General features: G+C 38.1%; 1 protein-coding gene and 1 non-coding gene across 4 annotated transcripts; both read right to left on the bottom strand.

Moving 5' to 3' along the window:
• Positions 1-2652: 2652 nt before the first annotated feature.
• TRNAE-UUC lies at positions 2653-2725 on the bottom strand. The gene has a single exon. It is a non-coding gene; the product is annotated as a tRNA-Glu (tRNA).
• Positions 2726-42578: 39853 nt separating this feature from the next.
• TRA2B (transformer 2 beta homolog) lies at positions 42579-63191 on the bottom strand. Of its 3 annotated transcripts, XM_027538857.1 has the most exons (10): positions 62935-63133; positions 56547-56822; positions 51544-51677; positions 50328-50490; positions 48817-49005; positions 46815-46930; positions 46424-46507; positions 45159-45218; positions 44316-44389; positions 42579-43835 (listed from the first exon to the last, which is right to left on the bottom strand). In XM_027538857.1, the coding sequence occupies exons 4-10, from the start codon at positions 50358-50360 to the stop codon at positions 43825-43827; spliced, it is 567 nt and encodes a 188-aa protein (XP_027394658.1). In that variant the 5' UTR covers positions 50361-50490; positions 51544-51677; positions 56547-56822; positions 62935-63133; the 3' UTR covers positions 42579-43824. The 3 variants fall into 3 exon arrangements, with proteins under 3 accessions (XP_027394658.1, XP_027394651.1, XP_027394668.1); XM_027538850.1 differs by lacking the exon at positions 56547-56822 and having other exon boundaries at positions 62935-63191; XM_027538867.1 differs by lacking the exons at positions 51544-51677; positions 56547-56822.
• Between the last annotated feature and the right edge of the window lie 8898 nt (positions 63192-72089).

Below are 72089 nucleotides of genomic sequence, written 5' to 3'. Positions count from 1 at the left end.
TTTCCACAGTTTATTGTGATCCACACAGTCAAAGGCTTTGGCATAGTCAATAAAGCAGAAGTAGATGTTTTTCTGGAACTCTCTTCCTTTTCCCATGATCCAGCAGATGTTGGCAATTTGATCTCTGGTTCCTCTGCCTTTTCTCAAGCCAGCTTGAACTTCTGGAAGTTCACGGTTCACATATTGCTGAAGCCTGGCTTGGAGAATTTTGAGCATTACTTTACTAGCGTGTGAGATGAGTGTAATTGTGCAGTAGTTTGAGCATTCTTTGGCATTGCCTTTCTTTGGGATTGGAATGAAAACTGACCTTTTCCAGTCCTATGGCCACTGCTGAGTTTTCCAAATTTGTTGGCATATGGAGTGCAGTACTTTCACAGCATCATCTTTCAGGATTTGAAATAGCTCAACTGGAATTCCATCAGCTCCACTAGCTTTGTTCGTACTGATGCTTTCTAAGGCCCACTTGACTTCACATTCCAGGATATCTGGCTCTAGGTGAGTGATCACACCATCGTGATTATCTTGGTCGTGAAGATCTTTTTTGTACAGTTCTTCTGTGTATTCTTGCCAGCTCTTCTTAATATCTTCTGCTTCTGTTAGGTCCATATTATTTCTGTCCTTTATCGAGCCCAGCTTTGCATGAAATATACCCTTGGTATCTCTAATTTTCTTGAAGAGATCTCTAGTCTTTCCCATTCTGTTCTTTTCCTCTATTTCTTTGCATTGATGGCTGAGGAAGGCTTTCTTATCTCTCCTTGCTATTTTTTGGAACTCTGCATCCAGATGCTTATATCTTTCCTTTTCTCCTTTGGCCTTCTCTTCTCTTCTCTTCTCTTCTCTTCACAGCTATTTGTAAGGCCCCCTCCTCCAACAGCCATTTTGCTTTTTTGCATTTCTTTTCCATGGGGATGGTCTTGATCCCTGTCTCCTGTACAATGTCACGAACCTCCGTCCGTAGTTCATCAGGCACTCTATCTATCAGATCTAGTCCCTTAAATCTATTTCTCACTTCCACTGTATAATCATAAGGGATTTTATTTAGGTCATACCTGAATGGTCTAGTGGTTTTCCCTACTTTTTTCAATTTAAGTCTGAATTTGGCAATAAGGGATTCATGATCTGAGCCACAGTCAGCTCCCGGTCTTGTTTTTGCTGACTGTATAGAGCTTCTCCATCTTTGGCTGCAAAGAACATATAATGGAACACAAAATTGCATTTACAATATGAATCAATTCAGAAAACATGCTGCATTAAAACACAAAATACAAGAGAAAATATAAAGTATCACATTATTTATATAAAGTTTGTGAAATGTATGCATTTTTTGTGAATACATATACATGTGAAATAATAGTATATAGATATGCGTAGAAATGGTGAATGCCAACTTCAGGATACCATTTACCTCTGTAGGAAAAGAAGTGAATAAAAGGGGCTTCAAATGCATATGTCATATTTTATTTTGTTTAAAGAACTAAGATTAAAACCTAAAAATCTAAAAGATTAAGATGTAACCAGGCACACAAATGTTTATTATGGTTTTCTGTATACTTTCTCCCTGCTTGAAATGTTGCTAAAAAGAAAAAATAATAAATTTTGGAGATGGGAAAGTAGACCCAGTAAGGATCGTGGCTCTGAAGTCAAAGAGGCTAGTAGCTAGAAAAGGAAGAAGGGCCAAACTCCTAATGGAGCCACAAGTTTTGAAATGCTGGCAGGTTAAAGGCCAAGCCATGCCTTTTCATTTTTTATTATCCCCCTCCAGCTTGACAAATAATACTTGGCAAATAAGTAAGCATTCTATGACTTTTGCTGAATGGATGAATGGAGTTGACAGCCCAGAACTGCTTCCAAAGTAAGAGTTGGCATCCATAAGATATATAGTTGAACATTCCTTTTTAACAAGGTGGCTCAGAATTTCCTGAATAGATTACTCTGGGGACAATTGCTTCCCTCTCTAAAAAGCCATATCCTCTGACTAAATGGGGATTTCTGCCATGGTAGCTAGCACTGATTACAATTCAGCATCCTTTCTTGATTAAAACCCTAACATAATTAGATATCTAGATTTTTTTTTAAACAGTTTTATTGAAGTTTAATTTACAGCCTTAGAATTCAACTATTATAAAGGTATAATTCTATGACTTTTAATAAATTGAGTTGTACAACTATCATCACACTCCAGTTTTAGAATATTTCTATTATACCAAAAAATAACCTCATAGTGATCTGCAGTTAATCTCTCCTCCCACCCCTAGCCTCAGGCTACCACTGATTTTCCATCTGTTTCTATAAATTTGCCACTTCTGGACATTTCATTTAAATGGAATCCTATCATACCTAGTGTTTGTATCTAGCTTAGCATAATGTTTTTGAGGTTCATCTATGTTGAAGCATGTTTCAGAATTATGTTTCTTTTTTACCAAATATTATTTGATTGTATGGATATTTGCTTATCCATTTATCATGTGATGAACATTTAGGTGGTTACCAGCTTTTGGCTAGTATGAAAAATGCTCCTGTGATAATTTGTATACATGGTTTTTTCATGTGAGTACGAGTTTTCATTTCTCTCTTTTTTTAAACACTGACTCTGTTTTCTTTTCTTTTTTTCTTTTTTTTTTTGGCCATGCCATGCAGCTTGTGAGATCTTAGTTCCCCTACTAGGGTTTGAACCTAGGGCCATGGCAGTGAAAGTGCCAAGTCCTAACCACTGGACCACCAGAAAGTTCCCTGTTTCATTTCTTTGGGTAGATTCTTAGGAGTGGAATGCCTGAGTTGTATGGCAAATTTATCTTTTTAAGAAACTTTTCAACTGTTTTCCAAAGTAGCTGTTACCATTTTACTTTCCTTACAGCAATGTACAAAGGTTCTAGTTTTTCCACTTCCTTACTAACATTTGATATTCTCTGTCTTCATAATTATAACCATTCTAGTGGGTGTGAAGTAGTATCTCATTGTGGTTTTAATTTGCATTTCCCTGATGACTCATGGTGTTGAATGTATTTTCATGTGCCTGTTAGCATTTAACATGCCTTTTTTGGAGATTTTTTATTCAAGTCTTTTGCTCATTTTTAAAATTGAGTGTATTTTTATATTGAGAAGTAAGAACTCTTTATATATTCTAGGTACAAGTCATTTATCAAATATATGATTTGCAAATATTTTCTCCCATTCCATAGCTTGTTGTTTTTCATTTTCTTAGTGATATTTTTAACTATCAACAGAGTATGTTTCTCTATTATTTAGGTTTTCTTTTTTATTAACATTTTGTAATAATTGTTATTAATTTTTATTTAATCTCATTATAGTCAGAAAGGGCTTCCCTTGGTGGCTCAGCTGGTAAAGAATCACCCTGCAATGCAGGAGACCTGGGTTCAATCCCTGGGTTGGGAAGATCCCCTGGAGATGGGAACAGCTACCCACTCTAGTATTCTGGCCTGGAGAATTCCATGGACTATATAGTTCAGTTCAGTTCAGTTGCTCAGTCGTGTCCGACTCTTTGTGACCCCATGGACTGCAGCACACCGGGCTCCCTGTCCACCACCAACTCCCAGAGTTTACTCAAACCCATGTCCATTGAGTCAGTGATGCCATCCAACCACCTTATCCTCTGTTGTCTCCTTCTCCTCCTGCCTTCAATCTTTTCCAGCATCGGGATCTTTTCCAATGAGTCAGCTCTTCACATCAGGTGGCCAAAGTATTGGAGTTTCAGCTTCAGCATCAGTCCTTCCAATGAATATTCAGGACTGATTTCCTTTAGGATGGATTGGTTGGATCTCCTTGCAGTCCAAGGGACTCTCAAGAGTCTTCTCCAACACCACAGTTCAAAAGGATCAATTCTTCGGCGCTCACCTTTCTTTATAGTCCAACTCTCACATCTATACATGGTTATTGGAAAAATCATAGCCTTGACTAGATGGACCTTTGTTGGCAAAGTAATGTTTCTGCTTTTTAATATGCTGTCTAGGTTGGTCATAACTTTTCTTCCAAGAAGCAAGCATCTTTTAATTTCATGGCTGCAATCACCATCTGCAGTGATTTTGGAGCCTAAAAAAATAAAGTTTGCCACTGTTAACACTGTTTCCCCATCTATTTGCCATGAAGTGATGAGACCGGATGCCATGATCTTAGTTCTTTGAATGTTGAGCTTTAAGCCAGCTTTTTCACTTTCCTCTTTCACTTTCATCAAGAGGCTCTTTAGCTCTTCACTTTCTGCAATAAGGGTGGTGTCATCTGTATATCTGAGGTTATTGATATTTCTCCTGGAAATCTTGATTCCAGCTTGTGTTTCATCCAGCCCAGCATTTCTCATGATGTACTCTGCATATAAGTTAAATAAGCAGGGTGACAATATACAGCCTTGACATTCTCCTTTTCCTATTTGGAACAGTCTGTTGTTCCATGTCCAGTTCTAATTGTTGCTTCCTCACCTCCATACAGATTTCTCAAGAGGTAGGTCAGGTGGTCTGGTATTCCCATCTCTTTCAGAATTTTTCACAGTTTGTTGTGATCCACACAGTCAAAGGCTTTGGCATTGTCAATAAAACAGAAATAGATGTTTTTCTGGAACTCTCTTAATTTTTTGATCATCCAATGGACGTTTGCAATTTGATCTCTGGTTCTGCCTTTTCTAAAACCAGCTTGAACACCTGGAAGTTCATGGTTCACGTACTGTTGAAGCCTTAGATAATTTTGAGCATTACTTTACTAGCGTGTGAGTTAAGTGCTATTGTGGGTAGTTTGAACATTCTTTGGCATTGCCTTTCTTTGGGATTGGAATGAAAACTGACCTTTTCCAGTTCTGTCACCACTGCTGAGTTTTCCAAATTTGTTGGCATATTGAGTGCCGTACTTTCACAGCATCAACTTTTAGGATTTGAAATAGCTCAACTGGAATTCCATCAGCTCCACTAGCTTTGTTCGTAGTGATGCTTCCTAAGGCCCACGTGACTTCACATTCCAGGCTGTCTAGCTCTAGGTGAGTGATCACATCAATGTGGTTATCTGGGTCATGAAGATCTTTTGTATAGTTCTTCTGTGTATTTCTGCTACCTCTTCTTAATTTCTGCTTCTGTTAGGTCCATACCGTTTCTATCCTTTATTGAGCCCATCTCTGCATGAAATGTTCCCTTGGTATCTCTAATTTTCTTGAAGAGATCTCTAGTCTTTCTCGTTCTATTGTTTTCCTCTGTTTCTTTTCACTGATCACTGAGGAAGGCTTTCTTATCTCTCCTTGCTATTCTTTGGAACTCTGCATTCAAATGGATATAGCTTTCCTTTTCTCCTTTGCTGTGTATAGTTCGTGGACTATATAGTCTCCTTTGGACTCCTTTGGACTGTATAGTCCATGGGTTGCAAAGAGTTGGACACAACTGATTGCTTCTCACTCATGCACTCACTCATAGTCAGAAAACATCTTCTGTATGATTTCAGTCCTTTGGAAATCATGGTATTTGATGGTCTTCGTTAAGTTATGTATTCTTGCCAGTTTTCTATTTGTTCTACTGGTTACTTAGAGGAGAATGCTGAAGGCTTCAACTCTACCTGTGGATTTGCCCAAATCTTCTTTCAATTCCATCAATTATAACTTCTTTTATTTTGAAACTCTATTTTTAAGTACATACCACCTTTAGGATTGATTTGTCTTCTTAGTGTATTGACTCTTTTATTATTATATAAAAAAACCCTTATTCCTAGTCAAGTTTCCTTGCTTTGAAATCTATTTTGTTGGCTATTGATAAAGCTTCTCCAGCTTTCTTTTGACTATATTGGCATCATAAATCTTATTTCCATCTTTTACTTTTTACCTACCCACATCATTTTACTTAAAGTAAGTTTCTTACAGACAGTATATAGTTACATTTTGTTATTTTATTCAATCTGACAATTCTGTCTTTTAATGACTGCTTAGACTATTTACATATAGTATAATTATTGATATATTCAATTTTAGGTCTGCAGTTTTACTACTAATTTTCTTTTTGTGCCCACTTTTGTCCTGTTTTATCTCTCCTACCTTTTCTTTTTTTATTTTATTTTTTTAGGATTCCACTTTAATTAAATTCATTGGATGTTTGGTTACATTTCTTTATAGTCTTTTTAGTAGTTATTCTAGGGATTAACATAACATATCCCTAATTTTTCACAATATTCTTAGAATTAATATTTACTACTTCAAGTAGACTGGAGAAACCTTACCATCATATACATCTCTACCCTTCCCACTTTATGATGTAGTTGTATATAATGCATTTACATGCACTGAAAACCCCGCTCAACAATACTGTAATTTTTGCTTCCAACTATCATGTGTACTTTAACAAAGTTAAGGGGAGAAATGGAGAAGGCAATGGCGCCCCACTCCAGTACTCTTGCCTGGAAAATCCCATGGACGGAGGAGCCTAATAGGCTGCAGTCCATGGGGTCAAGAGTCGGACACAGCTGAGCGACTTCACTTTCACTTTTGACTTTCATGCATTGGAGAAGGAAATGGCAACCCACTCCAGCGTTCTTGCCTGGAGAATCCCAGGGACGGGGGGAGCCTGGTGGGCTGCCGTCTATGGGGTCGCACAGAGTCAGACACTACTGAAGCGACTTAGCAGCAGCAGCAGCAGCAAGGGGAGAAAATACTCTACCAAGTTTATCCAGATTTACCATGTCTATCATTATTTCTCCATTCCTGAAATTTCAAATTTTCATCTAGTATCATCTTCCTTACACCTAAAGAATGTCCTTTAGTATTTCTTTTCTTTCTTTTTAGCTCTACCTGTTTATTGCTACCAATCCATCTCCCTCCACCCCCACTCATGCCTGCAGGCTCAGCTGTGTAACCCCCATGGACTGCATCCCACCAGGCTCTTCTGTCCGTGGACTTTTCCAGGCAAGAATCCTGGAGCAGGTTGCCATTTTCTCCTCCTCCTTTAGCATTTCTTTTCAAGAAAGTCTGATGGCAGCAAATTTCAATTTTCTTTCACTAGTGAATTTCACCATTATTCCTAAAGGAAATTTCTACTGGATAAAGAATTTTAGATTGATAGTTCTTTCCTTTCAGCACAGTAAAATCTTTGTTTCAGCAACTTCTGGCCTCCATAGCTTTTGATAAGAAATCTGAAGTAATTCAAATCATTGTTTTCCTATATGTAATTCATTGTGGGTTTTTTTTTTTTTAAGAATTATTATTATTTTTTGACTACACTGAGTCTTTGTTGCTGTGTGTGGGATTTCTCTTTCAGGAGGGAGGGCCTGTATGCTCATGGCCGATTCTTGTTGGTTTATGGCACGGGCCATCAAAAAAATCTGTTATAGTAAAAGTCATTTAATTTCAAAATTTCCTCGTAATAACTGCTTTAGGTGAATACTACAAATTTTACATGATGTATCATCATTATCAACTTTGAAGTTTTCTATTCATTATAATTTTTATTTTGATCCATGTTAATTAAACATGTTGTTTAATTTCCAAATACTTGGAAATCTTCCAGATGCTTTTTGTTTGATTCTATTTTAGTTAAATTATAGTCAAGGAACATAGTCTATATCATTACTACTTTTTATTTATTTGTACCTTTCTTTATTTATTGTGCCTTATTCTATGGCTCATTTGTGATGAATGAGTGGTCCATGTGCACGTGGAAAGAATGTATTCTGCAGTTGTTCAATGCAGTGTTCTATAAATGTGAAAAGATTGAGTTTGTTGACAGTATTGTTCAAATATCTTATTTTTGCTGATTTTCTATTTGTTTTGTTCATTCTTGAGAGAGGAATGTTAATCTCCAAATATAATTAAGAAACTTAATTTTTTCTTTTGGTTCTACCGGTGTTTTTGTATGTGTATGTTGAAGCTGTTATTAATTGCACACACACTGTGATTATATGTCTTCTTGATGAAGTGACCTTTTTTTAAAATTAACTTAATTTTGGCTGCGCTGGGTCTTCACTGCTGTGCACTAGCTTTCTTTAGTTGTGGTGAGCAGGAGCTACCCTTCTTTGTGGTGTGCAGGCTTCTCACTGCAGCGTACGGGCTTCTCACTGTGGTCACTCCTCTTGTTGTGGAGCGCAGGCTCTAGGTGCACGGGATTCAGGAGCTGCAGCATGCGGGCTCAGTACTTGTAACTCACAGGCTCCAGAGCGTGGGCTCAGGAGATGTGGCACGTGGGCTTAGTTGGTCTGTGGCAAGTGGAATCTTCCTGGACCAGGGGTTGAACCTGTGTCCCCTGCATTGGCAGGCAGATTCTTATCAACTGTGCCACCAGGGAAGTCTACTGATACTATTACCATTATAAAATACAACTTTTATCTCTGGTAATCTCCCCCTGAAGTCTATTGTTTGATATTAACATAGATATTTCAGTTTTCATAAGAATAAAGAATCCGCCTGCCAATTAGGAGATGCAAGGGAAACAGGTTCCATCCCTAGGTTGGGAAGATCCCCTGGAGTAGGAAGTGGCAACTGGTTCCAGTATTCTTGCCTGGAAAAATTCATGAATTAGGGAGCTTGGAGGGCTACAGCTCCTGGGGTCACAAAGAGTCAGACATGACTGAGCAGCTAGCTCTAGATAACTATATAACTAAATTTTCATAAGATTAGTCTTTGCATGGGATATATGTTTCTGTCATACTTTTAATCTCTCTGGGTCATTTATTTAATGGGAATCTCTTAGATGGCATACGTTTGTTCTTGCTTTTTAAACTCTAGTTTGACAACCTCTGTTATTTAATTAGAATATTTTATCATTTACATTTAATGTAAGTTTAGCTATGGCTTGTTTTAAACCCATCATCTTGCTATGTTTTCTATTTCTTCTTTATGTTCTTTGTTTTTGTCCTCCTCCATCCTTGCCTTTTCTGGATTATTATTTATTAGTGTTTTCCAGTATTCAACTTTATCTCTATTATTTGATTATTAGCTATACAATTCTTTATCTTCTATTGTTAATGGTTCCTCTAGAATGTAGTGTTCATCTTTGACTCATTATACTCTACCTTCAAATAATACAAATTCACATATAATTTAAAAAATTGTAATAGTTTATTTTCACTCCCCTCTATCCTTTCTGCTCCTGTTCACATCCATTTTACGTCTACATGCATCATAAACCCTGCAGTACATTGTTATTTTGTTTCTTCAAACAACTATTTTTTAAAAAATTAAAAAATAAGGAAAATAGTCTTTTACATTTACTCATATATTTACCATTTCTAGTACTCTTTATTTTTAAGACCTTTAGTCCTTTAGTATAAGGACTACCACCTGACATCATTTCTTTCGGCCTCAGTTCAGTTCAGTCGCTCAGTCGTGTCCGACTCTTTGCGACCCCATGAATCACAGCACGCCAGGCCTCCCTGTCCATCACTAACTACTGGAGTTCACTCAAACTCATGTCCATCGAGTTGGTGATGCCATCCAACCATCTCATCCTCTGTTGTCCCCTTCTCCTCCTGCCCCCAGTCCCTCCCAGCATCAGAGTCTTTTCCAAGGAGTCAACGCTTTGCATGAGGTGGCCAGAGTATTGGAGTTTCAGCTTTAGCATCATTGCTTCCAGTCAACACCTAGAACTGATCTCCTTTAGAATGGACTAGTTGGATCTCCTTGCAGTCCAAGGGACTCTCAAGAGTCTTCTCCAACACCACAGTTCAAAAGCATCAATTCTTTGGCATTCAGCTTTCTTCACAGTCCAACTCTCACATCCATACATGACCACTGGAAAAACCAAAAGCCTTGACTAGATGGAGCTTTGTGGGCAAAGTAATGTCTCTGCTTTTGAATATGCTATCTAGGTTGGTCATAACTTTCCTACCAAGGAGCAAGCGTCTTTTAATTTCATGGCTGCAATCACCATCTGCAGTGATTTTGGAGCCCAGAAAAATAAAGTCTGACACTGTTTCCACTGTTTCCCCATCTATTTCCCATGAAGTGATGGGACCAGATGCCATGATCTTCGTGTTCTGAATGTTGAGCTTTAAGCCAACTTTTTCACTCTCCTCTTTCAGTTCCATCAAGAGGCTTTTTAGTTCCTCTTCATTTTCTGCCATGAGGGTGGTATCATCTGCATATCTGAGGTTATTGATATTTCTCCCAGCAATCTTGATTACAGCTTGTGCTTCTTCCAGCCCAGCGTTTCTCATGATGTACTCTGCATATAAGTTCAATAAGCAGGGTGACAATATATAGCCTTGACGTACTCCTTTCCTATTTGGAACCAGTCTGTTGTTCCATGTCTAGTTCTAACTGTTGCTTCCTGACCGGCATATAGGTTTCTCAAGAGGCAGGTCAGGTGGTCTGGTATTCCCATCTCTTTCAGAGTTTTCCACAGTTTGTTGTGATCCACACAGTCAAAGGCTTTGGCATAGTCAATAAAGCAGAAGTAGATGTTTTTCTGGAACTCTCTTCCTTTTCCCATGATCCAGCAGATGTTGGCAATTTGATCTCTGTTCCTCTGCCTTTTCTCAAACCAGCTTGAACATCAGGAAGTTCACGGTTCACATATTGCTGAAGCCTGGCTTGGAGAATTTTGAGCATTACTTTACTAGAGTGTGAGATGAGTGCAATTATGCAGTAGTTTGAGCATTCTTTGGCACTACCTTTCTTTAGGATTGGAATGAAAACTGACCTTTTCCAGTCCTGTGGCCACTGCTGAGTTTTCCAAATTTGTTGGCATATTGAGTGCAGCACTTTCACAGCATCATCTTTCAGGATTTGAAAGAGCTCAACTGGAATTCCATCACCTCCACTGGCTTTGTTCGTAGTGATGCTTTCTAAGGCCACTTGACTTCACATTCCAGGATGTCAGGCTCTAGGTGAGTGATCACACTATCGTGATTATCTGGGTCGTGAAGATCTTTTTTGTACAGTTCTTCTGTGTATTCCTTTCACCTCTTCTTAATATCTTCTGCTTCTGTTAGGTCCATACCATTTCTGTCCTTTATCGAGCCCATGTTTGCATGAAATGTTCCCTTGGTATCTCTAATTTTCTTGAAGAGATCTCTAGTCTTTCCCATTCTGTTGTTTTCCTCTATTTATTTGCACTGATCACTGAGGAAGGCTTTCTTATCTCTCCTTGCTATTCTTTGGAACTCTGCGTTCAGATGCATATATCTTTCCTTTTCTCCTTTGCTTTTCACTTCCCTTCTTTTCACAGCTATTTGTAAGGCCTCCCCAGACAGCCGTTTTGCTTTTTTGCATTCCTTTTCCATGGGGATGATCTTGATCCCTGTCTCCTCTGACCATAGTTCATCAGGCACTCTATCAGATACTTTCTTTTGCCATGTCTTCAAGTTCACTGCTCTTTCTTCTCTGTATCCCTGTCTGCTGTTAAATCTGTGCTAAGTGTAAGGTTGCTTCAGTGATGTCTGACTCTTCGTGACCTTATGGACTGTAGCCCACCAGGCTCCTATGTCCATGGGATTCTCCAGGCAAGAATACTGGAGTGGATTGCTATGCCCTCCTCCAGGGGGATCTTCCCCACCCAGGGATGGAACCTGCATCGTTTAGGTCTTCTGCATTAGCAGGTGGGGTCTTCACCACTAGTGCCACTTGGGGAAGCCCACTGTTAAACGTACCCAGTAAAATTTTTAATTCATATAATTTGTTTCTGGATCCCAGGGTTTTTATTTGATCCTGTATGCAGTTTCCATTTTTTTAATTGAGATTTCCTAATTTCGCTTTGTTTGTTGATCTGTTTCTTAATCTAGTTGACACGTTATAATAGTTTAATAAATATAATACAACAGTTCATAATACTGTTTTAAATTCCTTTAAAACAATGTTGATATAACATTCCTTTAAATGATGTTGATATAACATCATTTCCATCATTTGGGGGTATATTTCTATTGATTCATTTTTCTTTGGGTTATAGATCATACTTTCCTTCTCCTTTCACATATCTATCAATTTTTTATTATATGATGGACACTATGATGCATTTTTGGGTGCCTAGATTTTTTTTTTAACTTCTATGAAAGAGTTTCAGATTTTTCTCCATTCTGTCATGGAGTTAATTTGCTTGGGAATTAGCTTATTGCTTTGAGACTTACTTTATGCTTTGTAGCATGAGCCTAGAGAAACTTTTATTCTAGGGCTAGATTACTCCTTCTCCAAAGATGAAATCTTTCTGAAACCTCTATCAAGGCATCATTTTTTGTAAAGTGTTTTAACTCTGATCTCCCCTGGTGGCTCAGATGGTAAATAATCTGCCTACAATGCAGGAGACCCAAGTTCTATCCCTGAGTCAGGAAGAGACCCTGGAGAAGGGAATGGCTTATTCTTGCCTGGAGAGTTCAATCTTAGTTTACATTTGGACTTCACCTATGGCTCAGATGGTAAAGAATCTGCCTGTAATACAGGAGACCCAGGGTTGTCTCCGGATTGTCCCTGGGTTGGGACAATCCCCTCGAGAAGGGCATGGTAACCCACTCCAGTATTGTTGCCTGGAGAATCCCATGACCAGAGGAGTCTGTAACAAAGAATCAAACATGACTGAGTGGCTAACATTTCGCTTCAGAGGTGAATATCTTCTAGTCCTGGATGAGTTCAGTAATTACTTAGCTTACAGTTAACTGATATCTCTTGATTCCCTGATGACTGTTCTCTGCCTGTCCTCTTGGAGTCTTGTCCTGTGCGTGCATAGTTTAGTATTGGGCCAAAGACTCAAGAGAGTCCTGTGCAGATTTCTAGAGAAGCTTTTGGCTTCACTCCTTTATTTTTGGTACTTTACCCCATACATTCCAGATAACTAAGTATTTCTGAGCTCTGATTTCTGTCCTGTTAAGTCAGGGAGACAGCTGTGCTCTTTTTAGACTACCGTTCCTTACACCACAGTCCAGAAATTAACTCCAGATAGAAAGAGAGACCACATGGGGCTCACCTTAATATTTTTCCTTCTCTCTAGCAATATCACAGTCTTGTATTTCCTGTTATGCAATATCTGAAAACAGTTATTTCATGTATTTTTCAGTTTTTTAGTTGTTTACAGAAGGGGACTGGTTGAATATCAGTTCCTGTCATAAATCCTTGAAATATAATAAACATAATATGTAGAAACATTAATCTTTGGCTCTCAGTTGATTTTATATTTTAATTTTGAGAGGTAATAGAAATGTTTTGCAATGATTTGTATACCAAAAAATGGTAAATTTTATTGTGTGTACATTATACCTCAATAAAATTCATAGAAAAGACAAAACAAAGACTTTTGAGTTAAAGTTATATTAGTAAATATTCCAGGCACACAAAAATAAATAGAGAATTATATAGGAAATGCCCCTATGGCTATCATTCTGATTATAAAATAAGACAGTACAAATACTAGAAATTCCCTCTTTATCCTTTTCTCCCCTGCAAGGTTAATCACTATCTTGAACATTGTGTTTATTATCCTAATAATGCTTGTTTTTATCATTTTGCTTCATATACATATATGTAAATATGGGTTTCCCTGCTGGCTCAGTGGTAAAGAATCTGCCTGCCAATGCAGGAGACCTGAGTTTGATCCCTGGGTTGGGAAGATCCCCTGGAGACAGAAATGACTACCCACTCCAGTGTTCTTGCCTGGGAAATCCCATGGAGAGAGGAGGTTGGCAGACTACAGTCCGTGGGGTCACAAAAAGTGTCAGACACAACTTAGTGACTAAACAACAGCATATATGTGTGTGTGTGTGTGTGTGTGTGTGTGTGTGTGTGTGTGTATACACACATATATATATATAATTTTACTTTGCATCTTAACAAATATGTTATTGTTTTCACTACTTTTAAACTTGACTAAGTTTCATCCATCTAGCTGTTTTTAAATGACGTGATACTATATAGGCAAACCCACAGACATAATTATATTTATATAACATCTAGCCTTGGGCCTGTACAGAAATGCACAAAGTTTACCAGAATCTACATTTGAACTAACTACCCTTCCCTCAGGAGAGAAAGCCAAGAAGATCACTGTCATTTATTCCTCTGTCCAGGGGGGAAAAATTAGTGAACACTCGCTCTTGGCAAGTAGCATGAAAGGCAATTTGCAAGGCTGGCCTTTTTCCAACAGCTGTAGTAAAGCCTCATGTGTCGAGGGGAGATGAGAGTTTGGCCGCTCCCATTGCTCTGAGTCAGCAGGCCTACTGGTGCCTGGTGTCAGCATTTTCTGGGCAGAGAGTGGCTGCTGGACACTCTCCTGCTTTCTGCTGGACGGAAGTGAGTGTCTCAAGAAAACTGATTCTAGTGTTCAAATCCAGGCTGGACCATTACCTCTGTGAATATTATTAATTCCTTAATGATGGTCATAAATACCTGTGATTCCTTCCCACGTGACTCCTTTTTATGAGGTTCAGCCCACATCCTTGGAGGCACAGGCACAAATGGCATCTCTTTCCTTGTACCAGACCCCATTCCCCAATTCAAAATGATGGCTGCTGCTTTTGGCATTTATCTGTGCCTCTCTTATTGTTTTCTACATGTGCTATATTTATTTCAGTATCTGTTTTGTTTCCTCTATGAAAGTCACCAACCTGCATATGCCAATTTCTCTTTATATCCGTCCATTTGCCTCTGACTCTTACTCTCACTCTCGGTGCTGAGTGAAAATTTTAACACAACTGTTTATTGAATGAATGACTTCAACAGATACTAATTTTTTATTGCACCTTTAAAACTACAGAAATACACAGAAGCACTCTGTATACAACCACATATTTGTATTCTCTAGTTTAATCTATAATCCCACACTTTTGGCTCAAGTAATTCCCCCAAAATAAGTCAATTCCTGCAATCACTAGCAACACCACAGCTCATAAACACAGCCAGATTTTCCAGAATGAGTTTTATTTTCTCATAACCTTTGCTTATTCTAAGTAGAGTTTCAGTTTCTTTCTCATTATTCTTTTGAGCTATAACAACTCCCTCCTCTGTCCACTCCTTGATTTCCCAACAGGTCAGTTTTGATCACTAGTGAAAGAAAGAAAGTGAAGTTGCTCAGTCGTGTCTGACTCTTTGCAACCATGGACTGCAGCCTACCAGGCTCCTCTGTCCATGGGATTTTCCAGGCAAGAGTACTGGAGTGGGCTGCCATTTCCTTCTCCAGTCACTAGTAGAGTGGTTAAATTTCCTGAAATGCCACACGCTGAGCCAGAAGTTCTAAACAGAAACAAGAGGGACATCAAACAGAAGAGCCTGTTTTCAAAGTTCCCAGACGACATGAAATTCAGAAGCACTAACTTCTTTGAAGGTTAAGGAAAAGTTCAATCAGAAAAAGTGATGAAAAGCATGTCTGCCTTAGCACACAACCACACACACACATAATCACACTTTTTTGCACATTTATTTTTCTTTTTACTTAAAGCCAAGGATAATAAATTTCTGAATCATGCATGAAATCATTTCCTTCAGTTGGAATGTGTGGAATTCCCATTAATAAATAAATAAGGAAGTAACATAATTAATTTATTTATAATTTTTACTTTATAAAATATTTCTTGTCAAAATCATTTTAAAATCACATAAAACTAAAATACTTATAAACAAAAACTCAGGAGTGTCTCCCTCTCTTCCTCTCCTAGTTCTTTTCCTCAGAGACAGCCACCAACACCCCTTCTGATTTTTATTCAAATATTTCTTCTAGTTTCTACCTCTATTCTAAATATTAACTTTTATTTTTATTTTCTAATTTCTCAGTTTCAGACATTATCCTTTTTTTTTTGGTATGGAAGTTGAAAACTTAGCACGTTTACTTATGCACATGCCCCTTTATTTCCTCCGTATCCTCTCCGTGTAGGTATATCACAGATTTCAGTGCATTAATTTGCAGTGTTTGTCTTACTGTCAGTATTATGTCAGTATGGTTCACTTCTGAGTCAAGTACTGTTTTATGAATGAGTTTATTTACTGTCCTAACTTATGGGATGTAAAATTGACAAATAAGTGTTGTATGTATTTAAGATGTACAATAAGATGCTTTGATATATGTATTCATTTTGAAATGATTACCACAATCAAGCTAGTTAACATACCAATCATCTCATATAGTTACCTCTATTTATTTATTTTTCGTGGGAGCACCTGAGATCTATTTGTTGCTGTTCAGTCGCTAAGTCATGTCTGACTCTTTGCAACCCCATGGACTGCAGCATGCCAGGCTTCCCAGTCCTTCACCATCTCCCAGAGTTTGCTCAAACTCTTGTCCATTGAGTCGGTGATGCCTTCCAACCATCTCATCCTCTGTCGCCCCTTTCTCCTCCTGCCCTCAATCTTTCCCAGCATCAGGGTCTTTTCAAATGAGTTGGATTTTCACATCAGGTGGCCAAAGTATTGTAGCTTCAGCATCAGTCCTTCCAATGAATATCCAGGACTGATTTCCTTTATGATTAACTAGTTTGATCTCCTTGCAGTCCAAGGGACTCCCAAGTATCTTCTCCAGCACCACAATTTGAAAACATCAGTTCTTTGATGCTCAACCTTCTTTGTGGTTCAACTCTCACATCTGTACATGACTACTGGAAAAACCATAGCTTTGACTATATGAACATTTGTTGGTAAAGTGATGTCTCTGCTGTTTAATACATTTTCTGGGTTTGTCATAGCTTTTCTTCCAAGGAGCAAGCATCTTTTAGTTAGCTTGGTGCAAAAGTAATTGTGGTTTTGGACCCTAAATTTTAAATCCTTATAAGTAGACTCAAACACATCTTTATTTTTTTATTATTTTTTTTCTTTTCTTTTTATTTATTTATTTTACTTTACAATATTGTATTGGTTTTGCCATACATCAACATGCATCCGCCATGGGTGTACATGTGTTCCCCATCCTGACCCCTCCTCCCACCTCCCTCCCCATACCATCCCTCTGGGTCATCCCAGTGCACCAGCCCCAAGCTTCCTGTATCCTGCATCGAACCTGGACTGACGATTCGTTTCTTATATGATATTATACATATTTTAATGCCATTCTCCCAAATCATCCCCCCCTCCCTCTCCCACAGGGTCCGAAAGACTTTTCTATACATCTGTCAAACACATCTTTATTAAGCAAAATAGGAACCATTACAATCAATAGATTTTTGCCCATGAGAAATGTTTATTTATTCCTCTACCATAAAAATCCTTGCTTTGGGATTCAATATACTCTTAGAAAGTATTTTCTGCATCCTGCTGGTTGTGGAAGCATTTTCCCTGCAAAAAGTTGTTGAGATGCTTAAAGAAGTGGTAGTCAGTCAGTGAGAGGTGGGATGGATGAATAGGGCAGATAAGACAAAACTTCATACCTCAATTCCTTCAACTCTGGAAGCTTTGGTTGTACAAGGTGTGAGAAGAATTGAGTCCCTTCTGGTGACCAGTGCCAGCTGTAGGTGTTGCAGTTTTCAATGTATCTCATTGATTTGCTGAGCATACTTCTCAGATGAAATAGTTTTGCCGAGATTCAGAAAGCTGTAGTGGGTCAGACGGGTAGCAGACTACCAAATAGTGACTATGATCTTTTTCTGGTGCAAGTTTGGCTTTGGGAAGTGCTTTCGAGCTTCTTCTTGGTCCGACCACTGTGCTGGTATTGCTGGTTGTTGTGTAAAATCCACTTTTCATTGCATATCACAATCCAATCAAGAAATGATTTGTTGTTGTTGCATAGAATAAGACGAGACTTCAAAACAATTTTTTTTGATTTGTGGTCAGCTCATGAGGCACCCACTTATCGAGCTTTTTCACCTTTCCAATTTTCCTCAAGTGCCTAATGAACGTAGAATGGTCAGCGCTGAGTTCTTCGGCAGTTTCTCGTGTAGTTGTCAGAGGATCAGCTTCGATGATTGCTCTCCACTGGTCATTTGTCACCTTCTGATGGCTAGCCACTAAGCTACTCATATACAAGGCTCTCATCTGCTTTGCAAAACTTCTTGAAGCACCAGTGCACTGTACGTTTATTAGCAGTTCCTGGGCCTAATGTGTTGTTGATGTTGCAAATTGTCCCTGCTGCTTTACAACCCATTTTAAATTTGAATATGAAAATCACTCCAACTTACTTTTTGGCTTACATCATTTCCCTAGTCTAAAATAAATTTAAAATAAACAGCAAAAAACATAAAGTGAGAAATGGGAATTAAAATGATATATAACATAACCACATTTATTTAAGAATGTATTCCAGTATCAAACGGCAAATTTCAACAATGCAAAAACTGCTATTACATTTGCACAAAACTCATACTCTCTTAGCAAATTTCAAGTATTTGGTACATTTTTAGCAGTAGTTACCATGCTGTACATTAGGTCTCCAGAACTCGTTCATCTTATGTTTGAAAGTTTATACCCTTTGAGCAACATCTCCCCTTTCTCCCCATCCCTCACCCACTTGTAATCACCACTTTATTCTCTGTTACCATGTTATTGTAAGTTGAGCATTTTAAGATTTCATGTATAAGTGATGCCATACAGTGTTTGTCTTCCTGTGTCTAGTTTATTTCACTTATCATAGTGTGCCCTGGGCTTATCCACGTTGTTACAAATGGCAGGATTTCTTCTTTATGGGTGGATAATATTCCATTATACACACACACACATATACATGCATATTACATTATATTTATTCATTCATTTATTAATGGACACTTGGATTGTTTCCAATCTTGGCTACTGTGAATAATGCTTCAATGAACATGGGTGTGAAGATATCTCCTTTAGATGGTGATTTTATGTCCTTTTAATAAATACCCAGGAGTAGGATTTGCTGGATCATAATTTTTTTGAGGAACCTCTACACTGTTTTCCATAGTGACTGTACCAATTTACATTCTCATCAATGGTGGATAGGGTTCCCTGTTCTCCACATGCTCACTGATACATGTTACCTCTTGACTTTTTGATATAATAGCCATCTTAACAGATACGATATCTTATTATGATTTTGATTTTCATTTTCCTGATGTTTAGAGATATTGAGCACCTTTTCATGAACCTTTTTGCTATTTGTATTCTTTGAAGAAATGTCTGTTCAAGTCCTCTGCCCATTTTTAAATCAGGTTATTTTTCTATTAATTTGTATGAATTCCTTATATATTTTGGACATTAATACCTTATGGAATATATAACTTGCAAATATTCTCTCTTAGTCTGTAGTCTGCCTTTTCACTTTTTTATTGTGTCTTTTGCTGTGCACAAGCTTTTTGCCTAGATATAGTCCTGCTTGTTGATTTTTGCTGTTGTTACCCAAGCTTTTGTTGTCAAATCCAAAAAGATCACTGCCAAGACCAATATTAAGGAGCTTCTTCCCTATGTTTTATTTTGGGAGTTTTATAATATCAGGTATTATGTTTATGTCTTTACTCCATTTTGAGTTAATTTTTGTGAGTAGTGTAAGACTGGGGTCCAATTTTTCTGCATATGGTCATCCAACTTACCTAGCACCACTAGTTGAAGAGGCTATTCTTTCCCCATTGAGTGTTCTTGGCTCCCTTATCAAATATTAATTGTTCATATACGCAGGGACTTATTTCTGTTTATTCTGTCATTGGTCTATGTTTTTATATTTATGCCAGTATCATATTGTTTTAATTACTACAGCTTTGTACTATGCAGGGGCTTTCCCTGGTGGCTCAGTGGTAAAGAATCTGCCTGCAGCGCAGGGGATGCAGGTTCGATTCCTGGGTCAGGAAGATCCCCTGAAGAAGGAAATGGCAGCTCACTCCAGTATTCTTGCCTGGAGAATCCCATGGACAGAGGAGCCTGGGGGGCTACCATCCACAGGGTCTCACAGTCAGACACGACTAAAGCAACTGAGCACACAGAGGGTCTCTGACTTATGATTTTTCAAGTTTATAACAGTGCAAAAGCAATACTCATTCAGTAAAAACCATACTTCACATTTTGAATTTTTGTATTTTCCAAGGCTAGCATTACGCAGTTCAATACTTTCTCATAGTGCCAGGTATCAGTAAGCCACAGCTCCTACTCATCCGTACAGTCTTGAGGGTAAACAAATGATACATTTGCAACCATTCTGTATTCATACAACCATTTTGTTTTTCACTTTCAGTATAGTATATAATAAATTACATGAGGTGTTCAGCACTTTATTATAAAATAGACTTTGTGTTTGATGATTTTGTCCAACTATAGGCTAATGTGGGTTTCTCTGGTGACTCAGACAGTAAAGAATCTGCCCACAATGAGGGAGACCTGGGTTGAATCCCTGGGTCGGGAAGATCCCCTGGAAAAGAGAATGGCTACACACTCCAGTATTCTTGCCTGGAGAATCCCATGGACAGAGGAGCCTGGCGGGCTTCACTCTATAGGGTTTCAAAGAGTTGGACACAACTGAGTGACTAACACACACACAGGCTGGTTAAGTGTTCTGAGCATGTTTAAAGTAGGCTAGGCAAAGCTGTGACGTTCAGTAGGTTAGATGTATTAAATGCATTTTTGACTTACGATATTTTCTACTTACAGTGGGTTTATTGGAATGTGACTCATCATAAGTTGAGGAAGATCTGTAGTTTAAAACCAGAAACGGATGCATCTGGTTTCATTCTTCTTCTTCATGATTGCTTTGACTATATTCAGGGTCTTTTATGATCCCATAAAAATCTTAGGGTCATTTTCTTCTATTTTTGTTAAAGATGCCATTGGAATTTTCATAGAGATTGTGTTGAATCTGTAGTCCACTTTGGGTAGTTTGGACATTTTTACAATATTCTTCTCATCCATAAACATGATATCTTGCCATTTGTTTATGTCTTCTTCAATTTTTTTATAAAAGTCTTGTAATTTTAATTGTACAGATCTCTCACTTCCTTGGTTAAATTTATTCCTAAGTATATGATTATTATTATCTTTGAAGCTATTGTTAATGAGATGGTTTCCTTTATTTCTTTTTCAGATAGTTTGTTTTTAGTGTATGGAAGCACAACAGATTTTTGTATGTTGATTTTACACCTTCAAGTCTATTGCATTTATTGATTGGTTCCAATAGGTTTTTGGTTGAGTCTTTAGGATTTTTTAACATAAAGTTATGTCACTGCAAATAATGGCAATTTTACTTTATTGTCTCCAATGTGTATGCTGTTTATTTCTTTTTAGTGCCTATTTACTTTGGCTGTGGCTTTCAGTACGGTGTTGAATAAGAGTGCTGGGAATGAGGGATCTTAGAGCAGAAGCTTTCAGTTTTCACCATTCAGTGTAATGTTAGCTGTGGATTTGTCATATATGGCCTTTATTGTGTGGAGATATATTCCTTTCAAACCCAGTTTGTTGAGACTTTTTATTATGAAAGGCTTTTTCTGTATCTGTTGAGATGATACTGTGATTTTTATCTTTCATTCTATTTAATATAATGAATCACGTTCATTGACTTGAGTGTGTTGTACCATACTTGTTTTTGGTTGTTTTTTTTTTTCATACCTATTGTTGAGTCTCTCAGTCCACGTCTGACTCTTTGTAGCCCCATGGACGGTAGCCCGCCAGGCACCTCTGTCCATGAAATTTTTTAAGAGAGAATACTGATGTGGGTTGCCATTTCCCTCTCAACAGGATCTTCCCGGCACAGGGATCGAGACTGTGTTTCTTATATCTCCTGCACTGGCAGGCAGAATGCTTACCACCAGTGCCACCTGGTATCAAGATAAATCCCATTAGTCATGGTGTATAATCCTTTAAATGTATTATTGAATTTGATTTGCTAATATTTTGTTCAGAATTTTTTTTTTGCAGTTTTTTTTTAAATTTATTTAACTGAAGGCTAATTACTTTACAGTATTGTGGTGGTTTTTACCATACATTGAATTTTTGAATCTATGATCATCAGGGAGAGTGGCCTACAGTTTTCTTTTTATCTAATGTCCTTTTCTGGCTTTGGTGTTAGGATGATGCTTATCTCAAACTGACTTTGTCAATGTTCCCTCCTCTTCAGCTTTTTCGAAGAGTTTCAGAAGGATTGGCATTAATTCTTCTTTAAATATCTGGTAGAATTCACCAGTGAAGCCACCGATCCTGGGCTTTTCTTTGATTACTGATTCAGTCTCCTTATCCTTTCTACTTATGGTTTGTTCAGGTTTTCTTTCTTCATGATTCAGTCTTGTAGATTGAATGTTTCTAGAAATTTATGGATTTCTCCTAGGTTATCTAGAAATTTATCCATTTCTTCTAGGCTATTATGAGCAATTATATGCTCATAATATTTTATGAAATTATGCTCATAAAATTTTATGATTCTTTGTATTTCCATGGTATGAGTTCTTAAATATCTCCTCTTTCATTTTTGATATTATTTGTGTCTTCTCTCTTTTTTTCTTAGGTAGTCTAGCTAAAGACTTGCAAATTTTGTGTATCTTTTCAAGGTGCCATCCTCTCTTAGTTTGTTGATATTTTCTATTGGTTTTGTAGTCCATATTTATTTTTGCTCTGATCATTCTTTCTGCTCACTTTGAATTTTGTTCTTCCTTTTCTAGTCCATGAGATTAAAATTGCTTCTTTAATTTGAGATCTCTCTCTTTTTAAAAAAATATAGGAGTTAATTACTCCAAAGTTTCCTTTTAGAACTACTTATACTGCATTCCAGAAGTTTAGGTATATTGTTTCCCTTTTCATTTGTTTCAATATTTTTAAAAATCCCCTTTTGATTTCTTATTGAATCCATTCATTGTTCAGGAGTGTACTAATTTTTACATATTTTCAAAAGTTTGTTTTGTTTCTGTTATTTATTTCTAGTTTCAGATATAATATTTCACATTGTGGTTGGAAAAATTACTTGATATAATTTCCAGTCTTCTTAAATTTGTTCAGATTTGTATGTGTCTTAACATATTATATATATATATATATATATATATATATATATATATGATATACTGGAGAATGTTCTGTGTGCAATTTAGAATATGTATTCCAGTGCTGTTGCATGTATGTCTATTATGTTCATTTGGCCTAAAGTTCAAGTCCAATTTTTCCATATTGATTTTCTGTCTGGATAATATATCTATTGTTGAAAGTGGGTTATTGACCTCCCTTTTATTGTATTGCTATTTTTTCCTTCAGATCTGTTAATACTCGCTTTGTATATTTAGATGCATTAATGTTGTTGCTGTTGTTCACTCACTCAGTCATGTCTGACTCTTTGTGACTCCATGGACTATAGCAAACTGAGCTTCCCTGTCCTTCACTGTCTCCTGGAGTTTGTTCAAACTCATGACCATTGAGTCGATGAGGCCATCCAAGCATCTCATCCTCTGTCGTCCCCTTCTCCTCCTGCCTTGAATCTTTCCCAGCATCAGGGTCTTTTTCAGTGAGTCAACTCTCTGCATCAGGTGGCCAAAGTATTGGAGCTTCAGCTTCAATATCAGTCCTTCCAATGAATATTCAGGACCGATTTCCTTTAGGATGGACAGGTTTGATCTCCTAGCAGTCCAAGGGACTCTCACGAGTCTTCTCCAGCACTGCAGTTCAAAAGCATCAATTCTTCAGCACTCAGCCTTCTTTATGGTACAACTCTCACATCCATACATGACTACTGGAAAAACCACATCTTTGACCATATGGACCCTTGTCGGCAAAGTGATGTCTCTTCTTTTTAATACACTGTCTTGGTTTGTGATAGCTTTTCTTCCAAGGAGCAAGTGTCTTTTAATTTCATGGCTGCAGTCACCATCCACAGTGATTTTGGAGCCCAAGAAAATAAAGTCTATCACTGTTTCCATTTTTCCCCACCTATTTGCCATGAGGTGGCTCAGACAGTGAAGAATCCACCTGCAATGGGGGAGAACTGGGTTTGATCCCTGGGTTTGGACGATCCCCTGGAGGAGGGCATGGCAACCCACTCTGGTATTCTTGCCTGGAATCCCTATGAACAGAGGAGCCTGGCGGGCTACAGTCCATGGGGTCACAAAGAGTAGAACACTACTGAGCAACTAAGCACAACACAGCACAGCAATGGGACCAGATGCCAGTTTTTTGAATGTTGAGTTTTAAGCCAGCTTTTTCCACTCTCCTCCTTTACCTTCATCAAGAGGCTCTTTTGTTCCTCTTCACTTTCTGCCATTAGGATCGTGTCATCTGCATATCTGAGGTTATTGATATTTCTCCTGGCAATCTTGATTCCAGTTTGTGATTCATCCAGCCTGGTATTTCATATGGTGTACTTTCCATAAAGTTAAATAAGCAGGGTAACAATATACAGCCTTGAGGTACTCCCTTCCCAATTTTAAACCAGTTCATTGTTCCATGTCTAGTTTTAACAGTTGCTTCTTTATTGCCTACTGGTTTCTCAGGAGGCAGGTCAAGTGGTCTGGTATTCTTGTCTCCAAGAATTTTCCACAGTTTGTTGCGTATTGTTGTGTGCACTTATTTACATTGTTATACCCACTTGATGAGTTCAGTGAATGGCTTTTTTTAGTCAGTTCAGTTCAGTTCAATTGCTCAGTTGTTGTCTGACTCTTTGTGACCCCATGAACTGCAGAATGCCAGGCCTCCCTGTCCATCACCAACTCCCAGAGTTTACTCAAACTCATGTCTATTGAGTCAGTGATGCCATCCAACCATCTCATCCTCTATCCTCACCCTTTTCCTCCCACCTTCAATCATTCCCAGCATCAGGATCTTTTCAAATAAGTCAGTTCTTCACATCAGGTGGCCAAAGTATTGGAGTTTCAGCTTCAAATCAGTCCTTCCAATGAATTTTCAGGACTAATTTCCTTTAGGATGGACTGGTTGGATCTCCTTGCAGTCCAAGGGACTCTCAAGAGTCTTCTCCAACACCACAGTTCAAAAGCATCAATTCTTCAGCACTCAGCTTTCTTTATGGTCCAACTCTCCCACCCATACATGACTACTGGAAAAACCATACCTTTGACTAGATGGACCTTTGTTGGCAAAGTAATGTCTCTGCCTTTTACTATGCTATCTAGGCTGGTCATAGTGTTTTTTCCAAGGAGCAAGCATCTTTTAATTTCATGGCTGCAGTCACTATCTGCAGTGATTTTGGAGCCCAAGGAAATAAAGTCTGTCACTGTTTCCATTGTTTCCCCATCCGTTTGCCATGAGGTAATGGGACTGGATGCCATGATCTTAGTTATCTAAATGTTGAGTTTTAAGCCAGCTTTTTCATTCTCTTCTGTCACTTTCATCAACAGGCTCTTTAGTTCTTCACTTTCTGCCATAAGGGTGGTGTCATCTGCATATCTGAGGTTATTGATATTTCTCCTGGCAATTTTGATTCCAGCTTGTGCTTCATCCAGCCCAGCATTTCTCATGATGTACTCTGCATATAAGGTAAATAAGCAGGGTGATGATATACAGCCTTGACGTACTCCTTTCCTGATTTGGAACCAGTCTGTTTTTCCATGTCCAGTTCTAACTGTTGTTTCCTGACCTGCATACAGATTTCTCAGGGGCAGGTCAGGTGGTCTGGTATTCCCATCTCTTTCAGAGTTTTCCACAGTTTGTTGTGATCCACACAGTCACACTTTGGCAAGTCAATAAAGCAGTCATTGAAAAAGCAAGAGAGTTCCAGAAAAACATCTATGTCTGCTTTATGGCTTTTTTATCTACCACAAATTTTTATCCTGGAGTTGAAAATCTTTTCATTTTTTAAGTTTTTCATAGGCATATACCTAACTTACCCCAATTACTTTGAAAAGTAACAAGTCATCTCTCAATTATTTTTCTGAATGCAAGAACTGCAATTCCATTTCTTTTTTAGAAACCTCCCTCCAACGTGGACATGGCATCTCTAGCCTGGAGACACGGCTATCATCCTGGGCTTCCCTTTGCTGTTTTTCTGCTTGGAATCCTCAGCCCCTTAGATCCCATTCCTATCTCTTTACTGGGTTATACCTTAATTTTTCCAAAGCCTATCTTCTAAGAGACTCCTTAAAAGTCATGTAAGGAAAATTTTCTTTAAAGAGAATCTTTATATGTCTGAAAATATCTGTATTCAATCCTCATACTTAAATTTGAATGAGAGTAAGATTTTATGTTGAAAATAATTTTCCTCAGAATTTAAAAGTATTTATCCACCGTTTTCTAGCATCCAGTGTTGTGTGGAAAGGTTCCATGTTGTTCTGATTCTGTTATCTGTTTCTTTGCATGGTACGTGTGTTCTGTCTCATCTCCTCCTTTGTTTCTCTCCTTCCCTCTTCTTCTGCTCCACGCCACCCTTTTAGGATATATATGTATATATATATATATATGTATATATATATATATATATATTTTTTTTTTTTTTTTTTTTTTTAAGTTTCCTGATGCAATGTTTCTGTGCTTGGGTACTGACTAGGCTTTTTCAATATGGAGACTTTTCCTTTAGCTTTGGGAAATTTCTTTGTATTTTAGATAATTTTCTTCCCTCCATATTCTCTGATCTCGCCTTTTGAAACTTCTGTTATTCCCAATATCCTAAAATGCTCTTCTATTTTTCTCTTATCATCAATAATTTCTACCTCTTTGGTTTTTGTGTTCTATTATACTTTCTAGAGGTTTTCCTTAACATTACCTTTGAACCTTCTATTCCACCCATCATGTTTTTAATTTTGAAGAGCTCTATCTTGTCTGATTGTTCATGGTTTTAGATGTAATATTCTTAGTTCATAGATGCAATAATTATATTATTACTCTGATGCTGTTAGTGACCATTTTAAAATATTTTTCTTCTGTTCCCTATATGGTCTATCTTTTATACAAATCCCCCCACTTTAGCTTTTTTCCCCCAGACATTCCTAATGGCAGATGAAAACCAGGTAAATTTTTCTGGTCACAGTTGTGTCTTAATTAAAGACAAATCATTATTTAAGAATCTATAATCATAGAATGGAAACCGTAGGGAACACATTTTGCCATGACAGAAGAACTTTTGTTTTACCAAGGATCCACCAAGGGTCCCTCAAACAGGCTGCTTCATTTCCCATATCCCCCATCATGATTTTAAACTTTATTTATTAAAAAAATTTTTTAAGTTTACATGAATTTTAAAAGTTATTTTCCATTTATAGTTACTATTTCCCCATGTATGCAGCGTAATATTGAGCCTGTATCATGTCTAATAGATTGTATTGCCCACTGTCTTAACCCTTCATACCCCACCCCCACCTGAGTTTAGCTTTATAATTGAGGTTTAACTCACTTACTGAAATGTATATAGGATTCAGCTATACAGATGACAGGAGAGGGCAATGGCACCCCACTCCAGTTCTCTCACCAGGAGAATCCCATGGATGGAGGAGCCTGGTAGGCTGCAGTCCATGGGGTCGCAACGAGTCGGACACGACTGAGCGTCTTCACTTTCACTTTTCACTTTCAGCATTGGAGAAGGAAATGGCAACCCACTCCAGTGTTCTTGCCTGGAGAATCCCAGGGATGTGGGAGCCTGGTGGGCTGCCGTCTACGGGGTCGCACAGAGTTGGATACGACTTCTCTGACTTAGCAGCAGCAGCAGCATACAGATTACAAATTTTACATATCATTTCATTCATGTAACCACACTCAGATCAAGATACAGAATATTCCAATAAGACAAAAAGCTCTCTCATTTCCCTTCCCAGACAATACAACCCCTAAGAAATAATCACTCTAAATGATTTCTATCAACAACAGTTTGTTTTACTTGTTCACGAACTTTCTATCGCTGGATTCATGTCTCTTCCATGTCTGATTTATTTCATTCAATCATACAATGTGTGTGAAATTCATTCATTAAACCAAATATAGCAGTTGTTAATTATTTTTATGGCTATATAGTACCATATTATATAAGTATATCATGACTTATTTATTCATTTCTTATTGACCTTTTGAATTGTTTCCAGTTTATATCATTATGAATAAAGCTATTATAAAAATTATAATAGATGTGGAGTACATATTTAGGAGTGAAATGTAGATTATAGAGTTTATGAAGGTTTAGCTTTAAAATATATTTTCAAATCATTTTTCAAAGTGGCTATATCAATTTATACTCCTGCCAGCAATGTATGAAAGTTCCATTTGATCTGCAGCCTCATCAACACTTGTTATTGTCAATTTAAAATTTTTAGTCATTCTAGTGGGTATGTAGCAATATTTCATTGCAGTTTTTTAAAATTATTTTTTATTGAAGGATAATTGCTTTACAGAATTTTGCTGTTTTCTCTCAAACCTCAACATGAATCAGCCACAGGTATACATACATACTCATTGCAGTTTTAATTTGCATTCCCTTGCTAAGCTTATTGTGCATGCTCAGTTGCTTCAGTTGTGTCCAACTCTTTGCAACCCCATGGACTAGAAGCCCTCCAGGCTGCTCTGTTCATGGGGATCCTCCAGGCAAGAATACTGGAGTGGGTTACCATTTCCTTCTTCAGGGGATCTTCCTGACCCAGTGAGGACTGAACCCTCGTCTCTTATGTCTCCTCATTGGCAGACATGTTCTTACCACTAGTGCTACCTGGAAGCTAAGCTTATTAGCTATTTGCATATCCTTTTTGTGCATGAAACCCTGTTTAACACTTTGCTCACTTTTAGAAAATTTGGTTATGTATTTTTTTCTCTTTTGAGTAACAAATTACCTCAAGACATACTGGTTGAATCCACCAATAAACATATATTATCTCAGTCTCTATCAGTCAGAAATTCTGCTTATAGTGGTGGTTCTGGCTTGGAATTTTTCATGAAGCTAGCCTCAAGAGGTTAACTGGGGCTGTAGTCATCTGCAGGCTTGAGTATAGTTGGAGGATGCGTTTCCAAGATGGTGTACAAGGCTGACAAGTTAGTAGCAGCTGTTGGCCGGAAGCTGTAGTTCCTTGCCACGTGGATCCTTCATGGGATGTTTTGACTTTCTTCACAGCCATGTTGCTGGCCTTGCCCAAAGCAAGTAGCTGAAGAGAGAGCAGGGCAGAAGCGTCTATGTCTTTTTGATCCAGCTTTCAAAGTAATAGTTTGTCTTTCCGTAACACTGTTCATTACATAAATCAGTCTAGTTCAATATGGGAGGACACTAATTAATTGAGGGTGTAAATACCAGGAAGCAGTGGCCCCTGGAGCCACTTGGGGGATCTGACTTGTACAGGTATCTATCCTTTTATACATATTCTGACCAGAAATCCTGTGAAATATGAAAACTCTGTCAGAGTGACTTGAATTTTCACTCTCTTAATACTGCTTTTTGATGACTAGAAGTTCTTAACAGCTTTATTAAAATCAATCCATCTAAAATGTACAATTCAATACCTTTAGCACATTCACAAAGTTATGTAATCATCACCACAGTCAGTGTTAGAATATTTTCATCATCTTTAAAGGAAATCCCACACCTATCACTAGTCACTACTCATTCCTTCTGCAAACTCCCAGCCCTAGAAAGCCACCAATCTACCTTCTCTGGATATAAATTGCCTGTTCTACAAATTTCATATGAATTAAATCCTATTCTATTTTTGGATTCACTTCTTTCATTTAGCAAAATGTACTGAAGGATTATTAATGTTATAGTGTGTGATAGTACCAGATTCCTTTTAATCTATTATAAGGATATATCATATTTTATTTACTCATTCAACAGTTGGAGGGTCATTTCAGATACTTCTACTTGATATTATAAATAATGCTACTATGAATATCCATGTATAAATTTTTGTATGAACATGTTTTCAGTTATCTTGGATAAATACCTAGGAGTGGAATTGCTGCGATGTTTAACTCTATGTTTAACTTTAAAAAGTCTGTATTCTTTCAGAGCAGTTTTATGTTCACAGTAAAATTGAGACAAACATACACAGATTTCGCATGTACCTCCTGTCCCCACACACGCATAGGCTCTCCCGTTGTTAACATTCCCCAGCAAAGTGATGCATTTGTTACAATTAATGAATTTACATTGCCATATCATATCACTCAAGGTCCATAGTTTATATCACAGTTTACTCTTGGTACTGTATTGATACTTTCTAAGGATTTTGAAAAACGTATGATGATGTGGATTTATTATTGTAGTATCATATAGAGTACTTTCATTGCCCTAAAACTCCTCTGTGCGTAGCCTATTCATCCTTGTCCTTTGCCCACAACCCCTGGGAACTACTATATTTTACTATCTTCATAGTTTTGCCTTTTCCAGAGTATCATATAGTTAGAATCATACAGTATATAGCCTTTTCAAATTGGCTTCTTTCACTTAGTAATATGCATTTAGGCTTGCTCCATGACTTCTCATGACTTGGTAACTCTTTAGTGGTAAACAGTATTGGGCTTCCTCAGTGGCTCAGCAATGCAAGAGATGCGGGTTCAATCATGGGTTGGGAAGATCCCCTAGCAACCCACTCCCGTATTCGTGCCTATAAAATCCCATGAACAGAGGGGTCTGGAGGGCTACAGTGGGGTCGTGAAAGATTTGGGTGTGACTTAGCAACTAAGCAATATTACATCGCGTGGACGGACCAGTTTGTTTATCTATTCATCCACTGAAGGATATCTTGGTTGCTTCCCAGAGTGGGAAATCATGAACAAAACTGCCATAAACAAGGATTTGTGTGGACCTAAGTTTTCAGCTTCATTAGATAAATATCAAGGAGTGTGATTGCTGGATTATATAAGAGTATGTTTAGTTTAGTATGATGCCTGGCATGCTGCAGTCCATGGGGTTGCAAAGAGTCAGACACAACTGAGCAACTGAACTGATGTTTAGTTTTCTAAAAAGCTGCCAAACGGTCTTCCAAAGAGGCTGTACATTTTGCATTCTTACCAGCAGTTCCTATTGTTTTACATTCTCATCAGCATCTGATGTTATTGGTGTTTTGGATTTTAGTCATTCTAACAGATGTGTAGTGGCATCTTGTTTTAATTTGCATTCCCTGGTGACATATGATATGAGCATCTTTTCATTTGTTTATTTACCTTGTGTCTATTTTCCTTTTGGCAAGGCTGTCAAAGTCTTTGGCCCATTTTTTCACTGAGTTGTTCATTTTCTTATTGCTGAGTTTTAAGAGTTCTTATATGTTTTAGATAAATCCTTTATGCCTTTTACTGGAGAACGGAACGGCAAACCAAATAGGAAACCAAATAGGGAAAGGAGTACGTCAAGGCTGTATATTGTCACCCTGCTTATTTAACTTATATGCAGAGTACATCATGAGAAACACGGGGCTGGAAGAAGCACAAGCTGGAATCAAGATTGCTGGGAGAAATATCAATAACCTCAGATATGCAGATGACACCACCCTTATGGCAGAAAGTGAAAAGGAACTAAAAAGCCTCTTGATGGAAGTGAAAGAGGAGAGTGAAAAAGTTGGCTTAGTCCAGGTTTGATGCACGATACTGGATGCTTGGGGCTAGTGCACTGGGACGACCCAGAGGGATGGTATGGGGAGGGAGGAGGGAGGAGGGTTCAGGATGGGGAACACATGTATACCTGTGGTGGATTCATTTTGATATTTGGCAAAACTAATACAATTATGTAAAGTTTAAAAATAAAATAAAATTCAAAAGAAAAAAAAAGTTGGCTTAAAGCTCAACATTCAGAAAACTAAGATCATGGCATCTGGTCCCATCACTTCATGGGAAATAGATGGGGAAACAGTGGAAACAGTGTCAGACTTTATTTTTGGGGGGCTCCAAAATCACTGCAGATGGTGATTGCAGCCATGAAATTAAAAGACACTTACTCCTTGGAAGGAAAGTTATGACCAACCTAGATAGCATATTGAAAAGCAGAGACATTACTTTGCCAACAAAGGTCCGTCTAGTCAAAGGTATGGTTTTTCCAGTGGTCATGTATGGATGTGAGAGTTGGACTGTGAAGAAAGCTGAATGCCAAAGAATTGATGCTTTTGAACTATGGTGTTGGAGAAGACTCTTGAGAGTCCCTTGGACTGCAAGATGATCCAACCAGTCCATTCTAAAGGAAATCAGTCCTGGGTGTTGATTGGAAGGACTGATGCTAAAGCTGAAACTCCAGTACTTTGGCCACCTCATGTGAAGAATTGGCTCATTGGAAAAGACTCTGGTTTGCCATTCCATTCTCCAATGGACCACATTCTGTCAGACCTCTCCACCATGACCCACCTGTCCTGGGTGTCCCCACACGGCATGGCTTAGTTTCATTGAGTTAGACAAGGCTGTGGTCTGTGTGATTAGATTGACTAGTTTTCTGTGATTATGGTTTCAGTGTGATGTTGGAGAAGACTCTTGAGAGTCCCTTGGACTGCAAGGAGATCCAACGAATCCATTCTAAAGGAGATCAGTCCTGGGTGTTCTTTGGAAGGAATGATGCTAAAGCTGAAACTCCAGTACTCTGGCCACCTCATGCGAAGAGTTGACTCATTGGAAAAGACTCTGACACTGGGAGGGATTGGGGGCAGGAGGAGTAGGGGATGACAGAGGATGAGATGGCTGGATGGCATCACCGACTCGATGGACGTGAGTTTGAGCGAACTCCGGGAGTTGGTGATGGACAGGGAGGCCTGGTGTGCTGCAATTCATGGGGTCGCAAAGAGTCGGACATGACTGAGCAACTGAACTGAACTGAACTTATGCCTTTTGCAAATATTTTCTCTCAAGGTGTGGCTTGTGTTCTCATTCTCTTGACATTATCTTTCACAAAGCAGTTTTAAATTTTAAAAGAGTCCAGATTATTGATATCTTTCATGGATTATTTCTTTACTGTTATATCTAAAGAGTGACTGCCATATCCAAGGTCATCTAAATTTTCCACTATGCTACCTTCTAGAAGTTTTATAGCTTTGTATTTTACATTTAGGTGCATGATCGAGTTAATTTTTGTAAAAGGTGTAATATCCATGTCTACATTTTTTTTTTTTTGCATGTTAATGTCCAGTTGTTTCAGCACTATTTGTTGAAAAGCCTGTCTTTTCTCCGTTGTATTACCTTTGCTCCTTTGCTGAAAATCAGTTGACTGTATTTATTGACAGTATTTATATTTATATTGGTCTGTTTTCTGGATTCTCTATTCTATTTTGTTGATCTCTGTCTATTCTTTCTCTAATACGACAGTGTCTTTATTACTATAGCTTTTAGTAAGTCTTGAAGCCACATGGTATCAGTCCCTCAAAATTATTCTTTTCCTTTTGTGTTGTGTTGATCATTGTGTTAATCATTCTGGGTCTTTTTCCTCTCCATATAAAGTTTAGAATCACTTTGTCAATGTCCACAGGATAGCTTACTGGGATTTTGATTGGAATTGCATTGAATCTATAGATCAGTTTTGAAAGAAATTACATCTTGACAATATTGAATCTCCTTTTCCATGAACATGGGACACCTCTTCACTCATTTTTTCTTGGGTTTGGTTCATCAGAGTTTTGTAGTTTTCCTCATATAGTTCTTAACACATATTTTTTTAGATTTTACTTAATTATTTCAGTTTTGGGGGGTATGTAAATAGCATTGTTTTTTAATGTAAAATCCCACTTGTTAATTGCTGGTATATAGGAATGTGTTGGCCTTTGTATCCTGCAACCTTGCTGTAATTGCTTATTAGTTCCAGGAGAGTTTTTTTGGTCAATTCTTTCAGATTTTCTACATAGAAAATCATACCATCTGTGAATAAAAAGTTTCATTCCTTCCTTTTCAATCTGTATACTTTTAATTTCCTTTTCTTCTGTGATTGCCCTAGCTAGGACTCTGAGTGTGATATTGAAAAGGAGTGGTGGGAGGAGACATCCTTGTCTTAAGCTTGGTGGGGAAGTTTCTAGTTTCTCTAGTAAAGTATTAGCTATAACTTATTTTATGGATTTTTTAAAAATCAAACTGAAGAAGTTCCCTTCTATTTTTAGTTGGGAGTTTATCATGGATAAATGTTCAATTTTATCAAATGCCTTTTCTGAATGTATTGATATGATCACATGATTTTTTTTTTCTCCTTTACCCTGTGAATGTAATGGGTTATATTAATTGATTTTTGAATTCTGAACCATTGTTGCTTAACTGGGATAAATCTCACATTGTCATGGTGTATAGTTCTTTTTTACATTGTTGGATTTGATTTACTAATATTTTGTTGAAGATTTTTGCATGTGTTTTCATGAGAGATATTGGTCTGTAGTTTCCTTGTATTTGGTTGAGAACTGGATATGGAACAATAGACTGGTTCCAAATTGGGAAAGGAGTACATCCAGGCTGTATATTGTCACCCTGCTTATTTTACTTATATGCAGAGTACATCTGGCAACATGCCAGGTGGGATGAAGCACAAGCTGGAATCAAGATTGCCGGGAGAAATATCAACCTCAGATATGAAGATGATACCACCCTAATGTCAGAAAGTGAAGAGGAACTAAAGTCTCTGGATAAAGGTTAAAGAGGAGAGTGAAAAAGCTGGCTTAAAACTCAGCATTCAAAGAACTAAGATCATGGCATCTATATGCATCACTTCATGGTAAAGATGGGGGAAAAAATGGAAACCATGGCAGACTCTTTTTCCTTGGGCTCCAAAATCACTGCGAACAGTGACTACAGCCACAAAATTAAAAGATGCCTACTCCTTGGAAGAAAAGCTATGACACCCCTAGACAGCATATTAAAAAGCAGAGACATCACTTTGCCGACAAAGGTCCGTCTAGTCAAAACTAAGGTTTTTCCAGTAGTTGTGTATGGATAGGAGAGTTGGACCATAAAGAAGACTGAGTACAGGAGAACTGATGCTTTTGAACTGTGGTGTTGGAGAAGACTCTTGAGAGTCCCTTGGACAGCAAGATCAAACCAATCAATCCTAAAGGAAATCAACTCTGAATATTCATTGGAAGGACTGATGCTGAAGCTGAAGCTCCAATACTTTGGCCATCTGATGTGAAGAGCCAACTCATTGGAAAAGACCCTGATGTTTGGAAAGATTGAAAGCAGGAGGAGAAGGTGAAGAAGAAGAAGATGACAGAGGATGAGATGGTTGAATAGCATCACGGACTCAATGGACAGGAGTTCTAGCAAACTCCTGCAGATAGTGAAGGATAGGGAAGCCTGGCATGCTGCAGTCCATGGGGTCTCAAAAGAATCAGACATGTCTTAGGGAATGAACAACAACATTAGGGTAATGCTGTTGTAGAATAAGTTAGGCAGTATTGCTTTTGCTTGTCTTCTGAAAAAGACTAAAGAGAATTGATATAATCTCTTCCCTCAACGTTTGGTAGAATTCATCAGTGAATTCATCTGAGTCTGGTGCTGTTTTGGAAGATTATTCATTAGCAATTCAAATGCTTTAATAAGTATAGGCCTATTCAAATTGTCTATTTTTTCTTCTGTGGGTTTTGGCAGATTGTGTCTTTTAGAAATTGGTCCATTGCATCTAGGTTATCAAATGTGTGGGGATAGAGTTGTTCATAGTATTCCTTAATTATCCTTTTTAATGCCCATGGGTCTGAGATGATGTTCCTTTTTTTCATTTATGATATTACTGATTTGTGTGCCCTCTTTTTTAGTTTGCCTTGCTAGAGATTTATCAATTTTACTGACCTTTTCAAAGAACAAGCTTTTTGTTCTTTATTATTTCCTGTTTTCAATTGGTTTCTTCTCTAATTTTTTTTTTTTTTTTTTTCTGCTTACTTTCGATTTAATTTGCTCTCCTTTTTCTAATTTCCTAAGGTGGAAGCTTAGTGGATTGATTTTAGACCTTTCTTCTTTTCAAAAAATTTTGGCTGCACCACACAGCATATGGGATCTTAATTCTCTGACCAGGGATTGAACCCATGCCCCCTGCACCGGAAGTGCAGAGTCCTAACCACTGGACCACTAGGGAAGTCCTGTGACCTTTCTTCTTTTCCAATATTGGCACTCTATGTTATACATTTGCCTCTAAGCACTGTTTTCACAGCATCTCACAATTTTTATTTGAAAATATTTTAGAAACTCTCTTTGAGATTTTCTCAATGACTGTGTGTTATTTAGAAGTGTACTGTTTAATCTTCATTTGGAGATTTTTTCCAGTTGTCCTTCTGTCAATGACTTCTAGTTTAATTCTATTTTGACCTGAGAGGAGGCATTGAAGAGTTTCTATTTTTTATTTTTTAAAAATTATTTAATTGGAGGATAATTCAGTTCAGTTCAGTTCAGTCACTCTGTGGTGTCTGACTAGCTTTCCTGTCCATCACCAACTCCCGGAGCTTGCTCAAACTCATGTCCATCGAGTTGGTGATGCTATCCAACCATCTCATCCTCTGTCGTCCCCTTCTCCTCCTGCCTTCAATCTTTCCCAGCATCAAGGTCTTTTCCAATGAGTCAGTTTTTCAAGTCAGGTTGCCAAAGTATTGGAGCTTCAGCATCAGTCCTTCCAATGAATATTCATTCATAGAGGATAATTGCTTTACAATATTGTGTTGGTTCCTGCTATGTATCAACACGAATCAGCCAAAGGTATACATATGTACCCTCCCTCTTGAACTTTTCCACCTCCCACTGCTCTAGGTTTTCACAGAGCACCTGATTTGAGCTCTGTGTATCATACAGCAAATTTCTGCTGGCTATTATTGATTTCTAGTTTAATTCCATTTTGGTCTGAGAGCAGGCCTTGGATGGTTTCTGTTTTTTAAAATTTTACTTTTTTAAAAATTTCCTGGTGGCTCAGACGGTAAACAATCTGCCTATAGTGCAGGAGACTTGGGTTTAAGATCCCCTGGAGGTCATGGCAACCCACTCCAGTATTCTTGCCTGGAGAACCCCCATGGATGGAGGAGTCTGGTTGGCTACAGTCCACGGGGTGGCAAAGAATCGGACTCTAAAATTAGTTTTAATTTATGGCCCAGAATGTATCTTTATAGGTGAACTTGAGAAAAATGTATATTCCGATGTTGGTATGAATCAATCTATAGATGTCCATTATAGCCAGTTGACTGTTGGTGCTGTAAGTTCAGTTGTCCTTACTGATTTTCTGCCTGCTGGATTTTGTTCATTTCTGAAAGGGGAGTTGAAGTCTCTATCCAAACTAGTGGATTTATGTTTCTTCTTTCAGTTAAGTTTGTGCTACACGTATTTCGATGCTCTGTTGTTAGGTGCAAATTCTTGTCTTCTTGAAGAACTGACCCCTTTATCATTATGCATTGCCTCTTTTTAAGCCTGGTAATTTCCCTTGCTCTGAAGTCTGCTCTGTCTGAAATTATTTAAGAGTACTCCTGCTGTCTTTCCATTAGTATTAGCATGGTATATCTTTTTGTATTTGATTGTGCTGGATCTTAGATGTGGCACACGGGATCATGGAATGTTAGATCTTCACTGTGGCATGTGGACTCTTTGGTGGCAACTTGTGGGATCCAGTTCCCTCACCAGGGACTGAACCTGGGCCCCCCACATTGGGAGCTCGGAGGCCTAGCCACTAAACCACCAGGGAAGGCCCCATCCATTTAATCTATATATGGGTTTAGGGTAGACAATAGTATTTGGGTTGTTTTATGATCCACTTTGACATTTTCTGTCTTTCAATGTGTGTATTCGTACCACTGGGCTTCCCTGGTGGCTCAGGGATAAAGAATCCACCTGCAGTGCAGAAGTCACGGAAGATACGGCATGTGGGATTATAGAATTGGTCTCTGGGTGGGGAGGATCCCCTGGAGGAGGGCACAATAACCCACTCCAGTATTCTTGCCTGGAGAATCTCAAGGACAGAGGAGCCTGGTGGGCCACAGTCCATTTGGTCGCAAAGAGACACAACTGATATAGTTCGATTAATACCTTCCATATTTGTTACTATTTTTTATGTGTTATACTTGTTCTTTGTTCCTATTTTTGTTCTTTTTGTGGCTTTGATATTTTTTGTATTTGCATTTTCTTTCCTTTCTTAGCGTATCAGTTGTACTTCTTTTAAAGTTATCCTTGTTTGCATTATACATTTACAACAAATCTAAGTCCACTTGAAAATAACACTACTGCTTCACCAGTACTGAGTACTTTTTCAATAGTGATTCTAATCCCTAGCACCGCTTATCATTCCATTTTTATAAGCATACGTAAATATGATATATATAAGCATACATAATCACAGTTAATCAAATAGTACTATTGCTATTATTTTCAACAAAATGTTATGTTCACTCAGTAAAAAAAAAAAAATTACCTTTCCTTAATCCTTTGATGCTTTTCCTTTATGTAGATCTGAGTTTCTATTTTCCTTTTCTCTCTGGAGTTCGTCTTGCTAGGCAGGTGTACTAACAACAAATTCGCTCTGATAGTCTTTACTGTTCACTTTTCCAAGATAATTGCATGAGGCAGAGAATTCTAAGTTGGAGTGGGGGCGGGGGGGGGGGGGTCCTCTCAACATTTTAAATGTTACACCACTCTCTTCTTGCTTTCATGGTTTCTGAGAAGTCAGATTAATTCTTACCTGTGCTCCTTTACAGGAAGATGTATTTTTCCTCTGGCTTCTTTCTGAATTTTTAATCTTCAGTTATCTGTGCTTTGAAAATGACATGCCTTGGTGTGGTTGGGGGCATTTACCATTTGTTGTTGAGTTTCTTGGATCTGTGGTCTGGCATCCAGCCTGTTCTAACCAGAGTATCATAAACTGGGTGGCTTATAAACAGAAATTTCTCACAATTCTGGAGGTTGGGAAATTCAAGATGGAGACACTGGCAGACTCAGGGTCTGATGAGGATCTACTTCCTGATTCATAGTCATCTTTTCACTGTGTGCTTACATGGTGCAGAGAGCAAGGGAGCTCTCTGGTGTCCATTTTATAGGACTCATCCCATTTATGAAGGCCCCATTATCATGACCTAATTACCTCCCAAAGGCCTAACACTCTAAGTAACATGACATCAGGGATTAAGCTTCAGTTTACTGAAGGCACACATTCAGTCACAGGAGTCTGTTAACAGACATTAACATGGGGGATATTCTGTCATTACTGTTTCAAATATTTCTTCTGTTCTCTTCTCCATTTAGTACTGCCATGACATGAGCCATACCTTTTGCAATTATCGCAGTTTTTTTTTTAGTTTGGCAGTTTCTATGAATTCCTTAAGCTCAGTGATTATTTCCTCAGCAATGTCCTGTTATTAAGACTGGTAAGGGAATTCTTTATTTCTAATGTTTTTTATCTCTGGCATTTTTTTTATTTCTTAGAATTTCCATGTCTCTGCTTGCACTGCCCATCTGTTCCTGCATGCTGTTTACTTTACCCATCACAGTTCTCTGCATGCTAATCACAGTTAAATTCCCAGTCTGTTAATTCCAGCATCCCTGCCATATCCCTGTCTGGTTCTAATGCTTCCTCTCTTCAATTTTGCTTTTAAGATGCCCTTTTTTGCCCCCTTGGTGTTAGTTGGACATAATGCACTCAGAAATTGCTGTTAAGCCTTTAGTAAAGTGTGCATCTGGTATGGGTAAGGTCTATACTCTTTATTATTGGTATCTTTTTGTGCTTGTGCCTCTGCCTGTAACTTTATAAGTGCTTCTGGGCATCATCCTCCCCCCTCAACTCCTTCCCTTTAGGTGGGACAGGATGGCTAGTGAGCTAGAGTTGAGCCTTTACCTGTTCCTGGTCAGTGAGGCTCTGATAAAATCCCAGCAGGCTCTAACTGGGGCCAGATCTTAAGAGGTACAGTTCTGATGGAATCTCATGGTGGTTCCTTTTTCTCTCCCTCTGACAGCAAAAAAGGACTTCTCAACATTCACTGAAAAATTAGTTGAGCTGGCAAAGCTCACAGAACTATGAGAATTTCCTTATGGCCATAGTACTGTTTTTATTTTTGTTTTTTTTCCCCCCCAGATTTCTACTTGTAGGTTCCTGCTCCAGAATGTTGAGATTTGCCTGTCTCCAGTTTGGGGGACAGCAGTTTGCCCCATGACCTTAACTCTCTTATGAATCTAAAAACAGCTGTTGACTTTTTTTTAACTTTGTATTTATTGTTAGGATGGAAAGGTGACCTCCAAGCTCCTATGTGCTGAACTAAAGAACAGAAATCATTTGATAACCTTTAAATCCAAATAGCACATTTAGACTGAAGCACAGTGTTTTTTTTTTTTAAACAATTATCAGATAATTCTTATGTTACCTAAAGGGACTAATCTCCTGCAGGGAGAGAATCTTATGAACTTGGTGACTTCTAGTTTTAAAAACTATATATCCATTGTATTGAAAAAGTAAATCAACCTGAACATAAGTGGCTTTACTTTAGGAAATTTAAAATATTTTTTAATAAAGAATTTTAAGGTGCTGACATTTTAAAGCAAGCTTTAAATTGTATCGTGATTACAAAAGTCAAGCAGGCAATAAACCAAATAAAAATTAGGGGAATTGGTCCCAAGTCTGAGAAGTAACATAATAGGTACTTAGTTCCAAGTTTTGTCTTCATCTTACCTCCTCCTTTTTCCTTTCTTCATAATGAGCTTATTGTTGGAGCTTCTATTCCAATTTACTAAAGCTGAGGAAGCTCCTGCTTCTAGTATGAAAAGAAAAACTGGGAGATGCAGATGGAGAGACCCAGTGGGTTGTGCAGTTACATAGTGAAGGTCTTTGCGGTCACTAAGAAGTTTGGATTTATATCTAAATACAAGAATCAATGAAGGATTTTAAAGCAAAGGGATTATATGATCTTATTTACCTCTTAAAATATTCACTTTCACTGCATAAGTGAAGAATGTATTAAGAATATGAATTGCAACTACAAAGATGGCTACCAACTAGGCATCACAAACGACAAGCAGTGTTTGTCAAGACTTTTGACTGTGAACAAAAAATGCCAGATAACAAGCAGAGAATTTGGGGGGGGGGGGTGTCCATTTTTAAGAACATTTGAAGTTTGTAGACTATAGGAGTTAAGAACTGAGCTATGAAGGAAGTTTAACAGCCAAAGCCACACTAGGAAGTCAGTTCAGTGAGGTCATCACCACTGTCAAACCCTGGACACCACAGCCTATCCCACTGCTGTCAACACTAGTCAAATTATCTCAGCTAGACAGCACCACCTCTCCACTCCTCAGGTCCACCCCTGCACCCATTTCACATATGGCTGCCATCTTTAAGGCCCTCCTTATCACCTACCCACTCTAATTTGCTACTGACCCTGCTTCCTGGGGTTAAGTGTTACTGATTAAAGTGTTGTGCAAGCACTTTTTGCTGAAATACTCTCAATGCAAAGGATGGCTAAAGAAGTATTTGGGATTTAGGCCGTCTATGTTATGTCTCTTAGTTGCTAAATTGTGTCCAATTCTTTTGCAACCCCGCAGACTGGGGCCTGCTAGGCTCCTCTGTCCATAGGATTTCCCAGGCAAGAATACTGGAGTGGGTTGTCACTTCCTTCTCCAGGGGATCTTCCCAACCCAGGGACTGAAACTGCCTTGAGAGATTCTTTACCACTGAGCCACCAGGGAAGCCTCAATATTCATTGGAAGGACTGATGCTGATCCTAGTACTTAGACCACCTGATGCCAAGAACCAGCACATTGGAAAAGACCTTGTTGATGGTAAAGACTAAAGACAAAAGGACACAGGCGCTCAACGGACATGAATTTGAACACACTCCATAGTTAGTGGAGGACAGAGAAGTCTGGATTGCTGCAGCCCACCAGGTCTAGGTCTCAGTTGGATACAACTCAGCAACTGAACAAGGTTAGCTGGGCTCTGCCTCTCAGCAGGACTGTTTGCAGAATACCCTGCTGCCACTGGGATATACTCCCAGCATGTCTGTGTGCTGGGAAGCTGAGAAAGTGACACACATACCAATATGGCAAATTGCTTTTGCCTATGAGACGTTAATACAAAAGCTTAAAACGTACTTGATTTAACTTGTGTTTCCACATCATAGTGGGAGGAACGTGTTCTGGTCTGTCTACTTCAAGGAGGCTGAGCCATGTGAAACAGATCCACAAATCTGCAGTGTGAAGCAAACCTGTCTTTGCAGTCCATCAATCAACCTCAGCTGTCCTATGAGAGCCTAGCTGAGAACAGCAGCAAAGTCCTTGTAGTATACCTGAGTTTTAATAATTATGCAAGCAACAGCTTTTCAGATACACTTGGAAAGTATTCTGAGGAGCTCCAAAGGGGACAAAAGGCTGGCAATTAAGTGCAAAAGTTTTAATTGTAGGAACAAAACTTACATGTTTTAAATAGTTTAAGTCTTAAAGAAATGTGTCTGTACCAAATTCTGTGACTATCTGGCTTCTATGTGCTGTCTTCAAAATTCATATGCTTATATAGTTTTATGGCTTTTAAAAAAACACTTTTTGCAAACAAGATGACCACCATGATACACTTTTTTAGTGTACTATTTGCTATCCCAGAACAGGACTCTCACCACTCTTCAGCCCATCTCACCCTAGCACCTAACATTCTATTACCAACATTTTTCATCTGGTTACCCAGATTAAATGACATCGTCATTAACAGCACAGACTACAGATTGAGACTGGTCAAGTTCAGATCCTGGCATTGGTATTTTAATTGCTGTTTGACCTATGGTAAATTACTACATCATTATGATTGATGCAGCCTCGGCATACTGTGCTTAGTCGCTTCAGTCGTGTCTAGACTCTTTGCTACCCCATGGACTGTAGTCTTCCAAGCTCCTCTGTACATGGGATTCTCTAGGCAAGAATACTGGAGTGGGTTGCCATGCCCTTCAAGTAATAATAGAAGGGTCAGCAGGCTAACAAACTTATTTACCTGCCTAGAATTGACCATGAAAATATCCTAGAAAAAATGTTCATTTCAGGCACCTTCAGGGCAAGTGTGGAGAATATTTTAATACAATACCATCCCCAAGTGGAGATGTTCATTCCAAGACCTGGTTACTTACTTTAAATGTATTTTCCAGGAGTACAAAATTTACCTATTTAAAACAATTTTAACAACAGAAAGAATACATTTCAGTCCAAGGAATACTGTATAAGGTACTAAAAACTATAAAAGAACTCTTATGTAGCAAAGTTAAAACAAAATCTCTATAAACTGAGTTTTACCAGCCTTTTTAGTCTTTTCATTTGCGTTTATTTAAACACAGTTCTCAAAACATTTGAGTGAAATTGGGCCTCCTTTGGTAAGCAAAGGACCTGAAAGTAATATTTAAAAAATGAACAGGCAAAGTCTTCAGATCATCCACAACACAGGTGTAGTGTTCCCTTCTTTTTTCTCAAAACTCTGAAGCACCCAGTTTTTCCATATAATCTTAAAAGCTAGAAGAACAAGAGTACATTTGTGGTGGAATGTATTGTCACTTGCTGATAACTAATTGAAATACCATTATCCCCTTCTAACAGCTTTAAGAAATAGCCTTTTTAAGGCATACATTGTGTAACTCATCTTATTCCCTGCTATATATAATACAGATTACATAAAGGCTGACAAATTCACATTTATATAAGCATTAAGCATTTGCTGTATTGAAAGATCTTTAGTTTTTAACACTAGCAGTATAGAGTTACAGAGCATAATTTTTATCACTTAATTGCAGGTATATTAAGTATGGTATGTTTCATGGACTCGAGGAGAACGGGCATTTTTGTCTTTAATTTACTACTGACAATCTAATCTGAATAGTTCTGCTAAGCATTGATATGTTAGAAAGAAAAGTAAAAACCAAACTTTATTGTTGCTTTTTGCCATTTGGTAGCATTTTACACACAGGCTTCGATCTTCAGAATACCCTGGATTCAGTAGAAAAACCATTTAAATGAAGTTCTGTACAATAGAAACTTCTCAGCAGTCAAAATTTTAGACTGTAAAAAAATACATGCAAAACATACTTTTCTGAAAACACTTAACTTTGAACAAAGCACCGAACTACACAAATGCAGAATGAAAACAGCATTTCAACTCCACCAAAAGTAGTCATCATAAAAGGTGTAAAAGTCACCTAACTTCACTAGGCACTGTTCACTTTTTAAACAGGAGACAATAAAAAATATTGTCCACAAACAATATCCCAACTCTAGGGCAGGTTTCAGAAAGTCTTCAACTTCATGCTTTAATAGCGACCTAGAAAAAAAGGAAATAAATACACTTCAATACTCAAGTGCATACATTTAACGTTGAGAATTTTAAACTTTTCTGTTATCAGGAAATTCCTATGTACCAGATTCTCTTGTGAAAACCTTCACATAGTGCAGAACCAATGTTAAACAGAAATAGCGGAATTTAGCTAACTCAATCTGAAAGCTAAGGTTTTAAGTCACTCAAAAATGTTTCTAAGCTGTAAAAAAAATTTTAAGAATTCCTTAAAAAAAAAAAAAAAGAAAAAAAGAAAAAAAAAAAAGCTACAAATGGTGACAAAATACACATGTACTATTTTAATTAGTAACAAGAGTTAAGATCCAAGGGTTGTTTTCATATACTTCCTTGAACCCTACAGAAAAATTGAGGAAATACTAATTGAATCAACCCATTATCTGCTGTTGTTTCCGTAAGTCATAGCAAGTCACACTATTATAACAAAATTATATCAAAATAAAAACTTACGAGGTGAGTATGATCGAGATCTGGAACGTGATCTGTATCCTCCACGACTATAGTAGGGAGAAGGTGACCGTCTTCTGTAAACAAATATCAAGACCATCTAAGACTCCATAGATCACAGATTAAAGTGACTGATCCCTTTATCAGTTTCCAAAACTAAAAGACCCTCAGCTGACCTTCAAAAACACTGTAGTAAGGTCTGTTTAGTCCTGAGAATGAAGCACATTATCAGGCCCAGTACCAAAAACCCCTATCAAAGAGGTTGAATCTGATCATATGCTAGTTAACATTATACCTAACAAATTTAAACTGGGTTAGAGAAGAAAATCATCATTACCACTAATTTTAACCACACCCTATGAATGAACACCCCAAATTTCATTCATAGTGATTTAGTTTTGTGTTAAGATAAACTTGAATAATTACTTGCTTATTCTGAAATGCTTGTAATAAGCTAATGAAACCATTAGGGATAAATAAGATTAAAATATTATGGATTCTTCATTTATGCCATCATCTCATATTAAGGTATAAAATGGCACCACCGAGTGATAACAAGTCCAATCTCTATGAACATAAATTAAGCCATGTACATTGTCATTTGACTTCAGTTACAGTATTTTTATAAACTTCTCATTTATAAATTTTATGAATGCCATTTATAATTTATCAAAATATGAATAACAAATATCTTTATGTGAGCCATTCTACTACTGTACAGATTTAAATCTTTTCCTGGCCAGTGCCAAACTTTTCTGTCATCAGGAAATTCCTATATACCAGATTCTCTTGTAAAAACCTTCACACAGTGCAGAAGCAATGTTAAACAGAAATCTTTTCCTGTACCTGTATATCTGATCCCTGTCTTGAGCAGCTCTCCATCCTCCCCCTCCTCCTCCTCCACCCCTGTGAAGGCAGAAAACAAACATTTTAAGTTTTAAAAATGCACAATTCATGCAATAAAATTAAAACAGAAGTGAAAGCTAGTTTCCTTTAAGCAATAAAGAGTTGCTTTTGCCACCCCTTTACAAACTGACATAGAGCTCTCCCTGGTGGTTAAAATGAGTATCATATTAAGTACTCTTAAGACTAATCTTTGCATCCTCCACAAATCAATCCCCTACATGTCAGTACAGAAATGCCACTTAAGTTTGTCCGTGCTAAATGTCAGGACTGTCAACTTTCTAAAAATTACAGAATAGTGTGCAAAAAAAGACAACAGCTCACTACCACACCAAAATAGGGTATCAAGGATTAACTGTTATGGTCAATATTTACTACACAATTTCCATTTTGACTAACAATACAAGATCTAAATTACCTGCTGTTGCTTAAATAGAGAACTTTACTTCATTTTTACTTTCCAAAGTATTCCTAGTATCATAAGCATTTCCCTATCAACCCCTGAAAAATGTTCAATATTGTTAATAATAAACCTCTTACCATTGTTATAGCAAATTAATCCTTAAATAATTTCTTTAGATTTTTCCAAGAATCAATTTGCCCTGCCCTTCAACACAATTCCTCAGCTACCAAAAATTGCTTTATAAAGCAATGATATTCAAAATCAGTTCATGAAACTCACTTTAAAAAAACAAAAAGGGGGGAGGAAGCGCCTGGAGTATGGTCTATAATTTTATTGTCCCATTGGTTTACTACTTAGTGCTTTAAAAATACACATACCAAAAACAAAAGTATAACCATAAAATCCAGAGACTTCCCTGGTGGTCTACTGGTTTAATACTCCACTGTAGGGGGCACAGGTTTGGTTCCTAGTTGGGCAATTTAAGATCCACATGCTGTGAGTTGCCCCCCAGAGGAGTGCATGGCAACCTACTCCAGTATTCCTTCCTGGAGAATCCCAAGGACAGAGAAGGCTGGTGGGCTACAGTCCATAGGGTTGCAAAGAGTTGGAAAAAACTAAAGCATCTTAGCACTCATGCTTTGAGTTGCGGCCAAAAAAAAATCCAGTTTAATCTCTGGATCTCCAATTTATTAAAGGTAAATACCTTTATCAAAGGCTAAAACAGTGCTGCTTTATGTTGCAACTGAACCAGAAGCGCTTATTTGTCTTTCAACAACTTAAAAACTTTGTATTTTGGTTAACATACCTGTACGATCTGCTATAATAGTCCCGATCATCATAGCCTCGATCATATCCTCTGTCATAGTAATCTCGACGGCGTGAGCTGCCACTGTGAATAAGATTTATACAAACTTGGTTTTACCTACATTAATATTTACTAGTTCCCAGAGTGGGAAAACTGGTCTGATGAGAATCATTTAATTACCCAGGAATGTCAAATATATGGCATTTCTTTATGATAAAAGTAGGAAGTGATTAATCTATTACATGTCATCACAATTTATGGTACCAACCGAATGTTTCTACTAAATATTATTTATATTGAATTTAAGTTTTAGTCAGCTGGAAATGCCAAAAGCCTCCCTGTGCCCTAAAGTGAACTGTCAGTATTTTAACAACCTTGAAAACAAACTTACTAGGTAGGTCTCCCCATGTAAATTCCTGGTGTTGGAGTATGTGGTCTTTTCGTTATGGAGAAGTCAACTCTGATCCTACGTCCATCAAGCTCCATTCCATTGGCACGCTCTTTTGCCTTCAAAAGATATGAGTTGTTATATAAATCATGAACAAAGCCCCAAATTAACTATTATCTATATATAAAACCCAACTAGATGTTTCAGTTAGGCCTGAGCATTATATCTGACAGCTTATTAATAAGTTTTTCTGCCTATCAAATCTTTACTTACAAAAGCTAGCCTAGAAAAGTTCATTAAAAAAAAAAAAAAAAAAGCCACCTGTGAGCACCAACTTAAGCCATGAACTATTTGAAATTACTGTACCAACTATAGATTTGACAGTACCTATAAGTCTATAAAATAGTACACAGTTGGCAAACTATGACCCACGAGCTAAGAATTTAAACAGGTGTGGGTGTCAAAGTAGTATTTCATCAGAAATGAAATTCAAAATTAAGTGACCATGTTTTACTGAAACAAAGCCCCTCATTAATTTGCATTTTATATGGCTTTTACATTACAATGGTAGGGTTGAAAAGCCGTCATTGAGCTCTTATGGCTCCCAAAGCCCAAAATAGTTACTGTCTAATCCTTTACACCAATTTGAGGACCCCTGCTATGGAAGCAAAGAGCTGGGTTGAAAGCTTGAATTACATATAGTTTCAAACATTAAAATGAAAATATACTGTACTAAAGAAAAAAAATACCCCATCCCAAAGACATAGCAGTTTATTCACAATTTAAACAAATACCTCTCTATCTAAATAGAATTTAGATTTCTAATTCCAATTATGCTATTTTCTAGTTTGATTGTTTTAGGCCTCAAGGCAGTTTTTGGCATTACTGATTTAGATACAAAATATACTATCTTTCAGAAAGGGAACTGTGGTTCTGTAGGACACACACACACAAAGTAGAAAAACAAAGAAGCCGATTCCGTAAGTAACCTTGGACAAATGTTATTAACATTTTTGACATCAATTATTACCAAAATGAAGTTGAATGACATAGCATTCCTTAAATCTCTTAAATTATAACCACCTGCATTCAGCTTTTAATTCTTCCTTTAGTAGATGGGCTTACTCTATTCATTTAATTTTATTTAGAGCTCAAAATTATTAATCTCAATATTAACCTCAGATGGCTTGTCATTAAGTTTCTCAAGATTCTCCCCTCCTTATTACTGTCCTCGGAGATGACTTTAGCAATCACCCCCATGTATCTGAAGTTCAAATTTCTTAAATGGGCCAGGAGTCACACATCGAATTTTTACTTTAGCCTCTGTAAAAAAAATTTTAGGGAGGTCCCTCGAGGTCCAATGTTTAGGACTTGGTGCTTTCACTGCCGTGGCCCAGGTTCAATCCCTGGTTGGGAAACTAAGATCCCATAAGCCTCAAGGCCAAAAAAAGTTACTTCCTATGTTCTACCTCAACATCCAAAACATAAAATCACTTGCCAGTATACAGTATACAATCAAAACCAGTTCCTTTATCCTGAGTCATGGCTTTATCACTTCTTAATGTTTTCATTTTAGAAAGTAATCTGATGTAAACACTCATTAAATATTCCAAACTGGACTATTAATATTCTTCTATTTTAGAAATATCTGTATCTAGGCACACATCTGAGAACAGTTGACTATGTTTGAATTTACTTCAAATAAAATGGTGGAAGAGACTGAGTTGGAATTTAGAACCAAACTGTCACTTTGCTGTTATGCTACAAATCTTTGAAATTTCCACATTAAAAGATATGCTACTCACTTCAATATTCTGGCCTGGAGAATTCCATGGACTGCATAGTCCATGGGATTGCAAAGAGTCTGACACGACTGATGGAATTACTAAAGCAAAAGTCATCCAAGGAATAATAGTTAAAGACTCTGAGCGTGTGTGTAAAAGTGAAAGCATGTGTATATACCTTTTTTTTTTTTTAACACAAAGGTACAAGACTTTTTACTTACTTCCTTGGCATCATCTACATTTTCAAAGTATACAAAGGCAAATCCTCTTGAACGTCTAGATTGCTGGTCATATACAATAGATACATCAGCAATTGGGCCATATTTAGAGAACACTTCTCTTAGATCTCTTTCTGTAGTGTACAAGCTCAATCCAAATACTCCAAGACAACAGTTGGGATCAGGATTTGCCTAGAAACAGAAAAATAGATTAAAAAAAAACTTTTAAAAAGCATCACATATCAACTCCCCCCGCCAAACTGTCACTAATATGAAAAGATAACAATGAAATAAAACAGCATTTTAAAAGTAATGTTACATCAGCATCACAAGCATGTATGCAGAGAACTATGTCTCTATAAGCTGGGGCAAGAGGAGAGGTAAAACTTCATAATGGTGAATTAAGATATACCATTCACACAATAGGAGGCTCTAAACTGCCAAAGAGATACAGAAGTACATTCAGCTTGATTTCTATAGAAAAATCGTAAGTGTTCAAATATACGTACAAGTGAAACTACAGATGTGTACCAAACTTTTTTAAAACAGATATTAAGCAGCGTCAACTATTATAATAAATGTTTATATTATTATATTATTTATAAAAAAAAATAATAAATGTTGCTGACATCCCAGTTGCCATGAGTTTGCTTAAAGGTTTCACTACTTCGCACATACATTTTATAGTTAAATTCCACCCCACTTTCAAAAACATACACTCCCTATAGGTCTACTTGTATATTTTTCAATAAAAACCACAAAAGAAACACACTAAATGCCATCTCATTTGTAACTTCTCATGGAAGACATGGAGAAGGCAATGGCACTCCACTCCAGTACTCTTGCCTGGAAAATCCCATGGACGGAGCAGCCTGGTAGGCTGCAGTCCACGAGGTCGCTAAGAGTCAGACACGACTGAGCGAGTTCACTTTCACTTTCCTGCATTGGAGAAGGAAATGGCAACCCACTCCAGTGTTCTTGCCTGGAGAAGCCCAGGGACGGGGGAGCCTGGTGGGCTGCCGTCTATGGGGTTGAACAGAGTCTGACACGACTGAAGTGACTTAGCAGCAGCATGGAAGACAAGCAAAGCTTTAAAACTGGAAAGAAACTTGCTTAAAACTAAATGGGAAAATCATAGCATATTTTAAAGCATATTAAACCCAGAAAACTCAAACAATAGTATGGAACATAGATATATGATCTAACTATATTAACCGTATCGCACAGAGAATTTTTTATTTGATGTGCTGTTAGTGTGACAGTATCTTAAATTTTTGTGATCAACAGCTCAAATGTAGACCATATATGGGAGATAATCTTTTAAAAAGAAAAAAATCTCCAAACACTGAAAAGGCTCTAGAGAGGAATCATGCTAAAGCTCCAGCATCAAAAGTTATCAGTTTTAAATTATTACAGAACAAAACACCAAAAACAGAAGGGAATATACTATACATCAATTATAAAGTGGCTTCATACAGTGTCCACTACTTCAGAAATAATTGTTTTCACCTTACCCGATTCCCAACATGACGCCGGCGGGTAGACATGGGAGAATGACTGTGGCTATGCCGTCTTCGATAATCTCTGCTGTAAGATCTGCTACGAGATCTTCTATGGGACCGGGACCGAGATCGTGACCTTGTATAATGCCTCCGAGAACTTCTTCTGGATCTAGACCTGAAAGACAAGGGCTTCAAGGTTATGACTGAATAGCTGACGGCAAGATATGGCTTTTAATTCTTTCAAAACGTTATTCTAAAGTTAAGCTTCAAAAGGTAAAACACACAATCCAGGTATGTAGTGGGATCAATACTTTTCTTTTGTATATTGTCATTTCTGTGCTAGGAAGAGTTCCAAAACCATCAGTAACTAAAGGTCCCTTCCATCATATCTTAAATAATTAAAGAGATTAAACAACACAGTATCTATTAAAAATCACAAAACATGCAACATTTCATACTAGCCTGATTTGTGTCCACCTTTACCCTTCACAATACCATCCTTCATTTTTAAGCTTCTTGCATTATGCCCATAATTGACTTATGATAACATCACCATTACAAGCAGTATTCTCCAGCAGTTTTAAAATCAACCAGTTGCTCTTAACTACAGTGATCATATGAACTGTCATCTAACCCAGGAAGAATACAGTGTGAGAGAGAAAGGGGGCACTGTTAATTATGCCTGACAGTAGGCATCAAGCTGGGGCTGACCTGGGCAAACCAGGATATATAGCCTACACTTGAACATTAAAAAAAAAAAAAAAAAAGTGCTGTGTTAAGGTTTTTTGTTTTATAGTACATTTGTCATACTAGACTACACCTATTTATCAAGAATTGCAGTTTCTAAAAGCCAATGCTCTGTAGTCTTTTTTTGCCATACTAATAAGCAGTTCACATAAACTCAGTGAATCCTCACAACAATTCTGAAGAACTGGTACTATTGCTAATTCATCTTTTATAGATAAGGAAGTTAAGATTGAAAAGGTTAAGTAATCTGCCCAAGCCAGAAAAAAACAGAGAGGTAAGATATGAACCCTAACACCAAAAGCCCAGGCTCTTAGCCACTTAGTCTTTTGTCTCCCAGAACTTAACAATTAAGTTCATTTCTCGTACCAATATTAAATAAGCCAACAAATGATCTAACCCTCTCTATCTTCCTAGTTTACAAAAGCACACACCAGTTTGAAAGCTAAGAGTAACAAGAAAATCCCAAGACAGTCTTTCTTACCTAGATTCAGATCTGGACCTGGACTTTGATCTGGAACGCCTGGAATCTTCCTTGGAGCGAGACCTTGCAGGGGTATGCCTTGCAGATTTCCCAGATCCATGAGCACTTCCACTTCTGGAAGCAGAACGGGATTCCTACACGTAGATGTCAAAAGTTTAATTTGTATACTTTCTGGGCAACTTTAAAAACAAATAAGTTGTGGTGAGATAAATGGTGAGGGAAAGCAATCCCCTTCCAAGATAAGAAAACATAGTAAGGGCAGGAACTGAATATACCTGATATAATAGTTACGTTGCTCCAATTGACATAAGCCAATTAACTTGAACTTCCACCTTTCTTGGGGAGCAGGGATAAGAGTTAACTGACCCCACTCTCTTCAGAAATGGGTGCCCAAGCCAAGCAGTTAAGGGAACTGCCCAAGGATTGTTTTGGGAATGTTACTCCGTAAAGACTAGGGTGAGAAAGAACCTTATTAACTATGACACCTATACCTCATACCTATTATTTCAGTCAAACTGCCATCAATTAAAAAAAAAAAAAAAAAAACCTATGAAATTTGTAAAATTTACTTTATTTTCAACTTTTATTTATTGCTGAGTGGAGAAAAAAGACAAGGACAGTACTGTTTCAAGTCACAGAGGAAGAACAGAAACCTAGAGAGCAAGGACCAGCTTGAAGGAGCCTAGATCTGTAGACCCTGTCCATCCAACTATGTAGGAAGCCCTTACGGATCTCAAAGCAACCAGATGAAGCTACAGTCGAAAGGCAGTGAATGAACTGCAGAGGTAAGAATTAAGAGGGTACCAGAGATTTTCCTCAGCTAACTGTAGATGAGCCAGGGCCAATCGATGGGAAACTGGGAATAAGCAGTTAGAAAAGTTATATACAGAAAGGACATATTAAAACTGCAACAGTTTAGATCACAGGCTCCTAATCTACTTTCAGGAAGGAAGTTCAGGAACTGTATGTAAAAAACAGAATCTAGATACATACTTTATACCTAAGCTTTTCCCTATCGTAGCTGTGACTAGCTGGTAGGTAGGTTGTACAAAAACAAAATCTCTAAAAGGAACTAGCGAAGAAATGGCCAAACAGGATAACTAGTTTGGTGAACCAAAGACATATAATTAGAGAAAAAAGCTAAAGGAACGTTCTGCCAAGGCACCAAAATAGAAATAGTGGAAAAGATAACAATTAACTCAGTCTGACAGCTAACCAAGGTATCATCAAACAAGACAACATTTCAGGTTATCCACCTTCATCTAACTTAAAGGCATTAATTAATCTCATGAATCTTCCTGCCCAACACAGAATTAAAATGGCTTGACTCAAAAGGAATCAACATTACAGGTAAGTTGCTGTAGGGGTAACAATCAATGTTGAAGTGGCATAAAACTTTATCACAAGAGACCGCCCTGTGTGGCAGACTTGCAGAATAAAACACTCCAGCCGTTCTTAAAAGGATAAAGGTAGAAAATTCATCTAAATCACAGCCCAAAACATTTTTGAATACGTTCTGTGACTTAAGAGAACAGTGGAGAAAATTTGGAAGATCTTTCCTATGATGCTTAAGGACAAAACTTACATGCAACACAGAAGAAACAAGGCTTAAAGTTTAGAAAAAGAGTAACTCAGTGGGCAAAATGAATTCTGGTCTCTATACCCCAAATGACTCTAAATTTCAAAGTCACACAAAATGGTGTGAAGTGGCATGAAACATGGCTACGAAACATGGCTACTCTCCCTTCCTGCCATGAGTTAATAAAGAGTCAAAGTAAAAGATGACACCCCTAATTATTAGTGAAAATAGCTACTTTTATCATCGAGGAATGTTTAAGAGAGGCACTACAGCTTTGAGGACCCCAACTAACAATCCTTTGACTTCCTCTGGCAAATATTCTGGACATTCAAAAGCACAATCCTCCTCTCCTGGGATAAAGAGGTTCTCAAATTGGGGATGCAGTTTCTGCAATCATTCAACAGGCAAAAGCTAATCTAGAAGATAAGGTAGAAAGAGGGACTCTAACACCTTTGTTTATTCCAATGCTACAAAGATGACTTCATGGAAAAATTATGACCTTTAGTGGAAACAAAAGAAAGCAATCTGCTCTAGCAGGGAGACGATATGGGTGCCTCACAATAAGAGTTAAAAGATTACCGATAAAATAACTATAGTTAACAAAAATCAGTTCATCTGAAAAAAAGAGTAAAAAGTCAAGATCCTCTTTTAAGCCTCTTGCTTCAGTAAAACAGAAAAGCCTTATTCTAAGCTGAGGTGCTTTACCAATCTGTTCACCAAGAAGGAAAAGAAAGTCGTTATAGCCTCAGAATAAACTTTAATGAGGTTTCTAGCAGATCAAGGGTCAAAAATAACAGTATTTGTGAAATTATAAGACTTTTCACTAAACCTCTAAAACTAATTGGCTATATGCAGATGTATTTTATGAACAATCATTTCTCAGACCAGGAATAGGAGAAACCACTGGAACACTAAGTCTTCTTCTGTACTGACACTTGTTAGGCTAACACAGAAACACTGTCTCTACCTCCTACCTTTCATATCAGAGGTAGTCTTAAAATTAAGTAAACCCTTTTGCAATTATGTTGGCTATTAACTGGTTTGGAAATATATGCAAGGTTATTTACCTTGTCTAGAAGGCCAAATCTAAAAGCATAAAGTTAGCTTTAAACCTTGGTCCATGGTTAAATCCATAAAATCAGCTAGAAAAGCCCCTAAACACAAAAAATTCAAAGACCACTTTCAGGGCTCACAAAACTCTTCAGCGCTAACACATTAAAACCCTACCAATACCTCAAGGAAAAGGATCACAAATGTAAAGTGAGCATGAACAACACAACCAAAAATTCCCTGAAAACCACACAGGGAATCAAGTTCTTACAAACTGAATCTTAGTCATGTACTAATCAATAGGGAACACATCAGGGAGAAACAAACTCAGCCTTCCAACAAAATACTAGCCAGTATCTCCCTATTCTGAGAATGACAGAATCTTAAAAAAACTTTTTGAAAGAGATGAAAGAAGTAGGAATAACCATCCAATTTCTAGGTTTCTCACATATTTTAAAAACTAGATGCAATAGAGTAGACCTTCAACAAAGGCTCTTACAGATATGTAGTAAACCTACCGAGCATTTAAATACAGATCCCCAACCAGAGCTTATTTTATTAGGTCTGGAGTTGGGCATCTGCATTTCTTAAAAAACACCATACATATTTGTGATGCTTATTTAAGTCTCACTGACTTAATTTCAAGTTTTATGCTTCTTACTTATCTGGTTTTTTCAACAGTCATTTTCCTGAAACCTTGTTTTCTGTCACCTTCTCTGCCACCTCCCCACCCTGTCATTTATTAGCCGTCCTGAGGGCATGTACCTTATGCTTGCCCCAGGACAAGAAGTCTGTTTCCCCCTACTACCCAGGCCGGAGGTGGAGAGGCATTCTCAGACTCCAAGATGCTTTGGCCAAAGGGGGGCAAAAACCTGAATGGATGAGATGGTCCACTAGCATCAGTGTTTACTTTCCCTTTACACCTTTCCAAACAAACTCCAAACTGCTTCTTCCCCTTACATGACTAACAGATACTTTCTCTTTCAGACCCCAAGGACTTTTCAGGTCTCCTGATAAAAGAATCAATGAGCTTGAATAAAAATTTAACATCCATTCACATCCGTTGCCTCAGCCTAATCTGTAAGTAATTCAGAATGCAAAACTAACACTACCAATTTAATGTTATTAGTTTATACGTGGCAAGTTCTACAAATTATCAGGGCAAATGATGGAAACTATAAATGGGTGTAATCATCTGCTTGCAAGATAAAGAATTGAAAAAGCACAAATTTGACACAAGTAGGCCCTGAAGTATCAGAAAATGAATCCAAGTAATTTAAGACACTGCCCCAAGAGTTGTGAGGTTCAAAAACTCTCAAAGTTTAGGCTATCTTAATTTCAGGGAGAAGTGATAGCCTTAGTTTTCCCGACAGAGTAGAAGCTATCTGTTGGTTGCCTACTACTGGGTGTTATTTTGACACATGAACTTTCCCCATCCAACTGAAAGTAACAACACTGCACCAATCATTTGACTCTTCTGTTCAATTAAAACAAGCATACAGAAAGGGAAATGACAGAACTTTTAGGTCTATTTTTCCAGCAAGTGGTAGGAGTAGAGAACCAGAAGCAAAGCTACTTTATGATCTGTTATCTCTCACACCATTTTAACAGTTAAGTTGTTAATAGCAGAAAATAAGAAAAGGGAATAAGGCACTTACTGTTACTGCCACTGTGGAGTTAGGTATCCTGTTCACTTATATGACCTATCTCATTCTAAGGGAAGCCCCTACAACTTTTTAGCAGTAACCCAGTCATTCAGCTGGAATAAGAATTAGAGAATTAAGAATCATCTTGTGAATTTAGCACACATGCATCTTAAAGTTAGGGCCTAAATGGTCATAGTTTTCCACTATTGCCATCTAAAAAGAAATTAATTTTTTCATAAATGCCAAAAGGAAGGATCCTGTCCAATGGATTTTGGGGGTTCGGTTCTATAACCATCCTGATAACATTCTTTAGGAAAACTTTGACAAACTTACAACATTCTACTTATACTGATCTGTACTGAAGGATAGGGGTCAGTACATTGAGTCCAGAGAGGGTGGCCTAGACCACCTACTTCAATTCTGGAAGTACTCACGCCCCAGGACCAGCAATGTCAGAGATGAAAAATCCAGGAGACAACATGAAGCCGGCTCTGTTACCCAAATCCAAATCGGAGAGCTCATTCCTGCCTCCTATTTGACTACAAAGGGTTGTTTTTTTAAAAGTTGCATTTCAATCAGTTGACTAAGAAGTTAAAATTAGAATTACCTAATTTAAACGTTTCCCCTGGAAGGCACTTCTTTACCCTGTATATATTTCTTCTATTAAACAAATAATGCATGCATGTTTAGCAAAATATACAGGGACACATAAACAGACTAGTAATTACTTAGCGTAGTGCTTTCTGATTCCAGATTACTTCTTATCTTAACTTCATTTTTATTTCTTTTCTTCATTCTTCCGTTTCAAATTCTGACTTCTTTCATCTTCCCCACTTCACACAAATTGCTCAATATTCTACAAGTGGGACTTCTGGTCTGATAATTAGCATGCATTCTTTCTTTTATTTTTTCAAATTTCAGCTTCACTTATTCCTGAGCTTCAAATACTCATTTATAAAACTTGTCAAATGACGACTTCCGCATTTTCCTTCTTCAACATTAACCTTAATAGAAAAAGAACAGGATGAAGAATATTTTAAAACTCCAGGATAAAAGCCAGTGCCAAAACTGAAACTAGAAAAAAAAAATCCCTTTTGCTTTGGATTTTTTAGAAAAACTAAAATATGCAGCTCAAAAATCTGAAACTAGTTTCCTGCTGGTTCTAAAATATAGTCAATCTCATTTGTCTACTCCATGTAGATTTATCACGCTTAAGCTGAAATGTGAAGTGCGCAACTGAACATTTACTGTTCATCTAACATTAAGAACTACAATTACATTTCACACTTCTTACTTATTGTATTCATCAATAGAAAGTATGTTAAGTGTCAAAAGCACATCTCTAGTCAAAAAATGACACATTAATACAAAAGTGCAAGAAAGGAAAAGCACGGACAATTCATTTGCACAATGATGACAAGGCTCAGGGTTGAAGAGGTCTACAAATTGTGACTAAGGTCAAGATATGTATTTAATGTCACACTTTTTAACGGAAAAAGTAGCCTGTAGAAAAACAATGTCAGGGAATTTGAAAATTTGGACTAATGTTTAACCCACCTCTAGAAAGCTGCCCTAGTGAGATTTTATAATATGAATGGCCCAATTTACTAACTTAAAACTAAAGCATAAAAAGACCAAATCAAGTCAACCAACTACTGTATGCAAGGAGCTGTGATGGAAGCAGAGCAAACCTGAACCCAACTGCGGTGTTTTCAAAGAATTTTTGGTAAATCCAGCCCCCCAATGATTATTAAAATATTCTGCAGTCCAAAGGAGCAACCCTACTTTTAAAGGTGGCAATGCTGTGGATAAAACTGCAGCTCACCTCCTGAAATTATTAAAAAGACTCAATATCACTTAAAAGATCAGTAAGTTGAAGTGTTTATTGAACATCCTAAACAAAATACTGCTCTACTAAAACATCCTAGTTTTCTTGTACTTCTCACTTTATGATCCTTCACTGTCAATTTCCTCTCCTAGTTTTTTCCTGAAAATAAAACTTTCCTTAGGAAAAGAAAAAAAAAAAAAGAGAAGTCCTTTATACCTATCTGATCACAAAGACAATCATGCATGGCTATGATGGAAGTGTTATGATGTCTCTTCCAAGAGAGTAAGCATAATCTTCAGTCTAGTTTTTCAAAGTCAATTATTGCTTATTTAATCCAGGGAAAAAAATTTTTTAAAGCTTTTTACTTAAGGGAGTCAGAGTAATTGTTCTCTCTTAATATCCATCACTAAAATGTAATGGGAAATGCTTACTGGCAGCACAACTGTAATCGTGGAATCAGAATGCCCAAGCAGGTTCCCTTTAAGGCCTCCTAAACTTTAAATATATATACAGGGCTTAGGTTCAGAAAATGCTGAATAGAGGCCAAAGCTCTAGATATGACAATTTTTCAATATGAATGCCTTCCTGCTGATATTTCACTACCCCTTCCCAATCTTCTTTATATTTGAAGAACAAAATAAGCTGCTAGATAATATAAGCATTAGATTTCTTCAAACTCAGCTAAGTTGCGGTGGCCACTCAATAAAACCAGAAGACCAACTACTGGGCTAATGTTAAACACATATTAAGAGGTCCTACTTAGAAATAAGCGGAAATTTGTCTCACCACCAACACAATTTTTGTTAAAATCATTCTAATGGTTATAACTGGAATTTATGCAACATTAATAAGTGCAAACTCATTAGGTTGACTAGACAGTATCTTAATAACTGGGACGGGCTAAGGAAAACTCACTGATTATGCTATAAAAATCAATGCTCATATCAACATTAAGGACTATTTTCTTTCTGCAGCTAAACTTTCCAGAAGTTTGGATAGAAAAATCCTCAAAGACTGAGAAAATGTTCTGAAAATATTATCATGACAAGCCTAAATCAGCTCTAACTCCATGCTTTTAAAAGATCCTTTGCAAAAACAGTAGGCTCTGAATTTACATTCATAAACATTTAGTACTTTTCAGCAGAAATGCCAAGTATGTTTTATTACTACTTTTTAAGTCTATTATCTCAGCACAAAAATCATTGCCCCCCCAAAAAAGGGTCCTCATCCATGCTATCATATTTAGCAATTGCATTGATAAAAATCAGAATATAACCTCCAAAACCCAATTCAAAGCAAAGATTTTTGAGAATTTGAAGACTAATTTTCTGTAATGAAGAATTCCTCCCCCGCTTAAAAACAAAACTAAATGACAATCCTAATTCTGTTCTGTGTGACCTACACCCCTCAAAAAAGCAAAACACTTAAAATTACCCAACTTCAACCACCACCTCATCACTGTCTTTTATGAGGAAATAAAGCAATTATGTGTTAAAAAAAAAAAAAAAAAGATAAATATAACACACATGCTAAGGCTCAAAAGATATACACAGCTGTAGCCCTATCCTCTTGGGCGAAATGTAAAACAATGTAAAAAAAAACTATGAAAGTACTAATATTTATCATTTAGGTTTGGGATTTTATTGGAGATAAAGAATGGAAAAGGCTGTACAAAGCAAATTCCATTTAACATTATCTCTCATCATCTGATTTCCTGTTCAATCTCTACAAAACCAGTACTTACCTTGCAACCACTTGTATTTTCAGTTTGAAGGTGCCACCTTCTAATTCTGGACCATATCCACAATATTAAATCATTCTTAAAACCACCAAAAATATTCTTCAACTTGGTTTCAAGAGACTTGTTGCCTTACCAGACTCAAACTGAAACAAAACTATTTCCTCCCACCCAACATTAATTCTTTATTTAAGGAACTTGGTGCAATGGCTACAACCCTTTGGGAAGAAAAAGGCTGAGATGTTTCAGTTTTGAAAATTACTAAAAATTCAAAAAGACAACCCAAGATTAAGCAGAAGAGGAGAAACTGCAGAGTATGAAAGGCAGTTTGATGGGATGATATACAAATGCCATTCATCTCTACAAAGAAGACTAAAGGTAATATACCTGCATTGTAAACCCATTTCTTTCGCAAAAATGAGCAATACTCTACCAGAGTATGTATCATAATCTTGACAGCAAGACAAATTTAAAAGACTTGGTCTTTAAGTATTTACAATACTTACAATTTTTTACAATTTACAATATTTACAATACTGCTTCCTCACTTAATTACTGGTTTCTGTAGGTAAAGACCCAATTGTAGGGAAAAAAAGAAGTTACAGTTATCAGGGTAGAGCATCAAACCAGTGCCAAGGCCAAACTTCACCACACCCTAAACTGTGAACACAATTAGGCCATAGGATTTATCACTTCCTTCCCCATTACCATACATCTCTACACTTGGCTACAGGACCCTATCATGTTCTTATTCTCCCAAATCTTGACAACAGATCTAAGACCACCTCTTCCTTCCAAAGGTGCTAGCCAACTTCTCTGCAAAAAAATATGAGAAATTTTAGGGAATTATTGGAAAAAACTTGAATTCGAATGAGTGATATCTTACTTTAACGTGGGTTTGGCCAGATCAGGGAAGTGAGCTCTAACCAGAAACATTTTAAGTCTAATCAAGACATGAAAAATCCCGATACCGATAAAAGATATAGCAGTAACCGAAAGTGTTCAACAAACCACAAAAATTCAGGAATGCACCCTAGCTGCACGTTTAAAACAAAGGAACACATAAAAAAAAAAATCACATCTCTGTCAATATTCACCCAATAAGTAAACACACTATAAACAACCAAACTGAAGCTGATTTATTGCTCTCACCTCCTCTACTCCGGTCTGGTTATGACTAAAAGAGAGGAGAAAAAAAAAATTTCTACAGTGGCGGCAAGGCCACGAGGAGGTGGTGGTGATGAGTGACCTCAGCTGATAGATTTTAATATTACATTATCACTAGATGATTAGATTAGTAGGTGTTAGTGATTTACACTAATAATTTGTAAGGTCTGAAAACTTAAGTGTTATGTTAGTCACTCAATCATGTCCGACTCTCTGCAACGCCATGGATCGTAGCCTGCCAGACTCCTCTGTCCATGGTGGGTTGCCATTCCCTTCTTTAGGGGATCTTTCCAATCCAGGGATCGAACCGGGTCTCCCGCATGGCAAACAGCTTAAGAGTGGAATGAAAGTAATTTTTCAGGCTCTTGATAAGCTATTCATAGCATCCAAGTACAAGATCACTACCCTGCAGGCAATAGTTTTCCCGCTATTTTCAGGCACTTTCAAAAGAAGTTTTCAGCCAATCAGCCCTGACTGGTCTACCTAATGCTTTTTGTGGCACTGTATTTAAACTACTTCATTGAGCTTTATGGTTTTGCCAAGCATTCTTTGGGAGTCCCAAAGTGTTCCCAAAGTGTTTGTTTTAGGTCTAGTCTAACCACTTCAGGTTCCAATAAACCAACTAGAAAGCAATCTAAAGACAAAACAAAGGCCAAAGAAAACAATGTGGAAGTACTCCACATCGTCGAAGTTCAGAGATCTCTTCCAAGTCAAGGCGCTTAAGACAGAACATCAATCTGTAACATGTACCTTTATTATTTTCTCTTCCTCCGTAAGTTTGTTGAATAACCCTACGTAACAAGATTGTGAGGTAACTAGGATGTATATCCTACTAACAGAAAAAAAATACCAATTCAAAAGCTTGGTTAGTGGGACGATAATGTCTCTTGAGCTGTCACAAACCAGGACCCAATCCCTGCAATTGTTTCCTCTCACGAACTTCCACACAAGTAACTTACTCAGGTTTATTTAACTGAGAGCTCCTCCACTAAAACCAGCCATTTTTTCTTCTCAAAATGCACCCAATAATTGTTTTAATAGCTGAATACTGAAGATATCACTTGTCTTCCAGTCCAAACACCGACACCTAGTTTCCAGTTCTTTTCAACTGGCGGAAACCATAACCCACAGTTTTTAACAACTTGGGAGCTTGATCCAAGCTTTCTCACCAAAGAGCTTAAAACGATAATCACACACATACTGCTGACTGGAAATTAATCGTCTTTCGAATAAAAAAGCCAGTATTCATCTGCATAGGTAAAGGCGAGGACTGACTGGTTCAAACCAAATTAATCAGATTTGGCCCCAAACTTACACAATAAATTAAGATTCCAAGAGTTAAGATCTTTCCTTTCAAAAACGCCCTAATGAAATCACCTAGAATTTGTTTCTCAAGTTTGCAAAAATATTCGAATAGACTGACATTTCTGCGTCTTAGTACTCACGGACCCGCGACCAAGCTTTATATTATGCTTTTTCTAAGCCCGGGAACTTTACTTCTGCAGTTTATCCAGTCCTCACCAAACTCCACATTTTGGGGTGGAAACTTTAAAAAGCGCACAAACACAATTCGTGGTTCATAAAATAGGTATGGCTCAAAACAAAGGAAAACAACGGCGCCAAAAATTGTTGCCCGCCAATTTCTCCATCATCCCGTGGAAAAAAGACATACTCGATCTGCAAGAAAACCTCAGCGACCTCGTGATCTACTTGGTTACCGGTAACTATTTGCGGTTTAACAGCCTTTTTGGCATCCAAGAAAAGCACGCCATTTAGGCCGAACACAAAGCTCGCGCGCAATCCCCTCTAACGGGCCCAGAACTTAAGTCTACGTCAGACTAGTTTGACATCTTTAAAGAAGCCAAGAACACCTTAGATTCACATCTTTTCGGGGTCCAAAATGATCCTGTCTTAACCTAAATGCTGAGCATAAACCCTGAAGAACATCGCTCTTTGCGCCCCCTGTTCGCCGCCCGCGGCCTGGAAACTGTCGCGCGGCGCCTCCGCCATTTTGTGCCTCTGGCAGCGCGCCCAGCCCGCCAGCCCAAGATGGCTGCGGCGAGGCTTCGCAGGAGAGCAACGGCGAAACCAGATACCGCTCCCCTCCCCCACCACCGAGGGGACGCAGCGGCCATTTTTAATCTTTCCCTCCCGATAACGGAAAAAACCGCCGTTTCGAGTACCGGGCAACCTAAACCCGTCGGCGGCCTCCTTCTTGGATAAGGACAATACTACCAGGGCTTCTTAACCTGACCCGCATCCCTCCCGGTCTCAGACTTCGGAGCCAAAATCGCCCCAGTCTCCCGGCCCGAGGCCGATGGGCCTGGAAAGAGATGCAAGAAGCTGGGACCACACAGCCGCCCCCTGCACCACCGATACCTACCCGCTCTCCGTAGTTCTGCTCGCCGCTGTCGCTCATGACTTCCACTGCTGTCGCCGCTCGATGTGCTTCAATCAAAGTTGCCAACCTCTCGCGCCTTCAGTGTAGAGGCTCCGCCGCAGCCTCGCACCACACACCAGTTCCCGAGCCGCTGAGAGCCGAAACGCTCCGCGCCGCCTCCGCTTGGGCTCTAAGGCTCCCGGACGTGACGCGGCGCTCTTTAACCCGGCCCCACCCCCTCCCAGAGGGCGCGCTTTCTTGGCTCCGCCCCTCGGCGTTAGGCCTTCGCTTTCCAGCTGTGGCGCGTCCCGAGCCGGATGTGACGTAAGCCCCACCCCTCGCGCCGCGCTAAACCCATCTCGAGTCTGTTTGAGGCGGGAAAGTGAGCACAGAGGCTTGTTTCTGTGGTGGGCGCCGCGGGGGTTAGTGATGTCACCCTCCACGCCTGACTCCCTTCTGTAAACTGTCGTGGAAGGTGGGGAATGGAGAGAAGAGATACCCACCTTTTCTCCCATCCTTCTTGTTTCCGCTTTGTTCATTCTTTGTGTCTTTATTTGGTTGCAGAGGGCACATATTCGTATACAGGGTTCTGTGCATAACTTTGGTTTTTTGTAGCTTCAGTTGTGGATCATTCCTACCTGAAATCCATTCATGTGAGCATCTGTCAAATAGCAAATCACGTTACCAGATCCTGATGCACTGAAATAAGCACGATCCGTAACCCGAGGAAGTTAGTGGTCTAGTAAGGGAGAACTGTTAAACATATATTTAAAAACTGATTTGGTTAGACGTACAACTGTAGTGGTGTCTCTGAGTAAATATTAATTATGCCATCACCCAACAGCATGATAAAGAGCTCAAACTTGGAAGTTCAGACATCTCTCTGTGCCTGCTGTTTCCCTTAAAAAATATGTGTCTGTGTGTGTGTGTGGTACCCGGCTGGTGAGGTACTCTGATACATATAAAGGGTCATATGATTTTTTAAAACAGTTTTCTTGAGATATAATTCACATACCATGCAATACTCTTATTTAAAATGTACAATTCAAGTCGTTTTTGTATTTGCAGAGTTGTGCAACCTTCGCAGTTTTAGGACCAATTCATCACTCCCCCAAAAGAAACCTGTCATTAATAGTTACGTTTCCTCTTCTCTCCAGCTTCCCCCCACCAATTCTCCTAGTTCTAAGGAATCTAAAATCTACTTTGTCTGTAGTTTTTCATATTCTGAATATTTCCTATAAATGGAATCACATATGTGATATGGAGTCTTTTGTTAAAGGCTTCTTTAACAAAGTTTTCAAGATTCATCCATGCTGTAGCATGCATCAGTTATTTCATTCCTTTTTATTGCTGAATAATATTCCATTGTATAAATGAATCACATTTTAATCATCCATTCATCAGTTGGTAGACTTTTGGGTGATTTTCACCTTTTAGCTATTATGAATAATGCTAATATGAACATTATGATACAAGTTTTTGTGTGAACATGTTTTCAGTTCTTTGGGGAATATACCTAGAAATGTAATTGCTGGGTCATGAAGGTAATGCTGTTTAACTTTTTAAGGAACTGCCATTTAGTTACAGATACCCTAGTGGATGTGAAGTGGTATGCTATTGTGGTTTTGATTTGCCTATTCCTAAGAATAACGTTGAGCATCTTTTCATATGTTTATTGGCCATTTGTAGATTTTCTTTGGGAAAATGTTCAGATAATTTGCCCACCATTTCTTTTTATCATTGAGTTGTAAGAACTGGCAATTTGATTCTTGCTTGATTTAAAATAGGCATCTGGAACAGCATTAGAACTTAAGGTACCTGAGATCCAGAGATTTCGTGATGACTCAAGGTAACAATTGTCCTCTCTTTTTACATGCTCTTCAGAGTCAACTTCATTGCTTTCATAGCTTAAGTCAGGGACCTATATGATTATGGTTTCCAAATCTATATTTACTTCAACACTCACCCCCCCACACACACACAGTTCCATGTTTAAATTCTAGGTGCTTACTGGAATATTTACCTAGATATTTCAGAGGCTTTTAAAAATTAGCATAAGCATTTTAATAATATGCCCTAGAAACATCTCTGCTAAAACTTTCTTCTCTCTTTCCCTCATTTAATTAGTTACCACTTCTCATTAATTCTACTTTTCATATATTTTTAAAATTTATCTTTTTTTTCCTCCATTACTCTTGCCACCATTTGTCAGGGCTTCATCAACTCACTTTGATGAAGTGCAAATTATCTTAGACACTTTAGTGGAGTTTTTACCTTTTGTGGAGTTTTTACCTCTTTAAACACTATATTTCAAGTTCTAATAAGAAAACCGTGTTATAAAAAATTCAAAAATACTACCTTGGAAATCTTACCTTATCATTTCAAAGTTAAAATGATACGGCGTGTACCTGAGAAAACAACTCTAGTACACTTTTTCCCAATAATTGTGCTTGGATGATCCCTTGTGCTTTTGTGTATTTAATGATTTCTACTCACTGTATCATGGAGGCTCCTGGTGGCTCAGCCGTAAATAATCCACCAGCAATGCAGGAGACTTGAGAGACATGGGTTTGATCCCTGGATCAGGAAGATCTACAGGTGGAAATGGCAACCCTCTCCAGTATCCTTACCTGGGAAATTTCATGGACAGAGGAGCTTGGCTGACTACAGTCCATTGGGTTGCAAAGAGTCAGACATAACTGAGCACCACACCAAATCATTGTAGCAGCTAGACTGTACTGTTTCTAAACTTTTTTCTATTCTCCCTAGGATGAAGAAATTAAATTTATTTCCTCCTTTTTAACACCTGCATACCTTTCTGTGTGATGTAACTTAAAAATTTAAGTCAGGAGTAAAATGTTAATAGTAAAATCTATGTAAGTCAACAATATGGGTGTTCATTGTACAGTCCTCTCCACTCTTTGAATATTTTCATAATAAACTCTTGAGAGAAAAAAAAAATGTAAGTCAGGCCATGGTATCACATGCTTTGAAACCTTCAATGGCTTCTCATAACTTTTAGAAGTCCAAAAACCTTAACATAATCTGCAAATCTCTGCATGATTTGTTCCTTACCTGCCACTGTTCTTGTTTTCTATGCAGTAGGCACACAGCTTCTCATGCTCCATGTATCATCAAAGCTGTACCTTTGAATGAACTGTTTCCTCTTCCTGGGGCATTTAACAACTACCTTCCTCCCAACATACATCTAAACCTGGGCTCCAACTCAGATCTCTGGTCTTGTCTTGCTTTAGAATAGATTAGATACCTTGTTTATATACTCTTATAAGCACCCCTCATATCATTCATAATAATTGTAACTAAGCAATAGTACTTACGGACTTCCCTGGTGGTCCAGTGCTAAGACTCCAAGCTTCCACTGCAGGGGGCACAGGTATGATCTCTGGTTGGGGAGTTAAGACTCTGCATGCTATGCGGCACAGACCCCCAAACCAAACAATAATAATAATAATTATATAATTATTTAATTATTTTTGTGATTTTGGCTTTTATGTCTGTCTTCCCCACTTTAGCTGTAGTACCAGCGCCTGGCACATAGTGACCCTTCAGTAACATTTGTTGAGTAAATGAAAGAAAGCAAAGTATGAATTTAAAATTTATTGAGTGAACTCCGGGAGTTGGCGATGGACAGGGAGGCCTGGCATGCTGCAATTCATGGGGTCGCAAAGAGTCAGACAGGACTGAGCGACTGAACTGAACTGAACTGAACTGAGTAGGCAACAACATGCCTTTATAGGTTCCTGAGAAGGGAACTGACTTGCTGAAAGCAGGAAAGATTGTCCTCGCAAAGACATGGACATCAGGCTGGAAGGTTTATTTATCAGTTCATGTCTGTATCTTCAGCACCTTGCATAGTACCAGGCTGTTGAATGAGTGGCCTTGTGGAACATGGTCCCTGTACTATGTTCCATATAACCATGAGGTGAGGAGGACTGGACCCTCATGACAACAAGAATGAAGAGTAAACAGTGGGTGAGAAGACTCTGAAAGGGTGGGCCTGACTGGTCTTGATGATGAGAATATGAGGATACAGTGAAAAAAGATAGTAAAAAATGACCATAAAAAGTTTATGCCTTGTTAGGGGAGATATATCGGAGAAGGCAATGGCACCCCACTCTAGTACTCTTGCCTGGAAAATCCCAGCAACAGGGGAGCCTGGTGGGCTGCCGTCTATGGGGTCACACAGAGTCGGACACGACTGAAGCAACTTAGCAGCAGCAGCAGGGGAGATATATAGGGGCTTCCCTGGTGGCTCAGTGGTAAAAAATCTGCTTGCCAATGCAGGAGACACAGGTTTGATCCCTGGGTTGGGAAGATCCCCTGGAGAAGGAAAAAGCAACCTGTTCCAATATTCTTGCCTGGGAAATCCCCTGGACAGAGGAGACTGGTAGGCTACAGTTCATGGCATTGGGCAAAAGAGTCAGACATGATTTGGTGACTGAACAACAACAGGGGATACATATATACACACACACACACACACACACATACACAGAGACACACGTACATGAGTAAATAATGTTCCCACTTGGTGTACTCTCTAAATGAGGCTTATTCTACCACTTATGGGAAAGATTGAAGGCAGCAGGAGAAGGGACAGAGGATGAGTTGGTTGGATGGCATCACCAACTCAATGGACATGAGTTTGAGTAAGCTCCAGGAGTTGGTGATGGACAGAGAAGCCTGGCAAAGAGTTGGACACAACTGAGCGACTGAACTGAACTACAGGAAAATCAAAGGCTGGCCCCAAATTTAATTATTGTATCTCTTTATAGAACTGAGGCCCTCTCCCCCAATGTATTTTTATATTAAACTTTCTCTATTCATATTACTTGGAGTAGGAAATGGTAACCTACTCCAGTATTCTTGCCTGGAAAATTCCATGGACAGAAGAACATGGCAGTCTACTCTCCATGGGGTTGCAAAGAGTTGGACATGACTGTGAAACTGAGCATGCACTTACTGTGTGATTGGACTCTAACTGGTTCAGATTTGGACTCTGAACTGGTTCAGAATTGTTCTCAGGAGGGGTCTCCCAAGATACTACAGAGATGTGAAAGTGAAGGAAAGAGAATAACTAGACCAACTTCTGGGTTCTGGCTTGGGTGACCAGGTGAAAGGACAATGGTACCATGAACTAAGGGGAAATGAGGGAAGGTGGGGCAGAATGATGACTTCAATTTAGGACATCCAAATGAAGGTGTCTAGTGAGTACTGGTTATAACAGTCTGGGGCTTAGGGAAGATCTGAGTGGAATATACATCCTGAACTAGAATTACCCAGTATAGAGATGGTCAGGAAAACCTTTCATTGAATAAACAAGATGCTCAAAGGAGTGATGTCCTCGTGTAACAGAAAACAACAAACCTGAGTCCATATTGAGTTTATTCTCTTAGTTCTAACCTTTGTGCTCTGTTGCTTTTGCTTTGTCATGCTGGCTCATGCATCCCTTTCTCAAGGCTCTGCCTCCCAGGCTTTACCTTTAGAACGGTTAACACTTCATTCACATAAAGATAAAAAGTTGTAGATCATTTATACAGAGATAAAAAGCTGTAGAACAGGAAATCACATTTGTCCTTTTGGAGGTGTACGGGAACATAGTGACAGGACCTACATGGACAGCTACAAGATCAAAGCATTGTCACATGCTGTCTGGAGTCTGGTGGGCACCAGGAAGTCTGTGACAACCAGTCACACCCCCTTCCCTTTTAGTATCAGTTCAGTTCAGTTCAGTTGCTCAGTAGTGCCTGACTCTTTGTGACCCCATGGACCGCAGCACACTAGGCTTCCCTGTCCATCACCAACTCCCAGAGCTTGTTCAAACTCACGTCCATCAAGTTGGTGATGCCAACTCATCCAACCATCTCATCCTCTGTCATCCCTTTCTCCTCCTGCCTTCAGTCTTTCCCAGCATCAGGGTCTTTTTAATAAGTCAGCTCTTCCCATCAGGTGGCCAAAGTATTGGAGCTTCAGCTTCAGCATCAGTCCTTCCAATGAATATTCAGGACTCAGCTTTCTTTATGGTCCAACTCTCACATCCATACATGACTACTAGAAAAACCATAACTTTAACTATACAGACCTTTGTCAGCAAAGTACTGTCTCTGCTTTCTAATATGCTGTCTATGTTGGTCATAGCTTTTCTTCCAAGGAGCATGTGTCTTTTAATTTCATGGCTGCAGAACAGTTCTATGAAGATCTACAAGATCTTCTAGAACTAATACAAAAAAAAAAAAAAAGATGTCCCTTTTCATATAAAAGAAGCCTAAATTCTGATTTGGGTAAGATGATTCTTTGGGATACTAGTCTGCCATCTTCTCGGTCTGCTGGATTTCTGAATAAAGTTGCTATTTCTTGCCTCAACACTTTGTTTCTCGATTTATTGGCCTGTCATGCATTGATCAGTATGAGCTTGGACTCAGTAACACTCAGAGAACCAATAGCAGATAAAGTGACTGAATGGACATGAGTTTGAGCAAGCTCCAGGAGATGGTGAAGGACAGGGAAGCCTGGTGTGCTGCAGCCCATGCGGTCACAAAGAGTCGGACAGGACTGAGCAACTGAACAACAGCAACACAGTGGCTGAACACTTGTTCATCGCTTGGAAACATGAGCGTGGAAATCAAAAGGTGGCGACTTAGTTAAGGCTGATTTTCATGAACCAGCTTAGAGCTGAAAGAAAATTAGGAAAACAGTTAGTTAATAATGATGGCTATGGCTGCATAATGTAAATAATTGTGGTGAAACAGCCAATCATTTTGGAGTATCGTGAACACTAAAGAAAAGCTCAGCCTATAAAAAAATTATTAAATTAGGCATCTTTTCTAGCTACCTAGAGAAAACTGGGAAAGGGATAAAAGTAGCAAAAATTAGAATACCAGATGACAAAATTTAGCAATCAGACATTTAGCATATAAAGAAAATATTTGCCTTAGAATTATTATTACATTACTAATGTAGTCTGGGAATAAAAATATTCAAACAAGAACTGTACAATGTAGAAGGTGAAAGTCCTTTTTCCTATTCTTTTTTTTTTCCATCTCACTCCTCAGAGGTAACCTCAGTTAGAAATTTAATGTCTGAACCTTTAGACCTTTGATAGGTAGACAGATTTATTAATATCATGCTATACATATTCTTTTATTTTAATATACTATCCTACAGCTTGGCTTTTTTCACTTAGCAATCTAAAATGCACTAAATTCCATATTAGTACATATACATTTAGTTCATATTTTAAAACTAGTTACATGGTATTCCACTGTAAGTATGTGCCATGATTTATTTTATTATTCCCTTTTTATACAGATGAGAAGCAGCAGCTATTTAAAGAGAAGTAGAAACCGTGTCCCTGGGAGGGTCAGGCGAGGGCACAAATGCATTAAAATGAGGACAGTTGGTCAGTCTCCAGGAGCCTAGTGACCAGACCACGGGATCCCCTGAGCACAGCTAAGTTTTGGAGGGAGCTAGTGGTGCTAAGAGCAGGGGCTAGACCACCTGGGGTTGAACTCTGTTTCCACCATTACTGAGAGCCCTTAGGCAAATTTAACCTCTGTGCCTCATTTGCCTTGTCTGTAAATTAGAAATTACGAGAACACCTACTTCACAGGCTTTAAGATTCCTTGAGTTAGTAAATATAAAACATTTAGGATAATTGTCTAGCCCATAATAAGTTAGCAATTATTATGTAGGTCGTAATAGGGTGTTGAATGTTATGTAAATACAGTGGAAAGCCATTGAAATGTTTTCAGTAGGGGAAAGAGTTGACTCAGTTTTTATTTTTATATCATCACATTCTCCATTGGATGAAGAATGGGTTGGAGGGAGGTGAAAACTAGACTACTCACCTATGAAGCTATTGCATTGGTCCAGGAGAGACCATTGCTATACAGTGGTGACAAAGGAGACAGAGAGACGTGAACAGATCTTAGATCTATTTTGAAGACAGAATTGAATGGACTTGTAGAAGGGTGAGGGGATGGAGACATCAAGAAGCTCTCAAAAAAGGCTGTGGTGTGCCAGACTGGGGAAGCCTGAAAGGGAAAGAGTTAAAAACTGGGAGGGGATTAGGGTTTGATTTTGAACTCAGTAAGTTGGAGATGTTATGAAATATGGAAGTAGATGTTGTCAAGTAGGCAGTTCCATCTACAAATACAAAATTAGATATATGTTAAAATCTCATAATGCATCTAGGCTTCATTAATCTTATTTGTTGTCAATCATGAATTTATATTCAACAAGTAGTTATTAAGCAACAAATTATGCATTGAATGCTAACATATTTTATTGGCAATGGAACATTTTAATTGGATTCTTTCCTCTAACTAGAAAAGCGCTGCATCTTGCATGTGCACTGTTGGTTGTATAATATTCTACCATATGGCTATACATAATTTAATCATTTTCTGTGTTTTTTCTAATTTTTTGACATTTGAAATAATACTTCAATGAATATTTTTTGTTCATAAATCTACATCTGAGCTTTTAAAATAATTTTTGAGGGGGTTTAGAATAGGTTTGTAGAAACAATTCTTTGTCAACAAACATGATCTTTTTTAGGATTCTTTTTTTAGTAGTAAAATATTATTGTCTATATTCATTATACTGTGTACTAGATAGATCTCTTTTTTAGGACTTTTGAAACATACTATCAACTTAGTTTCCAAAAAAGTATTAATTTACACTCTTGGTCACAATCTATGAATGTTCACCATACCATGGGGATCAAAATTAAAAACTCTGCTAATCTAATGTAAAGTGAAGTGAAGTGAAGTCACTTAGTCATGTCCGACTCTTTGCGACCCCATGGACTGTAGCCTACCAGGCTCCTCAGTCTGTGGGATTTTCCAGGCTAGAGTACTAGAGTGGGGTGCCATTGCCTTCTCCAGAGGATCTTCCCCACCCAAGGATCAAACCCGGGCTTCCCACAGTGTAGGCAGACCCTTTACTGTCTGAGCCAGGTGAATCTAATATAAAAGGTTAGTTGTTTAATTTACATTTCTTTAACAACCAGTGATAGGATTATCTCTGCTAATCTATTGCTCTTCCACTGACAGAAGGTGTGGTTCTCCTTACCTGCAGTCTTCTCATTATCCCTTTCACCTGGTTTGTGTTTAGTCGCTCAGTCCTGTCTGACT

Source organism: Bos indicus x Bos taurus, chromosome 1, assembly GCF_003369695.1.
Source record: "Bos indicus x Bos taurus breed Angus x Brahman F1 hybrid chromosome 1, Bos_hybrid_MaternalHap_v2.0, whole genome shotgun sequence".
In the NCBI taxonomy this organism is placed as follows: domain Eukaryota; kingdom Metazoa; phylum Chordata; class Mammalia; order Artiodactyla; family Bovidae; genus Bos; species Bos indicus x Bos taurus.
The sequence above is the reverse complement of the archived record's forward strand: the minus strand, read 5'-3'. Positions and strand labels throughout refer to the sequence as shown.

What these genes read in the sequence shown, in the direction of transcription:
- TRA2B (XM_027538850.1), bottom strand. Translation starts at nt 62,970, where the DNA reads ATGAGCGACAGCGGCGAGCAGAACTACGGAGAGCGG. An exon ending in AGGTCCAGATCTGAATCTAG is followed by an intron (nt 50,491 to 51,543) that starts GTAAGAAAGACT and finishes CTTGTCTTTCAG; the next exon opens with GTCTAGATCCAGAAGAAGTT. An exon ending in GACAGGGATCAGATATACAG is followed by an intron (nt 44,390 to 45,158) that starts GTACAGGAAAAG and finishes ATTTGTTTACAG; the next exon opens with AAGACGGTCACCTTCTCCCT.